Source organism: Aquarana catesbeiana, linkage group LG10, assembly GCF_042186555.1.
Source record: "Aquarana catesbeiana isolate 2022-GZ linkage group LG10, ASM4218655v1, whole genome shotgun sequence".
Lineage (NCBI taxonomy): Eukaryota > Metazoa > Chordata > Amphibia > Anura > Ranidae > Aquarana > Aquarana catesbeiana.
The window spans coordinates 20,597,716-20,669,804 of NC_133333.1; the positions used below are offsets into that span (position 1 = coordinate 20,597,716).

General features: G+C 43.9%; 1 protein-coding gene and 1 long non-coding RNA gene across 2 annotated transcripts; both read right to left on the reverse strand.

Annotated features, from left to right (window-relative positions):
* Positions 1-12,221: 12,221 nt before the first annotated feature.
* LOC141110428 (phospholipase A2 inhibitor and Ly6/PLAUR domain-containing protein-like) lies at positions 12,222-38,082 on the reverse strand. Its single transcript, XM_073601773.1, has 5 exons — positions 37,948-38,082; positions 31,842-31,958; positions 28,291-28,440; positions 18,084-18,224; positions 12,222-16,706 (listed from the first exon to the last, which is right to left on the reverse strand). Exons 1-5 carry the CDS (start codon positions 37,997-37,999, stop codon positions 16,504-16,506), a joined length of 663 nt encoding a protein of 220 aa, XP_073457874.1. The 5' UTR covers positions 38,000-38,082; the 3' UTR covers positions 12,222-16,503.
* A 546-nt stretch (positions 38,083-38,628) lies between these two features.
* LOC141109943 (uncharacterized) lies at positions 38,629-46,760 on the reverse strand. The gene is made up of 3 exons (XR_012236204.1): positions 46,608-46,760; positions 46,498-46,521; positions 38,629-41,233 (listed from the first exon to the last, which is right to left on the reverse strand). It is a non-coding gene; the product is annotated as an uncharacterized lncRNA (long non-coding RNA).
* Between the last annotated feature and the right edge of the window lie 25,329 nt (positions 46,761-72,089).

Below are 72,089 nucleotides of genomic sequence, written 5' to 3' on the forward strand. Positions count from 1 at the left end.
GGAGCAAACTTCTTTCGACGGTGCAGCAGCTGGGGCAGGGAAATTTGCCTGGTACAATCTGACGTCGGTGTACCGAAAGCAGATTGCCCACAAGTACTTGGATGTGACACACCTAATTCTACACCTTCATTCCTCTCAGTGCAGGTCTCAGAGAGGACTGAAGGTATATTGGGGTTGGAGATCTCAGCTGATGAGGAGCAAGGAGAGGTCCTCTTTGTTCTTTGGTGTGGGTCTTTTAAATACGCTTGCCAACGAACTGCATGGCAGGTCAACATATGTCTGGTCAAGCATGTGGTGCCCAAGCGGGAGATGTTTTGGCCACGCGAGATACTCTTGAGACATATGTTGCAAATAGCAGCGGTGCAATCTGATGCACTCCTCTCAAAAAAGGCCCACACCAAAGAACTTTTTGAATAACGCGCAGAGACTGCAGCGCCCTGCACATGCGGAGCTTTCAGGTGTGATGCAGTCAGTGTGCTGCCCTTAGGCTGGCCCCTGGAGGGCATCCTGCCTCATTGGTGATGTGCCGCCTCCTCCTCCTCTCTCCTATCAGGCACCCACGTTGAGTCAGTGACCTCATCATCCCCTCCCTCCTCATCACTGGAGCAAACCTAGCAGTATTTTGCAGCAGGGGGAGCATGACTGCCAGATTGCTGTCCTTCTTGGGCACCCCCTCTGTCCGTGCTCACGTTACTGCCTTCATCTAGCTCAGTATCATCATCAGAGCCTTCCAAACGCTGGGCTCCCTCCTAGAACATGTACCCAACACTGTGGTCAAACAGTTTAAGGGACTCCTCAGGAGGACATGGTGGGGCTAGGGAAGGAGTCACTGATGACATTGAGCCGAGAGAAGAGGCTGCTGCTTTGCCAGACAAAGTACCCTGAGCATGGGTGAGAGAGGATGAGGAGGATGAGGATGGCTTGGTCATCCACTCGACCAAGTCTTCCACATGTTGCGGCTCAACACGGCCAGCTGCCGAAAAAAAGGCCAAGACTGTCCCACGGCCACGTGCTGATGAGGATGCACCATCTCCACGAACACCACTCTTGCCTCTAGACACAGAGCCTGCTTGTCCTCTTTTATTGGCTTGTGACTGTCTGCCTCTCCTTGTTGGCCTTCCAGACATACTAATGGCCTGTAGCTGCACTAAGCTGGGAGATATATATATATATATGTACTGATACTGCAGCTATCAAAATCAACTGCCTGCCTGTAGTATGAGAACACCACCAACCTTCTAAACATAGCTTTAGCTGAACACTGTGCAGAGCTCGCAAAAAATGAACTTGTAGCTTATTTAGCTGCCTGCGGTAGTGATAGGATCAGGAAAACACCACCAACCTTCTACAGGTAGCTTTAGCTGAACACTGTGCAAAGCTCGCCAAAAAATAACTTGTAGCTTATTTAGCTGCCTGCGGTAGTGATAGGATCAGGAAAACACCACCAACCTTCTACAGGTAGCTTTAGCTGAACACTGTGCAGAGCTCGCACTACACTACACTAACTTGTAGCTTATTTAGCTGCCTGCGGTAGTGATAGGATCAGGAAAACACCACCAACCTTCTACAGGTAGCTTTAGCTGAACACTGTGCAGAGCTCGCAAAAACATAACTTGTAGGTTTAGCTGAACACTGCAGAGGTCTCACTACACTAACTTGTAGCTTTAGCTGAACACTGTGCAGAGGTCGCACTACACTAACTTGTAGTTTTAGCTGAACACTGTGAGCAGGACGCACTACACTAACTTGTAGTTTTAGCTGAACACTGTGCAGAGGTCGCACTACACTAACTTGTAGTTTTAGCTGAACACTGTGAGCAGGACACACTACACTAATTTGTAGCTTTAGCTGAACACTGTGCAGAGGTCTCACTACACTAACTTGTAGTTTTAGCTGAACACTGTGAGGAGGATGCACTACACTAACTTGTAGCTTTAGCTGAACACTGTGCAGAGGTCTCACTACACTAACTTGTAGTTTTAACTGAACACTGTGCAGAGGTCGCACTACACTAACTTGTAGCTTTAGCTGAACACTGTGCAGAGGTCTCACTACACTAACTTGTAGCTTTAGCTGAACACTGTGCAGAGGTCGCACTACACTAACTTGTAGTTTAAGCTGAACACTGTGAGCAGGACGCACTACACTAACTTGTAGCTTAAGCTGAACACTGTGCAGAGGTCTCACTACACTAACTTGTAGCTTTAGCTGAACACTGTGCAGAGGTCGCACTACACTAACTTGTAGTTTAAGCTGAACACTGTGAGCAGGACGCACTACACTAACTTGTAGCTTTAGCTGAACACTGTGCAGAGGTCTCACTACACTAACTTGTAGCTTTAGCTGAACACTGTGCAGAGGTCGCACTACACTAACTTGTAGTTTTAGCTGAACACTGTGAGCAGGATGCACTACACTAACTTGTAGCTTTAGCTGAACACTGTGCAGAGGTCTCACTACACTAACTTGTAGTTTTAGCTGAGCACTGTGCAGAGGTCGCACTACACTAACTTGTAGCTTTAGCTGAACACTGTGCAGAGGTCTCACTACACTAACTTGTAGCTTTAGCTGAACACTGTGCAGAGGTCGCACTACACTAACTTGTAGTTTAAGCTGAACACTGTGAGCAGGACGCACTACACTAACTTGTAGCTTTAGCTGAACACTGTGCAGAGGTCTCACTACACTAACTTGTAGCTTTAGCTGAACACTGTGCAGAGGTCGCACTACACTAACTTGTAGTTTAAGCTGAACACTGTGAGCAGGACGCACTACACTAACTTGTAGCTTTAGCTGAACACTGTGCAGAGGTCTCACTACACTAACTTGTAGCTTTAGCTGAACACTGTGCAGAGGTCGCACTACACTAACTTGTAGTTTTAGCTGAACACTGTGAGCAGGACGCACTACACTAACTTGTAGCTTTAGCTGAACACTGTGCAGAGGTCTCACTACACTAACTTGTAGTTTTAGCTGAACACTGTGCAGAGGTCTTACTACACTAACTTGTAGTTTTAGCTGAACACTGTGAGGAGGACGCACTACACTAACTTGTAGCTTTAGCTGAACACTGTGCAGAGGTCTCACTACACTAACTTGTAGCTTTAGCTGAACACTGTGCAGAGGTCGCACTACACTAACTTGTAGTTTTAGCTGAACACTGTGCAGAGGTCGCACTACACTAACTTGTAGTTTAAGCTGAACACTGTGAGCAGGACACACTACACTAACTTGTAGCTTTAACTGAACACTGTGCAGAGGTCTCACTACACTAACTTGTAGTTTTAGCTGAACACTGTGAGGAGGATGCACTACACTAACTTGTAGCTTTAGCTGAACACTGTGCAGAGGTCTCACTACACTAACTTGTAGTTTTAGCTAAACACTGTGAGCAGGACGCACTACACTAACTTGTAGCTTTAGCTGAATACTGTGCAGAGGTCTCACTACACTAACTTGTAGCTTTAGCTGAACACTGTGCAGAGGTCGCACTACACTAACTTGTAGTTTTAGCTGAACACTGTGAGCAGGACGCACTACACTAACTTGTAACTTTAGCTGAACACTGTGCAGAGGTCGCACTACACTAACTTGTAGTTTTAGCTGAACACTGTGAGGAGGACGCACTACACTAACTTGTAGCTTTAGCTGAACACTGTGCAGAGGTCGCACTAAACTAACTTGTATTTTTAGCTGAACACTGTGAGGAGGACACACTACACTAACTGTAAATAGTCTAGCTGCCTGACTGTGGTACTAATAGGATCAAAAGAACACCAGCAATTTTCTTCAGGTAGCTGTAAATACTGTAACAAGACAAGCCTGCCTGTCAGTAGGAAGATAACAGGAACGGATCTAGCTAAACTGAATACAGTGTATATATATATATATGCAACACCTGGGATGCATATATATACACACAATACACTATAGGTGCAGCTAACTCACTGACTGTCCTGCCTAATTTAGCTAACTCAAATGAAATGACACTGTCTCTCTCTCTATCTAAGCATGCCGGAACACACTACACAGGGCCGCCTTATATAGTGTGGGGCGTGTTCTAAACCCCGTGAGCCATAATTGGCCAAAGCCACCCTGGCTTTGGCCAATTACAGCTCTCTTTACCGACGGCGCTGTGATTGGCCAAGCATGCAGGTCATAGTGCATGCTTGGCCAATCATCAGCGAGCAATGCACTGCGATGCCGCAATGAATTATGGGCCGTGATGCGCCACACGAATTTGGTGCGAACGGCCCATATTGTTCGCAATTTGGCGAACGATCGAACAGCCAATGTTCGAGTTGAACATGGGTTCGATTCAAACACGAAGCTCATCCCTACTGGTAAGTCAGTTCAGATGGGGTGGCGATGTCCATCAGGATTGTGTTGTCCTGGGATGTGCTGGTGTGCAGGCTTCACTGGCGGTCCTTCACCTCAGGGGATGTTGGTTCCTGGTTGAGAGAGGCCTAACAGCAGTGTCCAGTGTGTGGAAGCTCCACGCTAACCACCCTGGAACCCGGAAGTGGAAGTGATGTCAGCGGTGCACAGGAAGTGTCCAGACACACATAGGAGATAATACAGGCTACGCGAGCTCACAGCTCCTTCTACTGGCTTGTTTGCTCTCAGGAGGAGAGCGACTTAAATGGAAGTACAGGACATCTGACTGATGGGATGTGGGCGGTATGTCCGCGGCTGTGGAACCACAACAGCCAGCGGACCCGCATTGTGAAAACAAGGATGTAAAAAATAAACAAATAAAGGTTGGTAGTGAGAAAAATATGTTCAGAGTCAATAGTTTCATGTGCAAAAGAAAACATTTTTATTTAAAAAGGATCATTGATTTAATAAGAGACTATTATATAAAAAGAAAACTTAAATAAAAGATTGGTAAAAAAAGGAAAGTGTCACAAATGGGATTAAAAAAATGCATAAGGATGCATTGTTGGTGGACAATGGAGCACATTATGGGATAAAAAAGTAGAGGGGGATGGGGAAAAGTTTTTTATCCCCAAGTTATGCCATATCCCAGGGTAACAGAAAATGAACCCAGTGGGAAATGTCTAAAAAGAGGGGACAAGGATTGATAGTCAAGGGTAAAAATATTGGTAAAAAAAAAAAAAAATATATATATATATATATATATATATATATATATATATATATATATATATATATATATATATATTAGTAAAGGATATATTGATAAAAAATATGTAAAATATATATATAGCGGGGGTCAAGCTACAATAAGGAGTGTGTCTCTATTTCGTCATTGAGTCCCCCCGGCGAAAGAGTGTTCAAGGAATATATCCAGTACGTTTCTTGCTGACATAAACATTTAAAACGTTCTGCAGTCGGAAGGTCTCTGGGAATGGCCTCTATGAGCCAGACTTGGAGGCCTTTGGTGAATTTCTGGTGTTCTTTCAGGAAATGGAGAGGGACACTACATACATACATACTACATACATTAGAGAATGTACCCATCTACTAGAAATGCTTTCCTTCTATACTTGGGAACCAACTTACCAGTGGGTGTTCCTAGATGTTGCATCCCTATATACCTCCATCCCTCACGCCATAGGCCTCAGAGCTGTGGAACATTTTCTCTCTGAGGATCCTCTCATCAACCCCAGACAGGCACAGTACATCTTGGAAGCCACCAAATTCTGTTTAGAACATAACTATTTTGAGTTTGATCATACATATTATTTACAATCCAAAGGTACCGCTATGGGTGCCAATTTCACTCCAAGTTATGCCAAGTTAAATATGGGCTATTGGGAACTACAGTATGTCCTATATAACAATCCCTTTGCTGCTCATATCATCTACTATGGTCTACGGACGTTACATCGATGATATCGTAATAATCTGGGATGGTCCAAAAGAGAGTGTGGAGCCCTTTGTTGAGCATTGCAACCACAATTCCCTAGGGCTATCTTTCACTCATGTCCAAGACTCCAACAAATTAGCGTTCCTGGACTTTTCCACAGTGAATCCCAAATACATGCCACAAACTTTGTCAAACCAACTGCTGGAAATTCATACATCCACTACCAGAGCTGTCACCACCCAAGGTGGATCCAAAATATACCTAAAAGTCATTTCCATAGAATTTGGCAAAACTGCACCGAAGACTACCATACACAAGGCATACTCTTTTCAGAAAAATTCCAGGACAAAGGGTACCCACCAAATCTAGTTAAAAAAGCCTTCAGCTAACAAGCAACAAAACTTCAACCAGAGGCAAAAACTGCAGATGATTTACAACCAACACGATTTACAACTCAGTTCCATGGCTGTCATAAAAGAATAGAGAACATCATAGCCAAACATTGGTGCATCCTGCTCAGAGACCCATTCCTGGGCCCCTCTCTCACCCAACAACCCAATACAATATCCACCAAATCTGCAAACCGCGAACAAATAAATCTAGTTGTATGTAAGATTTAATAACGAGGTGTAAAGTCAGTGTGGTTTGACAACATATACCACTCGATATCTCCGCAATCAAAGCGGCACAAATGTTTATTTTTGCGGCACAAACTAGCACAAACGTGGCACAAACGAATGGCGCGTTTGTTTTTAAAATACAGCAATATGGGGTGCGAAGTGGGCGGGGTTTCAGCAAATATAACGCACAATATCTCTGCAACCAAAGCGGCACAAACGTATATTTTTGCGGCACAAACCAGCACAAACGCGGCACAAATGAATGACGCGTTTGTTTTTAAAATTCGCCAATATGGGGTGCACAAATCAGCACAAACGAATGATATATTTTTATTCAGGTTTTACAAACATGGGGTGCCAACTTCACACAGCTCTCTCCGGCTGGAATGCTGTGTGCGAGCTGCGGAGCCATTTATATAGGCAGTGACCTTGCCCCCTTGTGACGTCACGGTCCCAGCATGCGCAGGGACTCTGGCATCATAAGGGGGCGTGACCCCAGAGTCCCTGCACATGCTGGGACCGTGACGTCACAAGGGGGCGGGGTCACCGCCTATATAAATGGCTCCGCAGCTCGCACACAGCATTCCATCCAGAGAGAGCATTGTGTCAACATCGGAAGAAGAGAAGAAGAGAATAGAAGAAGCGACGAGACAGCGGCGAGACAGCGGTGACAAGACAGCGGCAGCAGACCGGGCCCCGCGCTGGCAAAAGAGCTGGAATAAGATAGCGGAGGGGCCCAGGAGAAGAGGTGGAACACTGGGAGAAATCAGAAGAAGACCCCCCCCCCTTTCCTGGCCGGCCGGGCTGCGTGCTCGGATAAGGGTCTGGTATGGATTTTGGGGGAACCCCCACGCCGATTTTTCGGTGTAGGGGGTTCCCCTTACAATCCATACCAGACCTAAGGGCCTGGTATGCCCCTGGGGGGGAACCCACACCGTTTTTTTCATTTAAAATTTGGCGCGGCGTTCCCCCTCAGGATTCATACCAGACAGCTGTCAGCACTGCCTGTCGCTCATCGCGGAAGGAAAAAAACTTTTCCTTTCCCGATAAGTGAGCCAGCACGACATGCACAGTACCCTGTCGCCGAGAACCAGCGCGATGGGATCTTGCTGGAAACACAATCTCGCGGTCAGGTACTGTACATGGTCCACTCGATATCCCCTGAAGATGAGGGTCTGCAATTGGAACATTGGTGGCAACACAACTCATGCATGGTGTTTGTTATTATTATTCCTTGTTGGGAGGAAAAGTTGATGACATTGTGCATTTAGAGACCGGAGTGTTTTATGTATAGACCAAACTTTTAATGATTTTTGTACAAATAAACATTCCTTCTTTTAAAAAAATATTGGTTGAAAGAATATTTTTTGCCTGCAACAGAGTCCCATGGGTGATGCTTTCTTTGTAAACAATGGAACGTACCAAAGCACACATTTTTAAAGCTGAATTCCAGGAATTCAGCCACTTTGTAAAAACTGTAGGTACACTACGAGTTAAAGTGGAATTCCACCCAAAACCTAATTATCTCCAAACCTACTCCCACCCCCATTCTAAGCCTAATCTATCTAACCCTGTAAAGAAAAGATCACTGTACTGTACTTACCTATTCTGAAGCCACTCTGGTGCCACACTGAGCTGTCAGCGTCGGCTTCTGTATAGAGCAGAGGCAGCCAGAAATGGATGCCTTATAGTAAGTTTATGGGTGACATCATCTCCTGTTCATTTCCCAGCCGTTGGCAATTTTCTCTCTGCATACAGAAGCCGCCGCTGGAGACCAGACCAGAGCAGCTTCAGAATGGGTAAGCATAGCGATATTTTCTTTATAGTGTAAGATAGATAAAGCTTGTAATGGGGGGATGGAGCAGGTTAAGAGTTACAATTTGGGTGGAACTCCACTTTAAATCCAAGGAGGTGCATGACGTCTCCTGAACTCATCTCTATCATCTATATGTGACAGGTTTATGGCTCTGCCGCAGCATACACTGACACTCAAGAGAGGAGAGAGGCACACAGAGCAGTTATGTCCTCCCCTCCTCTCCGCTGCCCATTCAGAGAAGCCTTTGTATTTTGTGAATGAGGACGGGAGGGATAGGCATAGCAGGTGCATCGCCTCTAATGAGTGAGAGGCGCCTAAATGTAGACTTAAAACATGTCAAAAGCTTGAGAAAGAAGTGCGGCTGCCGTGACACACTATGTGCAAATGCTCAGGAAATGCGTCACATTAAGCCCAGTGATGTTATCACACCCTACGCCATGCTCCACACGTGCCTCAGCCCTCGTTCTGGATCCTTATCATCATACGGCCACCTTCCAGGAATCGGGACATACTGTACTACCATGGCTGCTGCCGGCATTTCTGGATGCTAGACATCACTGAAGGCTCCCCTCATGTCACTCCTCTGATATGCCTGCTTTACATCAACAAAACATGAGTTACTAATTGTCTGATGTGCTCAATAAATATATTTTAAGTCTACACTTAGAGGGGCCTCTCCATCTCTGTTCACAACTCCAGTTGGAACCTGCTTCAGGTCTGTTTCCAAGGCTGCCATTTGTGATAGACTGGCTTTCCCCCCTTTATTGCCTTTGATGGACTTTTTCCATTTGTTGCACATGAACTTTTTTTATCTGAAGTAATATACAGGGGCTGTTTGCTTACTATTTCTCTGTTCATTGCCTTGTTTATAGTTGTGAATTTTCCCCATAAGGATCACCAGATCTGCACCTTATTTCTGTTCCTCATACCGACTCTAATGTTGAAGATGCTGAGACCTGAAGATTCACCTCATGCTCCTGGGAATACAGCAACAGCCATCTTCTGGGAGTGCAATAAAACTGTCAGATGCAAACAATAGAGGTAAGTCCAGGAGATGTCAGGCACCTCCTTGGACTTAACTCATAGTGTGCCTTTACTTTTTTTTCCAAAGGAGCAGAATTTAGCTTGAATAATAAGACAGACTGCTGTGGCAAAACAGGAGCATAATAGGGAGACATTTGTGACCTTACTACAGGAATAGCTTCATATTAAAAAGTCACTCAGTGATCCTGCTGTTAAGATTTTATTTAAAAAAAGATTGAAACATTTAAAATGACATGAATGTATTAAATCGTAGGAGATGCATTTAGTGATTGATTTAGATCTACTTTTAAAGTGGTTGTAAACCCCAGTCCTGGAATACGAACAAAGCACATATACACATATATCTGCAGTGTTTACTTATCTCCTTCCAAAGCTTGAAGTGTAATTTCTCTCTGGTGCTCCGTTCCTCTGTTATCAGCATGAGTCACTTCTGAGAAGTTTTACTGACACAGGAGATACTTTTGTATCAGAAGAGGGAGAGCTCAGAATGGAGCTTGTCTTTTCAGAACACAGTTCTTCTGCTGTGTGTGTAGGGGGGGTGTCTTTCCTCCAATCAGCTCTAACACACAGTTACTGCAGTCTCTCCACCCCTTCCTCTCTGCTCTTGACAGATGAAGAAAGATTTTAAAATGTATAGTAAACTCTTTTATTAAACTTGTACCTACAGGCAAGCCTATAATAAAGCTTGACTGTAGGTACAGTGAATATCTCCTAAACTTGCACTGTTAAGGAGATATTCACACTACATGCAGTCGGTGATGTCACTGACGCATGCACTCTGAAGGGACAGCATACCCGCGCCGTCCCTTCAGAGCTACGTGCCGTGGTCCGTGACTCCCCAGCGTGCATGAGAGGGAGTGACATCATTGCGGCTCGGCCAATCAGAGGGACAGAGCACACAAACCTGGAAGGAAGACCAGGTGAAGCTGGAAGCCCTGTCAGTGGTGACAGCGCACCGCTGGAGGGCTTCGTTCTAAGGCAAGTATTTCATAATTTTGTGCTCGTATGTGATGCATACTAGAACATTATGCTGTTTCCTTGCAAGTTTTTTTTTTTTTTTAAGGTGCAGTTTACTACCCCTTTAACACTTTTCTGCCCTTTTGAAGAGGTGTATGGTAAAGAAGGCGACTGCAGATAAACAAGTAAAAACTTATGTAGGAGGATTTGCTATCTCTGTGTATCGCCTGAGGCTATTTACTTCACTGGGTGTATGTGAGGGTTTACCACCACTTTAATGGTAATGACCCCAGCCTAGACTGGTTATAAGAACACAGAAATTGTGTGTAAATTTCACGGACTGAAGAGAGGGGGAGGGGGGAAAGGGGGGGGGGGACATTGTTTAGGTTGTAGCAAATGAAGAGACAATAGGGGTGATGGACCTTGACTTGAGTTGCACAGCACAAAGGGAGAACACAAAAAATAAAGTAAACTTATGTAATATTAAAAGGAGAAGTATGGGAATGCAAAAATAGGTAGTACATGCTACCCTGATAGCTGCATTGCATTTCTTTCTTTCCCCAGTCCTTTAGTTTTTGTAGAATAGTCTTTTGAAGATCCCAGAAGCAGCCTCTAACAGTTCTTCCTCAGTTCAAAGGTTTCCAGGGGGTGAAAACATCTCCACAATCCAGCCCCTCCTTCACTCCCTCCCTCTGGAGGACACGTGGGTGTGTTTGGTGAAGAGGTGCACACCGGGGCTGCTATCTAGAACAAGCACGTTCTTCACGTGCCTCAGTTTCCATGGAAGCGTGTCCCCAGCTAAAACCCAGAAGCAGAGAGACCGTGTGATACAAGCAGTGACATCCTCACCTTTCTCTGGCTGTTATCTGCAAGCTTTCCTCTGGGAGACTCCAACACCTCTCCCCTGGGCTTTTATGTTCCTGTGTCCTCCAAATCCCCCTCCCCCCCATTTAAAGTCTATATCAGCGTCTCCTCCAGCCGATGGGGGGGGGGGTGGAGAGGCACTGAACAATTCATGTCCAGAAATGAACACTGGTAATCTCTTTACACATAGCACTGTGTTATATCAGAAGAGGAGACATGGTGAGGAGCATAGTGACCTGTGTCTGTTCTTTGAAATGTACACAGTGCTAGGTGTAGAGAGCATACCTGTGTACAGTACATAGGAGAGGAGACTGACAACAACCCCACATCTAAAGTGACTCCCGATATGTCCCCAGAGTCTCCTTTATTGTACATACAAATCATCCCTCTGTCACTGATCCCACCCCCCCTCCCCCCCACCATCCCTCTGTAACTGTACTCCTATACAGTCCCATCATCCCCGTACACGCGTGATGACTCTGTACGGCACATGATCCTGTAATACTCTATTTACAATAAAGGGAACATTATTGCTATAGGGGTACTAGGTTATACACCAATTATGGGGGAGCAAAGTTCTGTCCATGTCTGAAGAGCTCTGGGCTTCAGTATGAAAATACAAGTAGATGTGAATGGAAGGTTTCATTGTCTCATTCACGATGTTAGCTCTGATTTTATTTTACTATACCAGTAATGCCTGTGTGCTGTCACATCCATATAGTAATATGTAGAGGACATTTACATACACTATCAGTGACTTCTCCTACCTTAGTCACTGACTGAAGTGCTCTTATCTCTGCCGACTCTTCTGACCATTGAAACATGCTGCGGGGCAGAAGGGGGAAGCAGCTACACTCTAAAGTCTCGGGAGGGAGCAGAGAGAGGACATCAATCAAGCAAAATGACAGGAAAGTGGGTGGATCCAGACTCCAGAGCCAAACCATTGTCTGTATTACACTGAATAAAAGTCTGTAGACCCTCCCACAGGTATTTAGCTCGATTTTAAACATAATGGGGTCAATTCTGAGAGGGGTGGAAAGATTTTTAGATATCAGCAAAAAATAAAATAAAAAAAAAAACCCACACACAACTTTAACATTTTATTTTTTAGCCCTGAGCATTACAAATAAAAAATACATTTACAAAACCACTACACATTCCCTTTACTGATCAACACAAAACCAGTCAAAGATAATTTGAGAAAAAAAAAACATTTAAAAACCATTTCCATACCGGGCCTATTCTGGCACTTCTCTCCTACATGTAAAAATCATCATTTTTTTGCTAGAAAAAAAACTCAGAACCCCCAAATATTATATATGTTTTTTTAGCAGACACCCTAGGGAATAAAATGGCGGTTAGTGCAACTTTTTATCTTGCACAGTATTTGCGCAATAATTTTTCAAGCGCCTTTTTTTGGGAAAAAAAACTGTTTCATAAATTAAAAAATAACAAAACAGTTAGCCCAATTTTTTTGTATAATGTGAAAGATGATGTTACGCCGAGTAAATAGATACCTAACATGTCACGCTTTAAAATTGTGCACACTCATGGAATGGTGCCAAACTTCGGTATTTAAAAATCTCCATAGGCGACGCTTTGAAAATTTTTACAGGTTACCAGTTACATATGTGGACGGGACTTGCGTGTGCGTTTGCTTCTGAGCGCAAGCTACCGGGGACAGGGGCGTTTTACTTTTTTTTTTATCTTACTTAATTTTTTTATTTTTACACTTTTTTTTACATTTTTATTTTTTTTTATCACTTTTATTCCTATTACAAGGAATGTAAACATCCCTTGTAATAGGAATCTATTGTGACAGGTCCTCTTTATGGAGAGATGCGGGGTCAAAAAGACCCCACATCTCTCCTCCAGGCTGGAAAGCATGAGATCGAGAAAAAAATTCACCAATCTCATGCTGACAGCCGCGATCGCAGCTTTGCTTACATCCGGGAACCCGGGCGTGACGTCACAACGTCGTGCCCGGGCCTCCGATGGTCATAGAGATGACTGGTGACCATCTGGTCACCGGAAATCTCTATCGTTGTCATCCGGCGCTGGCCGATTCTTTCTCCGGGCCCCCAATGGCACGGGAGAGCCCTGAGAAGCACCAGATGGCGGCAGGAGGGGGGGGGACGTCCCTCCCGTCGCCTATAAGAATGATAAATACTGCCTAAATTTTCTTATCTTTTTCAAACCCTACCCATTCATATACCCTCAGAATTTTTTAAACAGATTAAAGCATTAATAACTGACTTTATCTGGGCCCATAAAAGGCCTAGATTACAACGTCGCTTAATGACCATGTCTAAACAGTATGGGGGGGGTAGCAGTACCAGATATGCAGAAATATTACCAGGTGGCTCATTTGGCAAGACTAATAAATTGGTGTAGACACGCAAGTTTTAAAATATGGCCAAAGATTGAGCAATCACAGTGCGAGATCCCACTGCATCGGGCGGTTTGGTGCTTTGGAGACCTGAGTCCCGTTCTTAAAAAGCACCCAACTTTGGGCCCTACTCTGCGCATCTGCTCTCGGATATGCTTCACTACTCAATTATTATCCGTTAACTCACCTCTGTATCCTATTGTAGGGAATCCACGTTTCCCCCCAGGGCTACAGGAGGGACCTTTTAGAAAACTCTTAGATTGGCAATGCTATCAGGCCTCGCATTTTATACAAACAATTAACGGGACATGGCCCTCACTGCCAGTGCTGACCTCATCTAATGACCGTTTTTGCCTTGACTTTTGTAGTGGAGCTCAGCTGAGACACTTTAACACTCTACCATCTCCGGACAGTTTTCAAAGACCACTGACTCCCTTAGAACAATTATGCGAGGAGACGGGTCCCTGCTCTCATCTACTTTCGAAAATGTATTATGTACCTCCCTATATAAGGAAGTGGGAAAGGACATTAGACAGGACGTTTACTCAGGTACAACACAGGCAGATTATACATTTCGCATTAAAATCTTCAATATCTACTAGAGCCCAAGAAACGAATTTTAAAATTATGACAAGATGGTACCGTACACCTTCATTACTTAATTAATACTCCCCGGCAATCTCTGACCAATGTTGGAGATGTCTGGAAGAAAGAGGGACCTTACTCCATGTGTTCTGGTCTTGCCAGAAGCTAGAGTATTTTTGGAGGGAGGTACGGCGGATAGCACAAAAATGTACTGAGTATAATCTTCAGGAAGATCCAGCTTTATTTCTGTTACATGTTTCGAACATACCGGGGGAAACATATAGTAAATCAATCCTGCACCATCTCATTAACGCTGCTAGATTGTGCATTGCACGGCAGTGGAGAGACACGAGACCCCCAACAATCCTTGGATGGGTTACACCAATTGAAGAGGTTAATAAGATGGAGGATATGATATTATCGGCTCAAAACCGAAATTAGATATATTTAGAAATTTGGGCTCAATGGAATCGATTTAAACTTTTGGAGGAAGGGAGCTCCCTTTTTGAACCCTAAAGTTATCTGAAAAAGTGAGGGGAGGGGGGCCCTATGGGGACCTCCATCTTCCCTGCTGAGGGCAACATCGGTTCTGGATCGTTTGTCCACCCTTTCCTTTTTTCCTATTTCCCCTTTTTCTTTTTTTTTTTTTTGGTTTGAGGTATTCTTAAAAGAAAAAGGTTAAGAATGTTGTCTGGGCATAGAGGTTAAGTAGGACCAACGACAAGATAGAACATGGACCACTTCAACTATACTTAGGTTTTGATGAATTTAAGACAGGAGTAAGGTTGTGTATTGGATTGTGGAGGGACCCACTGGGAGTTTTTATGTTGGATGCAATGGACTAATGAACTGTTTATTTCCCTGTATGTAAGACAACTTAAATAAAAAGAGAAATTGGAAAAAAAAAGAACGATCAAGCGGCGGAACTGCTGATATAATCGTTCTTATCGTGCACAGAACCGCTAGCTGGAAAGAATGATATCTGAATGATGCCTGTAGCTACAATGATGCCTATACGGCTACAGTCAAATCAGATATCACTTCACAAAGTCAAGGACGTCATTTTACAATGGCCCGGTAGGGAAGTGGTTAAATAGCCCAAAATGCAAAGTATGGAGATTTTTGGCTACTTTTTTTATGTATATTGCTATAAATCTTAGTTGTGGTAAAATAATAAATTGAGATTTTACACTGCATTACGAAAATAGCTGAACTCCAGCCAAAACTGTTTTATTTTGGGCAGAGTTGAGAAGGGATAAAATCTTTTAAAACACTATAAGGAGCCAATAGGTTCCAACACTAGAAGATTTTAAAAGATCTGTACCAGAGGCAAAAATAACACAACTAAAACGGAGTTCCACCCAAAAATGGAACTTCCGCTTTTCGGAATCCCCCCCTCCGGTGTCACATTTGGCATCTTACAGGGGGGGAGCAGATACCTGTCTAATACAGGTATTTTGCTCCCACTTTCGGGCATACATACCCAAGCCAGCCGCGGGTATCCACGCCACTTCCGGTGCCACCTTTCCCCCCTGCTGTCTTCTGGGAGACACACAGGTCCCAGAAGACAGGAGGGACCAGTGGGATAGCGCAGCGTGAGTTGCGCATGTGCAGTAGGGAACCAGGAAGTAAAGCCACAAGGCTTCACTTCCCGATTCCCCTGCTAAAGATGGCGGCGGCAGCACCCGAGAGCCAAGAGAGAGATCGGCTTTGGGTGCCGACATCGCTGGCGCCCTGGACAGGTAAGTGTCCTTATTTTAGAAGTCAGCAGCTGCAGTATTTGTAGCTGATGACTTTTAAAAAAAATAATAAAAATTTAAAAATTGGGTGGAACTCCGCTTTAAGAAGTATGAAAAAAAATTTAAATAAAAAAAAAAGGGGGGTATTGATCACAATATATGTTAAAATAAAATCCAAATGAATTAATATTCTTCCATGATTTCACATGACATTTAAAATAGTGCGCCATGAGTGGTAAAAAGATCTAAACATAGTCGAGAGCAGTGGCGTTGGGAAGAGGGGGGGGTCTCAAAATTCCTAAATGCATTATTAGCCCTGAGCCGGGGCAACAGGAAACGATCTTCCGCCAGCGTGGCCGAATGACGTACAAAATGTCCCGCCTCCGGGACCTGACTCCTATGATGGACGTCACACTCGTCCAACTGAGCATGTGCAGAGAAGGGTGAGGTAGTATTACTGGATTTTAATCAGTAGAGGCACTTCTGTTTTACATACCTATACCTGCAAAAGGGGCAGCATGAAGTGATCTAGCGGGACTTAATTTTATAACTAAAGTTCCACTGTAATGGGAAGTGTTATACCGTATTTTAAGCAATTGGTTTTTACTGTAAACCATTTACCTTTACCATATGTAGGCGTAGACACAAGAACGTCTTTAAAATAAGAATTTAAATAGGAAGAAAGCTAGGAAGGTGAGCAGATAAAATGAGCTGTGGTGGTTGAAACCGCCATTACTGCAGTAGGCTGTCACGACTGAGTTTAGAGTAGAGCCTTCAAATGTCACCATCCTGTTTTCGCTCAAGTTACAGACACTTGGCGTAGCACAGCCACGGGTGATGGATGCTGATGTAAAAACTCCTGTGGGGTTAAAAACATAAAACAACATTTAAAAAAAAAAAAAAATGGAACGTACGACACAAAAAAACAAAAAACAAAAAAAAAGCTTGCAAGGCAATAACACTAAAACAAAGATGCCACTTATATAAAATTACTCACATGTATAATTGGATATTTGACTTTTTCCCCCATATTGCCTGTCTATGCAGCCTGTTACCCAATTTGCTGTTGACGGTTAGACACATTAGGTGTGAAGGAACTAGAGTGGTCTGCAGAAATCCCTGACCTCAACCCTACTGAACACCTTTGAGATGAATTGGAACACTGACTGCGAGTCAGGACTGTTCATCCAACCTCAGCAGCTGACCTCACCATTGCTTTTTTGGGTGGATGAGCAAAGATTCCCAAATACAGTTTGCTAAATCCTGTGTGCCTTTCCAGATAAGAAGGGGTATGTTATACCGACAAAGGGGGCCAGCTCTATAATATTAATCATGGTTTTAGGATGGGATGTCCAACAAGCTCATATCAGTGTGATGGTCGGGTTTTTGGTGTCCCAGGTGAGAGGACATCCAGGGGAGGTCCTCACTCCACTTTCCTCTCAAGCAGCCTCCCAGACTCTAAGGACAGGGCAGTATTGGCTGAAACTTTTTTTTTTTTACTTTAACTTACTATAAGAAGCAGAAGTACCCCCTGACCCCATAAGGACAATCACATGAGGCACATGTACTAGTGTTTAACAGCCTGAGTAAAAAGAACTTTAAATGAGCCCGCTGCTCTGGCAAATCCCCTCTTCAGTCCTCTTTAGTTTCATTTTAAAGTTCAACTTTTTTATAAAATGGGGTCAAAGCAAGTTTCATGTGCCCAGAAGAAACCTCCAGGATGGCCTTCTAGGTGAACCTCCAGGATGGCCTTCTAGAATGAGTGTAATTATAGCGCTAGACCTCCTCTAACTCAAAAAAGGTTACCCTTTAAAAAGGTTTAAAACATTGCCTATGTGGATTTTTAAGTACCGTAGTTTGCCTCCATTCCACAAGCATGCACAGTTTTAAAGCATGCAATGTTAAGTATCTATTGACTCGGCGTAACAAAAAAAAAAAAAGTATATATATATTTTTTTATTTCTTTGAAGTGTATTTCCCAAAAAATTGCGTTTGAAAAAAGTCCCAACTTTCTAGATGAGCTTGCTGCTGTGTTGGCAGGCATTTGGAAAATCCCATCTTTGACCTTTTTTCTAATCTTATTTTAAAGCCCAACCTGATTTTTTTATTTTTATTTAAAGAGGGGTAAGCCCCATGTGCCCAGAAGACAGATTCCCATCAATGTCATTATACAACATCATATTATTCTCCTGGAAGCCAAGGCATGCTTCTGCACGTCACAAAACATAGAATGTACCTGTAGTAGACAAAGACAGTCGTCCACATTTGGTCTCAAGGCCGGTGCACTGCAGGGTGTTCGAGGAGCTACAATAGTCACTTGTAGCCGAGGCACAGGTGCTACAGCTCAGATTGTTTAAGGTACTGTTAGCTGCTGGCACTGCAAAAAGAAAAAAAAAAATTTGCAATGGTTACAATTTGACTTTATGGTGACGCAGAAGGCAGAATATACAATAGTTTTATTTCTGGTTTCACATTTGAAAAGTCTGATTTGGCTATAGATATTTCAAAACTACGAATCAACTAAAATAGTCTGTTACCTGAGAGATCCATGAATTAAACCTACATATGCAAACAGGGCCGGGACAAGGGGTGGGCAGAAGGGGCGGCTGCCCTGGGCCCTGTGGTATCATGTGAGGTGGGGAGTGGGGGTGCTGCCAAGAGATTTGCGTTGGGGGGGGAGTGGGGGGGGGGATTCGGGGCAGCAGGAGGTAAGAATTGTTCTAGGAGGGAAAATGTGTTGGTATGGGGAAGAGCATTTACTGTATGCTAGGAGGGTTGTACATCTAGGTGGGGGGGGGGGGGGGGGCAGTTTGTTATGTTTGCCCTGGGCTGTAGATGACATTGTCCTGCCACTGTATGATAATGTTATATATTGCAGCTTACTGGTCCTTAGATGTGGCTTCATTAATATTCTTTTCTTTTTCATGCTAACAGCATTTTCCGTAAATACTGAAAAATCCTGTGGATCCTACAAGGGGTTGGTTTACTAAAAGGCCAATAGGCTGTTCACTTTGCATGGGAAATTGCACTTTGCAAGGGAATTGTCCCCAGAGCTTAGTGACTGGGTAATCTTTACAAAGTGAGATTTCACCACATGCAAAACCTGCAGGGTGGGTATTATTCAGCAGCACTTCGTGAAAACGTTCATATGTCTTTTTGAAATGTTTGTTGGTTAAGATCAAATACAGCCACTGCTTTTTGTGGGCAAAGCCTTTCTCAGGGCTAATGTGCAAAAGAATAAAAAGTGAAACTTTCCATAAATATCTCATAAGTTATATATGTTTGAGATATTTATGGTATGTTGCACTTTGCCATTTTGCTTTGTCTTTTAATATTACTTTGCGGTAAAGCATAAAAGCCTGTGCAGTATATTAATGTGCTAAACAAGAAAAGCGTTACAAACTACTAACAACTTCAGGAAAACAATACACAAAACATACATAGTATTAAAAAATAAGCATACAATATACGCAAGCTATCTATCCTTCCCAGCAGATGAGCATAGAAAAAAAAAAAAAAAAGTTGTCCCCAAAACATGTCTGGATAAGACAACGTTAGTGGAGTCAGCTTGCACATGCTCAATTTGGTGTGTATTGCTAAAGAGTCTCTCCCCCCCCACCTTTAGATTTACTATAATTACACTTCCATGTTCTGTGTACTGTGGGAGACCAGATATATACTGTGGGATAGGGATGAGCTTGACGTTTGACTCGAACATCGGGTGTTCGCCCAACATTATGGGGCGTTCATGGCAAATTTGAGTGCCGCGGAACGCCCCATAATGCACTGCGAGATAGCAGTGCATTGCTGTATGATAATTGGCCAAAGCATGCACCTGACCTGCATGCTTTGGCCAATTTTGGCACAGGGGACTAAGTCCATGCCCTACACTATATAAGGCTGCTTACATGGCGGCCGTGTGTAGTGTTGGTGTGGACAGAGAGATACAGGGGGTCCCCGGGTTACAAACAAGATAGGGTCTGTAGGTTTGTTCTTAAAGAGGAGGGCCAGTCAAAAAAAAAAAAAAATTAAAAGTCAGCAGCTACAAATACTGCAGCTGCTGACTTTTAATTGGACACTTACCTGTCCCAGGGTCCAGAGATGCGGGGGATCGAAGCCCCGCTCATCTCCCCCTCCGTTCAGCGGCGCCGGCATTGCAACTGTGGGTGCCGGGCTGTGGCTTCACAGCCTGGCACCCACTGCGCATGCGCGAGCGGCGCAGCGCGCCGTGATTGGCCGCTCAGTCACCTGGGACCTGTAATGGGTCCCAGATGATTGACAGGAGGGAGGGAGCAGAGCTGAGCCCTTCCTGTGCCGAGGGGGAAGTGATGTCACCAGCCCAGGCACTGGAAGAGGCAGACTACGAGGGACCCCGTAGCAAGAGGCATTTAGAGGTAAGTAAAAAAAAAAAAATATCCAATTTTTTTTGTGTTTTTTTTAAGGATTTTTCATGTAGTTTTTTTTTTTTTTTTTTGGGTGGAACCCCACTTTAAGTTGAATCTGTTTGTAAGTTGGAACAGGTACAATTTTTAAGTGTAGCTCCAGCCAAAAATAAAATTTTTAAGCTTTTTGGATAGCATAGGGAAGGGTTAACAACCCTGTAAGGTTTGTTTTGCTGTCTGTGCCCCTGTTCAGAAGATTTCACCTCACTTTGTCCCAATGACAACTGGATTTTGAAAAATTTGGGTTGTTGTGGAAACCAGCCTTGGTGATAAAGCATCAGTGTAGACACCTTTTTCCCATAATATCTCTTACAGGAGTGAATTTCCTTTCCTAGGGGTAGATTTCCTCTCACTTCCTGTTGTCTCCCTCCGTTTGTAAGTAGGAGTCATTTGTAAGTCGGATGTTTGTAAGTAGGGGACAGCCTGTAGCGTGATTCAGATTAGGCAGGTTATTCAGTTAGTGGCTATGTTTATACACACACACACACTGCATAATATATATATATATATATATATATATATAGATATTACACTCTGCATCCAGTGTAGGGTATATCTACAGTGCATTCCGTGTTGTACTGTTTCTACTACACTTCTGGTGGTGTACACAGTATCTAATACAGTGTAGTGTGGTGTTGCAAAACAAAATATACATCATGTCCGGAAGGCCACCAAGGAGAGGCAGACGCTCACAGGCCACTAAAAGAGGGCAAGCAGCCTCCGTCTACAGTCAGTGTTGGTCGTGGACATGGTGCATCCTCTGCAGGTGGCCGTGGGGCACGCTTGTCCTTTTTTTCTGCTGCTGGCCATGTTATTGAGCCAGAACATGCAGAAGAGTTGGTGGAGTGGATAACAAAGCCATCCTCATCCTCCTAATCCTCTGTCACCCAGGCTCAGAGTAGTTTGCCTTCCAAGGCAGCTGCCAAATCGGCCTATTCTACTGGCTCCTTATCCACAGTCACTCCTTCCGTAGCCCCACCATCATGCATGAAGGAGTCCCCAGAATTATTCGACCACAGTGTCAGGTACATGCTGCTAGAGGAGGAGTACTTGCAGGAGGAGGACATATGGCGACCTGCCATGCAGTCCATTGGCAACAGCACTTGAAAGACCCACATCAAAGAAAAAGGCAGACTTCTCCTTGTTCCTCATCTGGGATCTCCAACCCTACTATACCTCCAGTCCTCTCAAAAACCTGCACTGAGAGGAATGAAGGTATAGCAATAGGTGTCTCAAGTACTTGCAGCCAATCTGCTAGCAGTACACCACCATCTGATTTTTAGCAGGCAAATTTCCCTACCCCAGTTGAACCATAAAAAGAAATTTGGTCCCAGCCATCCACATGCTCAGCGTCTAAATGCTAGCTTGGCCAATTAGCTAGCACTGCAACTGCTGCCTTTTCAGCTGGTAGACTCTGCCCCTTTTGTGAATTTGTGGAATGTGCTGTACCTCAGTGGCAGGTTCCAAAACGCCATTTCTTTTCATGGAAGGCCATTCCAGCCCTCTACCAGCATGTGGAAGGCAAGGTTTTGGCCTCGTTGGACAGAGCGGTCAGCAGTAAGGTGCATATTACTGCTGACTCATGGTCCAGCAGGCATGGGCAGGGACGTTACCTTTCCTTCATGGCGCACTGGGTAACTCTGCTGGCAGCTGGGAACGATGCAGGACAGGGTTCAGTGTTGTTGGAGCTTGTTCTGCCACCACGCTTACAAAATGCTAGTGGTGATTCTGCCACAGCTCTCTCCTCCACCTCCACCCCCTCTTCCTCTGTGGCCTCTTCTGCAGATTTGTCCTCTGAACCAGCGGTGCTCTGTAAGCGCTCAAAGTTCTACGCAAGCAGTTAGGCTAAAAGATGCCATGCGGTGCTTGAGTTGGTCTGCTTAGAGGACAGGAGCCACACTGGGGCAGAGATTCTGTCAGCTCTGCAGGGGCAGGCTCAGAGGTGGTTGACGCCACGCCAGCTTCAGCCAGGAATGGTTGTATGCAACAATGGCACCAACCTTCTCTCCGCCCTCCGACAGGGACACTTGACCCATGTTCCATGTTTGGCACACGTCCTGAATTTGGTGGTGCAGCAGTTCTTGAGCAGGTACCCAGGCTTACAGGATCTCCTGAGGCAGGCCAGAAAAGTCTGATTATTTCCGCCGGTCATACAATGCCCGTCCTGCCCACCAACCGCCTCATTTGTGACATGCCCACCAGGTGGAAATTAACGCTGGCAATGCTTCAGCAGCTGCACACACACAGCAGAGGGCCATCAATGAGTACCTGTGAGAGTATGGCACCAGGACAGGGTCAGGGGAGCTTGGCTTCTTTTTGCTACGCCAGTGGTTACTCATCAAGGATGCATGCACTGCCCTGTCACCATTTGAGGAGGCCACAAGGATGCTGAGCAGCGACAATGCATGCATCAATGACACTGTCCCTCTAGTCTTTCTGTTGGAGCACACGCTTTGTGGAATCATGGACAGGGCACTTGAGGCAGAACAGCGGGAGGAAGAGGAGGACTTCCTTACCTCTCAAGGCCCCCCTTTATCCAGATAGCATTCCTGCAGGCCCACCCCAGGAAGAGGAGGAGGATTTGTCAGAAACCATGAATATGACTGAGACAGAAGTATAGTTAAATCACTTGTTTAATAATAAAAAAAAGGGTAAACAGAGTAAACGTAGTCAAAACATAAACAGAAAAGTCAGTGCTACTTGCCATACACCACATGGATAGCAGAGCTCCCAGGTGCTCGATCCACAGTCGCTGGCTGAGTAGAGTAATGTAGAAAAAATGATCTGCACTCCGGTTGTTGCTCTTAACATTTCTTCATTTTATTGAATAGCCACAGTGAACAAACGCAGATTAAGTCAGTTGACGCATTTCAGCCTATAAGGCCTTAGTCATAACCACATTACAGGCATAAAACTTTGAAATAAATAGTAGCTCTAAAGATCACAGGCTCCACCCATTGATTGTCTTAATTGACCGCAGGCAATTATCCAAAAAAGAGAATCAGCTGCAATACATGTAGGGTGATCCATGTGTATGCCACTAATTTCCACACACCTTGTAGTGACAATATGCACATGTATGTACACACACGCATGTACACACGTGCATACATTTATACACATATAGACATCTGCTTTAAGAAACACACCATAAAATTCAAAAAATAAAAAATAAAATAAAAAATTAATAATCCAGATATGTGAAAAAAAAAACCAGAAGAAAAAAAGGAAGAGAGAGAGAGATGGCTCTGGGGAGAGGCATTCTTAATGTAAGTGCAAGTCCAGATCCCACCTCAGGTTTAATCCCTGGGGCGATCTAGTTTTTCTCACCGTCCATGGCGAATCTCTACATGGGTTGGTGGGAGGAACAAATTTTGTTCTCTCCCAGCAACCTTTTTGCCAGGCAGATTGTATGGTATGGTCGCTATATCGATGACCTCGTGATGGTGTGGGATGGTGACACTATAGGATTGCATGAATTTTGGAAATGCCTTAATGACAATCAGCTAAATTTGCATTTTTCAATTGAGCATGATGCTTTCAGTATCAACTTTTTAGACATCACTCCAATGGGCGATCCAACTACAGGTGATGTTTTAACATGCACTTATAGGTAACCATGCTCTGGTAACACTTCAGTTTTTGCAGCCAGTTGTCATCCATCCCACACCATCAATGCCATCCCTTATGGGGAGTTTATTCGAGCCAAACGAAATGGTTCAACAGACTCAGCCTTTGAGCTGGAATGCAAGGTCATTCATCAGCGCTTATTGGACCAAGGTTATAATGAATCTGTTATACACCAGGGACTGGAAAGGGTTTTGATAATGTACAGAGAGGAATTACTGTCATATCAACCTAAAACCAAGAGAGAGTATAAGAATAAATCTTATAAAGCTGACTTGGAGACCTTTCCAACAGAGCATCCACTGGGTTACTGGGTCTTGAGGATGGACCACTGGCCAGAACTTGCTCAATATGCAATTGAGCTACTGGCCTGTCCTGCATCCAGCGTGCTTTCTGAACGCACATGCAGTGCTGCTGGAGGGTTTGTGATGGACCAAAGAGTGCGCCTGTCCACAGACTCCGTTGATAGGCTCTCATTCATAAAAATGAATCAGTCTTGAATCAGCAGCTATCAAGCACCTGATGCTAATGTAACTGATTGAATTTGCAATGGATGTGGTATCCCTTGAAGACTGCTTATCCTATTTCTCCTCAATCTTGATGCTAGCTTCCAACAATATTTTTGTTTTAGGGAACCACCACCCCCCAAGGCCTAATTTTTCTGCCCCTGTTTAACAGGGGCATGCAATTACAATTTTTGATATAGTATTTCACAGCAGGGCCCGTTCCAGCGCCCACCAAGATTAACTGAGGGTTTACAGTGTTCTGGTACCACCAACACCTAAAGGCCCAATTTTCTGCAGAGTATATAGGGCAGGCCATATAGTATATATACTGCTGTTCAGAGTATACTGCTTGGGGGACCACCACGCCATTTTTTTTTAAATTTGGGTGCGGGTTCCCCTTAATATCTATACCAGACCCAAAGGGCCATGTAGTTTTTTTCAATGATTTTCATCTATATTGCTGGGACCCGACAATACATTGCAGCCATGAGTAATTTTAAATGACATTTTTTCCTTTAGAAATGTAATTTTGCTGTGGTATTCTAAACACGGGAGAAATGCGCTACTCTACCGGCATACTAAGGACATCCTCCAGGCACGATAATTAAAGGAATATTTCATTTTTATTGTTTTACTTTAAGCATTATTAAAATCACTGCTCTCGAAAAAACGTCAGTTTTTAGAAATTTGCATTGATACATATCCCCTGGGGCAGGACCCAGGTCCTCCAACACTTTATGGCAATAACTTGCATATAAGCCTTTAAAATTAGTACTTTTGAATTTTCACGATCATGTCCCATAGACTTTAAACAGTGTTCTAAGAATTTTTTTGCATGTTCTGTTGCGAACCGGGGGGAGTTCATCCCTACTGTGGGAGATATGCATGTGGCAGACCAGGGGGGGGGGGTAACACCAACACCACCAAAAACCCCACATAGCCACTTGAGGAAGGTGTGGGATAGGCTTTTTATCAAACATTGCTGACATTCCTTACCAGCTTCTGTTCTATAAATTTTAGGTAAACCTATTCCCACAAACATTTGTAACCCAACTTATCATAACTTATTAGATCTGATGATGCTCTGTAACATGTCAAGATTATATTATAATAGGCTACATTTAAAGCTAAACTGCAATCAGCTAAATACACCACTGAAATACCTATATGGGGACTTATTTTATTGCTGAGGCATTTGTATTTCTGTCCAACCAGTCCTAAGATTTACACATCTCTGCCAAGCAATACACCCAGCCCAGAGACCTGACTTTTCTCTGATGGGACTTAAAGCGTTTGTTACCCCAACACTTCATATTCCTGATATGAGCCTGATGTACTTGTATTAGAAAGTATGTGACCTCTTTACTTGTATGTTTTTATTCCCCACATGAGTTTGATTATGTAAGTACTATAATTTTGGATACTTTATATCGTAGCAACAAGTGGACCAGATCTTGAGGTCCCTTTCTTTGCTATGTTATTGTTGATTACTCATATATATTCATATATTTATGTTATAGAGACAAGAAAAATTTCTACCCATCTGTGTAAAAACTCCCCTAAAGAAGGAATATATAAGTCCGATTACGGTCTTCTCCGAAACATGCTGGGATACACACTGTAGCCACCTACCCTCATTTCACCCACTTTGATTGGGCTGGCTGCTTGGGTTTGATGGCATTGGGTGATAATATTTAATTTTTGCTTTATATGTTCTATATCAACTCATTTTCAATATTCAATATTTAATCTTTGCTTTATATGTTCTATATCAACTCATTTTCAATATTCAATATTTAATCTTTGCTTTATATGTTCTATATCAACTCATTTTCAATACAATTATTTTGTCTACTGTATATTCTCTTGTCTTCTAGACACCTTTTATTGTGGTAATATCAATAAAGTTGGCATATGCTTGCCTTTTATTCCGAAGCACCTTTTTTTATCATCTTTCTTCCTGCCTTTAAAGTCCAAAGGGGCGTCTCCCATATGCACTTCGTTGCATGAATTTTTCTAATATTAAATAGGATGTTGTCAGGTCTGCACACTAATATATTCTCATATAATTTAATTTTTTCATACAGCTAGGTCACCTGCCTGCTCGGATCCTGTGATTGGATCGTAAACGAGAAGCAAAAGATGGATGTAGTAATCTCTTAGCAAGTTCCTAGCACACCTGTTTCTTTTCTAGACATGTGCACTGCTGGAAAATGTTAGTTTTCGTTTTTTTTTTTTTGTAAATTCGTAAATTTGAAATCTGAAAACTCGGACATAAAAATGAAAATCTGAAACAACTAACAACTCAACATTTACTAAACTTTTATATTATAGGTATTGGAATTTCCTTTAAAATTTGGCTGTTAGTGAATGTAACGAATATGAAATTACGAGTTAACCCGAAATAATGAATGCCACATCTAAACACATTTAATTATAAAAAGTAGTTTTCGTTCCATTCGTTTAGATGCGGCATTCGTTATGTCGGATATCTCGTAACTTCATATTCGTTACATTCACTAACAGCCAAATTTTAAAGGAAATTCCAATACCTATAATTTAATAGTTTGGTAATTAAATTATTTTAGATTTTCAAATTTTCAAATTTCGAATTTCCGAATATTCGTTAAACGGGTTTTTTCGTTAATTCTAAAATTTCCGAATTAACACATTTGTAGAAATGTGTTAACGAATTTGAAGCGTATTGCACATGTTTATTGGTTTCCGATGCCACCTCTCCCTCTCCTAAACTGATTGGTGCTGTAAAGGATCATTACAAGGGGCTAATACATTAGTTTGTATTTTATATACAATTTATGTAATATTTTTTAATTTTATTGCATTAGGTGGTGTTTTTTATCACCTGCCTGGCATTCAGATTTAAGGAGAATGGCATTCAGTGAAAAAAGGATGCCTTTTTCACGGCATAATAAACCTGTATTACACACAATGAAAGTTAAAGTGGTTGTAAACCCTTAAGATTTTTCACCTAATGCATTCTAGGCATTAAGGTGAAAAACCTCCTGTGCTGCAGCTGCCCCCCCCCCCCCCCCCTTTTACTTACCTGAACCCGATCTGTCCAGCGACGGGGAAGAGCACAGCAGCTTCAGCTGCTGTCTCAGGTCCTCATTGGATAGATTAATAGCAGCAGGAGCCATTGGCTCCCACCGCTGTCAATCAAATCCAGTGACACAGGAGCCGGGGGCCAACTCCTGCTGTCTGAGTCAATGGACGCAGCAGCAGGACTCGGAAGCACGCCCGCACGAGTGCCCCCAGGGAAAACGGCTTTCGGAAGGGGCACTCGAAGAGGAGGATCGGGGCCACTCTGTGCAAAACCCTTGCACAAAGCAGGTGAGTATAACTTAAAAGAACAAAAAAAAAAAAAAGAACCCCACACACACACACTTAATTTAACCACTTCAATACAGAGCACTTTTACTTCCTTCCTGCCCAGGCCGATTTTCTCTCTCTTTGAATGACAATTGCGCGGTCATGCTACAGTGCACCCAAATGAAATTTAGAATGTTTTTCCCACAAATAGAGCTTTATTCTGGAGGTATTTGATCACCACTGGGGGTTTTTATTTTATTTTTATTTTTTTTGTGTATGTATGACATTTTTAAAATTTATACTTTTTTTTTTTTTTTTTGTAGCGCAAAAAAGTATACATCTTAAAAATGTCATACATACAAAAAAAAATTGTAAAAATATATTACACACACGATGCTGGAAAAAAAATGTTTGCTGTACACTGGCATTTCATGGGGCGTAGATAGACTGGTTAGACTGGTGGCGCCTTTGTTCAACCTTACCAGCTATGCAACTATGACATCTATGGTAGAGAAAGAAAATTTAGGAATGTACTTACAAGTCGGTATGGCGGTCATACAGTTGTCGGTGTTACAGCACAAGGCTGAGACTGAGACCCTGCCGTCTGCAAAGGTTAGACTTCCAGCGACGTTGCATTTGTAGTTGGGGGCGCATCCTCGTGTGAGAAATGAAGACGCGCTGCCTGAACCTGAATATAAATAGCTTGTGAATATTATTCTGTCAGCAATGCATCCATGATAGAAAAAAAAATGCACATAAGTTATATATTGACTTTAGAGACCCTGTCACTGACTATAAAAAATGCCAATAACAGCACAGAAAAATCAAGTATTTTTTTTTTTACTTACAGTACAATGTGCCTTTGAACTTGCTTGCGAACTTTAGAAGATTATATTCCCTAGCACCCCCCTCTTCCTCTTTGAATGTCATTGTCCTCTCCCCACAAGGGAGTGTCTAATTCAATTCAGTGCTGGCCCAGCTCCTCTGCCCCTCCCCTTAGCCCTCTCCATGAACTGTTAGGCATGTAATATATTACCCTTCTCTACATCCACCTACCTAAAATGCTGCCAAATCAGCTGCTGGCAATCACACTGGAAGAAATACCATTAACCCTTTTACTGCCTCCTCCGTACATTGTATGGCCGTTGGTGGTTTTACACACTCTGCAAGCTGACCATTGGCTTTCCAAAGAAATGCGATCTGGTGACTGTACATCGACCCAGTCGCTTTCTGTGACCCCTGCATTTGTTCACACAAAGAGAGCTTTCTTTTGGTGGCATTTAATCACCACTGGGGTTTTTATTTTCTGCTATATAAACAAAAAAAAAACAAAAAACACACACATAAAATATTCATAAATTTAGCCAAACATATATTCTGCTACATGTCTTTGGTGAAAATAACCCAAATCAGTGTATATAATTTAGTCTGTAGGAAAGTTATAGAGTCCAAAAAACTATGGGATATATCTGAAGATTGATTAATCCTGATGTACTAATGGCCTCTCTCATCTCTTAAAGGGGTTGTAAAGGATCGCGTTTTTTCACCTTAATGCATCCTATGCATTAAGGTGAAATAACATCCTACAATACCGCCCCCCCCCCCAGCCCCCCCGTTTTACTTACCTGAGCCCCTAAACTTGCTGCGCTCGCCCCCGATGTCCTCTTCGTCGCTCAGCCTGGCCGTTTATTGGCTAGAGTGGATGGATTGAAAGCAGCGCAGCCATTGGCTCGCGCTGCTGTCAATTACATCCAATGACGCGGTGCGCCGGGGGGTGGGGCCAAGTGATACAGTGAGCGGCTATGGCCGCCGACTGTATCACGGGAGCGCGTCCGCAAGCACTCAACACCATGCGAGGAAGCTCACGTGAAGGTGGATAGTTCTTGCGGGGAGGAGCTGACACAGCAAACAAGGGACCCCAGAAGACCAGGTTCGGGGCCACTCTGTGCAAAACGAGCTGCACAGTGGAGGTAAGTATGATATGTTTGTTATTATTAAAAAAAAACAAAAAAAAAAAAAACCTTTACAACCCCTTTAAGCCCCACAAATGCCAGGACAGTACAGATACCCCCCAAATCACCCCCTTTTTTGAAAGTAGACAGTCCAAGGTATTTAGTAAGAGGCACGGCTGGTTTTTTGAAGTTGTAATTTTTTGCCATGTTATTTGCCATGTTATTTTCAAAATTAAGACATTTTTAACGTACGTTCACCAGTGCAGTACAGCGTCATCATATAACTGGTGTGGCGGTGATCAGGGACATTTCTTTAGGATTAACCAGAGCAATATCATTTTTACCACAGTAACATTGTACTACTCTAGGGAAGTGATCAGAATATATATTTTTTTTCTTTTTAACCACTTGCCTTGACTTGGCTCTATTGCGCGAAACGACATCATTTTGTGCAAAAGCCAGCGGAGGCAGGCACGCTGATTGGCCAGAGGGGGAGCCAACCCCCGCTCCCCAGAGAGACAGAACGGTGATCTGCCACTGTAAACAGTGCATATTTTTTAGCTCTGATCACTGTAATAATGTCACTGGTTCCCAAAAAAGTGTTAGGTGTACGATCTGTCCACCGCAATCCCACAAAAAAAAAAAAAAAAAAGGATTGCCGCCATTACTAGTAAAAAATAAAAATGCAATAAAATAATCCCTTATTGGTATTTTTTTACCAAAAGCATGTAGCAGAATACATATTGACCTAAATTTATTTTACATTTTTTATTGGATATGTTTTATAGCAGAAAGTAACAAATATTGTACACCACCAAAAGAAAGCTCTATTTGTGGGGGAAAAAAATAATAATTTTATTTTGGTACAGCGTCCCACGACGGCGCAACGGTCAGTTAAAGTAACGCGGTGCCATATCGCAAAAAAATGGCCCGGTCACGCAGGGGGTAAATCCTTCTGGTTTTTAAGTGGTTAACACATTATGTAATTTACTGCTATAAGCAAACATTACTTTAAGCAAGCACTTTTTGTGATTAGCAGTGATTGGTCTAATCACATGGTACAGGTGGGCTGTGATTGGCCCTGTCTGTACCATGTGATCAAACTGACTAATCACAGCTAGCAACACAATTGCATAGCTCCCAACTGTCCCTGATTTCGAGGGACTGTCCCTGATTTGGAGCAATGTCCCTCTGTCCCTCTTTCCTCCTCATTTGTCCCTCATTTTGGTCTGATCTATATAGTTGTATATAAAATGCACTTTTTATCTTTCAAAAAGTGTTTCCCAGTGCTAAACCTTTCATCCAATTTCTAAATTGCTGCATTTGTAAATTTTAAAAGCCAATTAAAAAGAATAATAGTGATAAAAAAAAGCCCGTGTGGATTTAATTAACCTTATTTTGTGGTTAATTCTCCTTTAAGCGGGGTGTGGCAGGGGGCGTGTCCTATGACTACATACATTTGCTAGTAGGTGTCCCTCATTCCCATCTCAAAATGTTGGGAGGTGTGCAATTGTACATAATGGATGACATAAAAGGAATTCATCCATTGTGTACAAAGGTCATGTGACCTGCTGCGAGTCGTAACGGCGGTCATATGGCAAGCCGATACACTGATCAGGCACCAGCTGTGAACACAACCGGTGAGAGAGCACGGTGCGGCCCCCGTAATCGGCACTTCCTGACAGGACATCCACCCTGTATAGGAAAGCACCCCCCCCCCCCGCTGTCATTCGTGGTTAGAAAATTTGGACCATCTCCATTTTATTCTCCAGGGTGTCTGCTTTCAGAAATAAAATAGGGTTTTTAACTAATCTTCAGTCCCAAATTTACGTTTTAGCCTTGTGAGGGGAAAAAAAAAAAAAAAAAAACAGATCTGGCAGTGAAAGGGTGAAAGGGCCAGTTCACTTCCAGTCCATTCACATTGTTTTCAATCAAGCCTTGATAGAGAGGTTGTTTTTGGACCCCTGAAATGATTTGGATACTCTTTGGGTTGCCCCCCCCCCCCCGACTTAGCTGTGCTGTGGCTGTCTTATGTTGAAGTGAATGATGGAATGACAGGAGACACACACAGGAAAAAAAAAAAAAAATTAAAGCATGATTATACTATTAAAAAAGATAATAAATTGAGTTCACATACTTAATGTTGTCACAGATAATGAGGTAATGCAACTGTATCCCGGCTGGCAGGTCTCTGAGCTTCCTGTGCAGATGTCGCTACTGCCAGTAAAACATTTAGTGCAGGAGAGTGAAAACCCTGAAAAAAAAAAAAAAAAATAAGAATAATTTTTTTAGCTCAAAAGTATTTTTTAAACCAGTACATCTAACTGTCTTATTGCCATAAAAATGCACATTTAAAATGACTGCTAGAAAACACCCAATGAAAATCTTGGTGACTCTGAAAACTTCTGGGAGTGCTGAATTCCTGTGCTGAGTGGGTGGAGCCCCAATGTCTCCGCCTCCTGTAGTTGGGGCCAGCCGGAAAAGCACAGGATTTCCTTTAACCACTTCAGCTGCAAAACGTTTTACTGCCTTCATTAACCAGGCCATTCTTTTTGCTACTGTGTGGTCATGCAAACAAAATATTTATCATTCTCTTCACACAAATAGAACTCTTTTGGTGGTATTTGATCACAGCAATTCTTTTTTTTTTGTGGTATAAATGAAAATCATTTTTTTCTTTTTTCTTCATTTATATCACAAAAAAAAAAAAAAAAAAAAATTGTGATCCAATACCACCAAAAGAGAGCTCTATTTGTGTGAAGAAAATTATAAATATTTTGTAAAATAGTGAGCCCTTGCACACTGGGGCGGGGGGGCGGCGTCGGCGGTAAAACGCCGCTATTATTAGCGGCGTTTTACCGTCGGTATGCGGCCGCTAGCGGGGCGGTTTTACCCCCCGCTAGCGGCCGAGAAAGGGTTAAATACCACCGCAAAGCGCCTCTGCAGAGGCGCATTGCTGGCGGTATAGCCGCGCCGTCCCATTGATTTCAATGGGCACGAGCGGTAAAGGAGCGGTATACACACCGCTCCTTCACCGCTCCGAAGATGCTGCTGGCAGGACTTTTTTTACCGTCCTGCCAGCGCATCGCTCCAGTGTGCAAGCCCTCGGGGCTTGCACACTGGGATGACAGCAGCGGCACTTTCGGGGCGGTTTGCAGGCGCTATTATTAGCGCAATAGCGCCTGCAAACCGCCCCAGTGTGCAAGGGCTCTAAAAAATGGCATAAAAAAACCTAAAAATAATATATATATATATATACACACACAGAGCACAACCCTCCCCCGTCCTCTGAACTAATGGCAGAAGGGATCTGCTCTGCCTATTCCTTGTGCCCGCCCACACTGGATGCAGCCTGTGTGCTGTGAAGGGGATGTGCGGGCGGGAAACTTTAAAGTCAGCAGTGACAAATCACAATGTCACCTCATGAAGACGCTGACTGAGCCAGTGAACCTCCTACTGGGACTGTGTAAGTGAGTGAGCGGTGACCAGACTCTCCCCTCCCCCCTCTCTTCCTTTCTACTCTGTCTCTCCCAAATTCCTCTCCCTCATCCTTATCATTTAACCCCTTGCCTGACAGGCACTTTCACCCCCTTCCTGCCCAGGATCATTTTCAGCTTTCAGCGCTCTCACACTTTGCCCTGGTTCACATTGGAGCGGTTTGGCATGCGATCTGACAAATTGCATGCCAAATCGGAAGCAACGGCACCGTCCGAATTGGTGTGACGCCACATTTGCTGCACCGTTTCCCAAAAGTAGTTTCTGTACTACTTTTGGCGACTTGGGGGTGCGATTTCCATGCAGGAACCCACACAGATGTCCCTGAAATCGCCCCCAAAGTCAGACTGACATGCGGGAATAAAAAGTGTGAGTTCAGCTAAACTCACACATTTTCATTCCCGCTGTTAATGACAATTACGTGGTCATGCATCACTGTACCCATATTACATTTTTGTCCTTTTTTTCACACAAATGGAGTTTTCCTTTTGGTGGTATTTAATAACCACTGGGTTTTTATTTTTTGCTAAAAAAAATAAAAAAAAGACCGAACATTTTGAAAAAAAAAAAGTTTAATTAGTAAATAAGACCCCTTTCACACTGTGCCGCCACCGGCGTCAGCGGTAAAGCGGCACTGTTTTTAGCGCCGCTTTACCGTTGTTTTATCGGCGCTATTCGGCCGCTAGCGGGGCAGTTTTAACCCCTCACTAGCAGCCAAAAAGGCGTTAAATCCGCCCGCAAAACGCCGCCAGAGCGGCGTTTTGCCGGCGGTATTGCAGCTCTGCCCCATTGATTTCAATGTGGAGGGAGCGGTGAGTTCACAGATCCAAAGAAGCTGCTGGCAGGATTTTTTGTGGCGCCCTGCCAGGGCACCGATCGAGTGTGAAACCCCTCGGGCTTTCACACTGGAGTGAATGGAGCTGCTTTTTTCAGGCGATATGCAGGAATTATTATTAGCACTGTAGCGCCTGAAAAACGCCCACAGTGTGAAAGGGGTCTAAGTAATTTTTCTCCTTTACTGAAGGGCACTGATGAGGAGGCACTGATAGGCAGCACTAATGGGCACCAATAGGCAGCATTAATAGGTCGCACTGATGAGCACTGATAGGCGGCACTTATGGGTGGCACTGATAGGTGACACTGATAGGTGGCATTGATGGACAGCACTGATTGGCACTAATAGGTGGCACTGATGGGCGGCACTGATAGGGGGTGCCACTGATGGGTGGCTCTGATGGGTGGTACTTTTGGGCACTTATGAGCATTGATGGGTAGCACTGATGAGCATTGAAAGGCAGAACTGATTGGTGTCACTGATGGGCACCGATGGGTGTCACTGATGGGCACTGCTAGGGCTGCACTGTATTTAGTGCCCTAATTATCTGTCTCCCCTGCGTTGAGATGCCGCTGATTGGCTCACCTCTCCTCACACGCTGTCATTTACATGTGATTGGCTGTTATTGGACACAGCTGATGACATGGTTAAAGAGCCGCTTCATCCGCTCTTTACCAAGATCGGGGCCATGCTGTGTCATATTTGTCTTGCTTCATAACATCAATAGCCATTATAAAACCAGGTGGCCATGGATGGTGAGCTGATTCGGTGGTACAATGGGCCACTCGGCTAAACTTGCCCCCCAGGCTTAAGGCTGCCAGCCCTCCCCTGGTGAGGCTTATTGGATACATTTTCTTAATACTATTATTCCAAAAGGTTTAAATACAGATCTGGATCTTTATCTAGTTTTAAGATTTATAATATATCATCTACAAAAGGTATTTCACAATATCCTTTTGTATATATATATATATATATATATATATATATATATATATATATATATATATATGCATATGCAGGGCTTTTTTTCACAAACAATAGGTGCTGGAACTTAACCACGGCCCCACAAAACCCGTCCCCCTACACACACCCTCCAAATCACATCAGATAGTGGGTGTGTTCAGTCAAGTTTCACGAAAACAGTAGGAGGGTCTTAAAGGGGCATTAAATACCAGGATTGCATTACATACAGAGTGCAGAGCTGTCACTTGTAAACAGAGAAACCAGACTTCTGTATTTACAAGTGATTGTGGTGAGCAGGCACCAAAGGGTCTGAGCCAGAGGTGGTGGAACTCAGTTCCACCAAGTTCCCCCTGAAAAAAAGCCCTGTATATATATATATATATATATATATTTTTTTTTTTTTTACAGAACAATGTGATGGTTCCTGAATGAATAATGAGATGAGTTTCTTCATGGTTAACCATTTGTGTATCAGTGATGTGAAATGATTAATGAACGAAGGAATACAATTGTACTAATGTAAAATTCGAGTTGTTACTGTATTAATAACTATATTTCAATAATTCATATTGATGAGAAAAGTTCCAAGAAAAATCCGTTAAGTTCTCCTGTAAAAACTCCAAAATTGATTTAATGATCAATGAGAGCCCATTCACACAGGGGCAACTTTGGATCCGACTTCAAGTCGCCTCAAGTCGCGTTACATGAAAAAATCAATGTAAGTGAATGGATCTGTCTTAATGCACACTACTGCAGTCGCTCCGACTTCAGAAAAGGTTCCTGTACTACTTCAATCTGACTAGAAGGCGACTTGTACCCATTGATTTCAATGGAAGTTGCCTCCAAGTCTGATCACTGTTCATACTGAGGCAACTTTACAGGAAGCAGAAAGGAAACAGAAAGTAATTTCCTCCACTAAACAGCCAGCCCCTCCTTCTCACACACAGCTGATAAGCTCTGATTGGCCACTTGTAAAGTTCCCTGTCCTGGAGGCGACTTCAAGTTGTGTTGTAAGTTGCTCCAAGTCGTGCTGTGATTCATACTCAAGTCGTGTCCAAGTTGCCTCCGAAAGTCGCGCTGGAAGTCGTGTTGCCCCTGTGTGAATGGGCTCTTAGCAAAATGTTACAAAAACAATGTCAAAATGTAGAATACAAAAATAGATTATTCTTAAAATGAAGTTTAAATCAGATATGTCTGTGTGTATGTCTTGAGATGTGTGTCTGTGTGTCATTGAGCAGAGCTGAAGTGTATGAGTCCCTTTCCCCACAGCCTGTCTCCAATTAACCCCCGCCATTTTCCATAGAGCCTGGCCCAAATTAAAGCTTCAAAGACCAGGAAATTCAGTCCCTCCAACATTCCTAAGGGTGGGGCTATGAACTATGCGAAAACAGCTAAAATAAGAATCACTTAACTTACAATATATACATGTTTATACTTTAGACATATAAAATCCTACATATCAGTATACATATATTTAAAATGCAGTGTTCTTAATATTATCCTAATCAAGAAATATAGTAATGTAAAGAAACAGCTCATATTCTTAACATACTGAAACTTTGTGTCTTTGGAAAACATTGTAACTTTATCTTTTACGATGGGGGAGGCGAATGATCGACTTACTCTATATTATATCCATATGTGAGATGAAGTTCTCCCAAGAAATGCATACAAAGCCTATATCACCATAAACTTTTATGAGTATAAAAACCCTATATAACTTCGCCTTTTCCGTAAATAGAAGATTTATATATATATATATATATATATATATATATATATTTTTTTTTTTTTTATATATATAATTCAATTATCATAAGAACTCAACCATTCATAAATTCTGATATTCTAACAACTAATGAGCAATTAACCATAGATTGATTCCATATGTGACTTTTTTTGGAAGAACGTCAAATTGCAATGTCTGTGATCACAATGTTAGATGTGTTCTGATCTGAGGAAGGGAGTAAGCATGCAAGCCCGAAACGGAAATCTTTTTTGAACACTTCCTGAGATGTACCTTTACAAATTTTTGAACCAATAAACAAAGTTTTTAAGTGCAGCAATCCCTTGGACTCTTTGCTTATATGTGTGGTCAGTGGGAAGACCAGATTGCTTTGCACTAACGGCAGACCGGGTGCAGCTTTCCTCAATGTGTGTGTGTGTGTGTGTGTGTGTGTGTGTGTGTGTGTGTGTGTGTGTATGTGTATGTGTGTATATATATATATATACATACATACATATATACACACACACACACATACACACAGAAACATAGTATCTCAGTTATGTTAGTGATGGATCTTGACGCCTCCCCCCACCCCACCCTCGGTGTAATATATAAGAAGAGGTTTTGTAAACTGGCCTACAACATATATATATATATGTATATATATATATATACACACATACATACATATATATATATATATATATATATATATATATATATATATATATATATATATATATATATATATATATATATATATAAAATATTTTAATTTTTCTTTTTTTAAAAAGAAAGAAATTGATTTTTTTTTGTGTTTAGAAATGTAAATACATAAATGGTCATAGAAAAATAAATACTACACAATGAACATATTTTCACAGCATGCTTATGATTTTGAAAAATATACCAATTATCGGATGGTTTGTGTCACAAATTGCTACCAACAGGAAGTTAGATTGTTGAATATATGTACATTGGACAAAAAGTTAATAACTGATGGCTTATTAAATAAAATCAATTCAAACAAAAGGCAAATATGCAGAGAACATAGTTCTTCGGCATGTATATAGAGCATTTGAAAAATGTAGGACATATGTGACGGTTTATACCACAAATCACTATACAAAAGAATCAAATCGATTTAAAACATGAATGCATTGGAAAAAATGAATACACGTTTGCTGATTGAAAGTTCAAAATGATTGGAATCCTTACCTGAAGGTACGAGAACAAAGAGAACCAGCAGACCTACTAAAGCCATTGTCATGATGGAAGGATTTTGGATTTCATCCAGTGCAGGACAGTTTACAAAACCTCTTCTTATATACTACACCGAGGGTGGGGTGGGGGGAGGTGTCAAGATCCATCACTAACATAGCTGAGATACTTTCTTTCTGTGTACTTTGCAGAGTCATTTTTCTATTCCGTTACAAACATGTCATGATCGTGTGTCTGCATTTTACCGAATATTTCTTATGTAGAGACAAACCCATGTTCCAGTTTTGCTTTTTTAAACAAAAAACGCCTTAAGAGTTGCTGTGGCGTAGATACTATTTTCTTTTTTCAAGATCTGTGGTCCTCAAGACCCCTGAGCATAAGCAACAGTATAAAAAAAAAAAAAATACAAATACAAACACTGATAGTTTAGTAATGTATATCAAACAAAGAAAAAAACAAAAAAACAAAAGCCAAACAAAGAAAAAAAAAAACAAAACAAGAGGGACTATTTAGGTGCACATATACAACAGACAATTGAACATTTGTATAAAACTTAAATTTTATTTTACCAAACGTTTTCAATTTGTGTTAAAAATATCCCTAACGTGAAACTAAACTGTATCTGAGCACCACAAACTGAAAGTGCTATTTGAGTTATTTTTAACCACTTCAGCTCCAGAACATTTACCCCCCCCCCCTCACGACCAGGCCATCTTTTGCGATACGGCACTACGTTACTTTAAATTACTATTGCGCGGTCGTGCGACGCTGTACCCAAATAAAATGTACGTCCTTTTTATCCCACAAATAGAGCTTTCGTTTGGTGGTATTTGATCACCTCTGCATTTTTTTTTTATTTTTTTGCACTATAAACAATGTAAGGGTTAAGGGTCAGGTGCGCCCCTCCTTCGCTCGAGCTGGACTATGTTGGACACCAGGAGATTTCCTTGATCGATCGGGTAATCAAGAAACCATACACAAGGATGGATTAATCAAGAATACGCTGTATTACAGGAAGTTCACATGTTATATTGGGTAACAATATTATACATCAGTAGGGGCAGACTAAGGGGCAGTCCCCTAGTCTAACCAATCACAAGAGTACAATTATCACAGGTTACATGTTATATGACATATATATATTTGCATAGTATTCTGCCCAGAGATATACTAAAAAGTCCCTTATCTAAATATCTAATATCTAAAGCCCCTTATCTAAATATGAAAGGCCTAGTGGTCAACTGGTCAAGTGCGCCCCCAAACCTTTTCCTTGCTCGAGCTGAACTCAGACACCAAGAAGGTCAGTCAATCGATTGGATAATCACGACACCACACAGCACGTTGGATATCGAGAATATATTTGTATTTTTCCTTTCACATGTTATATAGGGCAACAATTCATTATACATCATTAGGGGCAAACCAAGGGGCGGTCCTTTAGTTTATCCAATCACAAGAGTACAAGTATCACAGATTACATGTTATATGACCTATGCATTATATTTCTGCTAAATGACGTGCTTAAAAAAATACCTAACAAAAGTACCCAAAATCTCCTTTATCAAAATATATTTTCTTAGCTTAAATTCTGAGAAAATGAGTAATATAGAAATAACCTTTTAAGATACTTTCGATAAGGTGCCTTTTGGCTTTAGGCCCTGGTTTGCGGTGGGATGTTCTAACTTATTCCCGTACATATTCAAAAGAATTGTCACCGCAAGTATCTGTTTTTGCAGATAGCTTAGCTAAAAAATTTCCACTTAACATTTCAAAGCCTTGCATAAGCATTTCATCTATCTTGTATATATAAAAAATAATTCAGGCCTCTTATCTAAAGTATTATACTGAACCAAAGTGCAGCCATTTCCTTACAAAATATACCCTCTTAACTTTAACTAAACTTATTGGAATATAAGGCCGAGGTGTGAGGTACGCGATGTCTCTTGACAATGTTCCAAGATAAGTCTCTCATTTATGACCACAAGCGGCTTCCTGCTAGCTCTTGCACGCAAATAGTACGTTTTCTGCAAAAAGCCTTGCAAGTGCATTTCAAACTTTTCAAACTACAGCATAAGGAGAGTTTCAACTTAAGGCATCACTCTAACATTTATATAAGCATGAGGGAAACCATTTTCCTTACAATCCCTCCTTTGATCATGGGGAACGCAGTTCCCCCCTGATCACTCATGCTCAGAGTACCATCTTTGTTCTGAGTAGAACATAGCCATGGAGGTTTTAGGTTCGGGCTGGGGTTTTAAATTATCCACCAGATCAGGCACTCTGCCAGTCAGATAAAAGACAAATTTGACAGTAGCATAGGCAGCTATTCCCAGTAGCACAATCATTATCATGTATCAGTATCATGCCCGCCTTCTTAAAGAAATTCATTATACTTTCCCAGAAGGATCCAAACCAACCTCCTACGCCTGCAAAAGGATTCCAGGAATCCCCTAACCTCCTCATCTTGCTTTCTTCCATCCAGGAACTGTTCATGTGTGTGTTGGTTAGCCATTCCCTGGATTCACTATTGTTGCCCTGTACACAATTTGCAATGTTGTAAGTGGACATGTTACCTACTCTTTCATTGGGGTCAGAGATATTGTATGTTACCAAGCCTCTGATTTCTAAAGAGCCATTGAGAGCATATGGGAGATCTACCAGGGTAAAGTTTACTATAGAGTCTCTGCAGAATCTACCATTGTACATGTCTCTCCCTGCTCCGTTTAGGAAACAAAATTGTGGTGTTCTTGTGTAACCGTTTCTGGATGTGTGTATTCTTGTTACCTGTGTGGTTCCCTTCGGTGGTTTGGAATCCACAATTTGAAGCCATCCAACAGCCAAATACAGTTAACAGTAATACCATGCATATTATAAGGAAAGAAAAGGCGGCAATAAGTTGGGAGTTACACTTCCAATTACGGGGTTCCTTGGAAGGGAACAAGGGTGGGGCTGGGATTAGTTGAATGTCATTAGGTCTGAGTCTTTGGACCCCTTGGATACCTTCGGGGGGGGATATAGGGGGTATAGGGGGGTTGGACTGTTCTTGGCAGTCTGGGGGGCTTGGGGAGTGGTTTGTTTCTTCTGAGGGGCTTGAGCTCACTCCTTTCTGGGTGCTTCTTGATCCTGGAGGCATGTATCCATTGTGGACCTTGGTCTGTAAGAACAGCAGTTCTGGCAGCTTTCAATACTTCAAACGGACCTTGGTAGATGGGAACTGGCTGTTTCCTTGCAGCGAGTTGCTTTATCAGCACCTTGTCACCCTGGATGAAGGGATGTGTTGGTTCTGTGGAAAGAGGAGGAAAAGTGACAGCAACCTTGTCATAGGTTTCAGTTAAGCTACTTACCAGATGTTTCACGTGCTCTTCCTGTTAGGAATACAAGTTAATTTCCTCTCCTTCCTGTGGCTTTTTCTGGGCTGGTTTTCCCATAAGTATTTCATAAGTATTTGACCCAGTCCGTGTAAATACGACAGAATCTGTGGGGCTACACTCTCAGGTATTCCTATGATCCCCTCCTTGTTTGACCAGAGACCTGTAGGGTCTCTGGTCAAACCTGCTTGCACCCAGTAATCCAGGTCTGTGGCAGCCGCCTTAACCTGCAACTGGGATGCTACTCCTGGGGATACCATCCTGGTCCCGCCTGAGATAATACATCCTAGGTATTCCACCCGCTCTTGACACCATTGGATCTTTTTGCGAGATGCCAAATGGCCCTTGAGTACTAGGTGGCTCATCAGGCTTTCAGAGTCTACCGCACACTGCGCACCGTCGACGCTACACAACAGCAGATCGTCGACATACTGCAATAGGACTGAACCCTCGGGAGGGACCCAATCGTCTAAGGTGGCCTTTAACACCATAGAGAATGCTTCCGGACTGTCTACATATCCCATTGGGAGATGCGCCCAGGTTAACTGACCAGTTGGACTCTTTTTCCAGGAGAATGCAAAGATATGTTGAAAATCCTCATGCACATCTATGCTAAAGAAAGCGTTAGACAGGTCTAGTACCGTGTAAATAGTGGATTCTGCAGGAATATTTACAAATATGCCAGTGATATCTGAAACTAAGGGAGGCAGCGGCTGAATACACTTGTTAACAGCTCCAAGATCTTGCACCATCCGCCATTCCCCATTAGCCTTCTTTACTGGATTTACCGGTGTGTTCCAGGGACTGATAAGAGGTTTGAGTATGCCTTTCCTAAGGTAGTCCTGAATCTGTGGTTCTACGCACTGGATTTTCTCAGCTGGCAATGGATATTGTTTTTGGTATGTAGGAGAAGCATCTGGTTTAAATGTTGGAACCTAAGGTGTGCAGAGAACATGACCTACATCAGTTTTGGCCGTAGCCCGAATGGCATGTCCCTCCAAATGTCCCGGGAAGCTCATGAAGTAAAAAATTAAGTCCTGTCTTTTTGGCATAGTCAGGTCACAATGAGATGATTTGGCGGTCATTCCCCCTTCGCTGTCAAATTTGATATTCAAACCAAGCTTGGACATCAGATCCCTGCCCATAAGACATAGGGGGCAAGCTTCAAGAATGGCAAATTGTGATTTAGTCAGTAGTTGGCCCTCAAAGTCACTAACAGACAATTTGGGTGTTATTTTGTGTATGACATCTGTCCCATTAATTTCCATAGAGCAGCCCTCAGTGCAGTCCTCAGTTACAAAACGGGGGTCATTTCATCTAACAGTGCTTCTATCTTCTTTTTGGATGATCTCGTGATCATCTGTCCGTGTGTCGACAGATCTCTGCTTGCCTTTTGCATTTCCTGACTTAGTTCCTTAAAGCGGTAGTAAACTAGCTGTCTTTTTTTTTTTTTCCTACACCTGCAAGGGGAAAGGCATAATGAGCTAGTATGCACCACATACTAGCTCATTATGAGATATTTACCTTAGAACGAGGCGCCGGCATCTCACCCGGTCAACGCAGAGCGAGCTGACATTTCCCCTCGGCATGTCTTCCGGGTATTGCGGCTCCGGCGCTGTGAGTGGCCGGAGCCGCGATGTCGTCACTCCCGCGCATGCGTGCGGGAGACTTCTGTCCGGCAAGCTCCGGAGTTTGCCGGGCTGTCTGCCGAGAATCCCCTGTGCGCAGGCGCCGCTGCAGTCAGCGGCTCATTGCGAGGGGAATATCTCTTAAACCGTACAGGTTTAGGAGATATTTTTTTAACCTACAGGTAAGCCTTATTATAGGCTCACATGTAGGTAAAAGTTAAAAAAAAAAGGTATACAACCGCTTTAATACGCCTTTCCCTATTTACTTTCGGTTTTATGCTCATAGTTCGTTTCCTTTCAACTATTAGATGATCTTTTAATTCTTTACTTAACTCTTCCACTATAGTATTTATTTTGTTGACTGCCTCTCTGACCATTTGTTGTTCTTCCATCCTCCCCTTTCTCTTCTGCTATAGCCATTAAGGCTCCCATTGTTAATTCATGTGAGGGGTATAATTTCTTTTTATATTTTGTGTTACTGTCTTTATGTTCTTCCTTGTCTTTAATTTCTACCTTTGCCATGACATTAGGTGGTGGGGCTGGATATGGGACCAAGGGGGGTGGCAGATCAAAGAGATCTGTGGATGGGGGCACTTGTGGTATTGGTGCAGTGGGTGGTGATCTACTGCAGGGATTTTTATATATCGTTTGTGGGAATTTCTTTTTATACTCCTTCAAAGCTTTGGACCACACTTTATACCAATCAATCATGTATTCTTTATTATAGGGTAATGGTGGATAATTGTACTGTTTGTGTTGCCCACATAATTTGGTCACCTCTTCCCAATCCTCTTGACTACAGGGACCGTGAACGGTCAATCCTGATATTTGTAATACGTGTGCTCTGGACAAAATATTTGACCAGAAAGGGTCAGTACAATTTTTTCCATAATTTCCCGACACAAAATCAATTGGTGTAGGTTGATCTGCCTTACCACCACTTTAACCAATTGTTAACTGCCGACAGTACTTTTATTGCAGGCGGGCAGCATAGGCAAAAAGAAATCCCTGATCAACCTCTCATAGTAGTACAGTGTTACTGTGGTGAACTACTTTGATGAAAGTATGTAAAAAGATAATATAAATGGAAAAAATATATAAAAAAAAACGAAATGCTGAATTTTATAAATGTTGTTTTTTTATTTGAGGGCATCTAAATGACATTCTCACTGCCCATATAACTCAAATAAATCAAGGATTGTTTAGAGCAGTGGTTCTCAACCTGAGGGTCGAATGACGATTTGCCAGGGGTACCAAATCCTGGGCTGTTCCTATAGCCCGCACCACTCTGCCAGCCTTTTCGCGGCCGCCCAGCAGTTCTCTCTCTGGAGCCTGTGGCCACCCCGCTGGGCTGTTCCTAGAGCCGCCCACTCAGCCTCTTCGCACCCACCCATTCAGTTCATGGCATGGGTAGGGGGGGCAGAGACTAGAGGTCAGCTGACTGGTGAGGAATGTGAAGTGGGAGGGGCTGGAGGAGACCCTATTTCCTGATTTCGGCATAGGTGTCACTGCTACAAGACACCACAGAGCTGGAGACACAGTGAAGTCAGAGACACAGTGAGTAACACTACCTGTTATTATAGTTGCCATTAAAAGTCCCCACTACAGTTCTCAGATCAGCAGATGACCTTGATCAAGAGCACATAAGCTGGCTGATCAGAACTCCCCCCAGCCATGCCACTGATCCCACCCCCACACCAGAACTGCCACTCATCCCATCTTTCTGCCAGCAATGCCACTCATCCCATTCCCCCCACCAAGGAATAAACATAGAGAATACATGAAAGTGAGAGAAAAAGAGGGGGAGGAACAAAGAAAAAGGGAGACAAAGAATAAGAGAACAAGAAAGAGGGATGGGGGGAAAAAAACAAGAAATTAGGATAGAGAGATAAAAGGGAAAGAAAAATGTACCATAAGAGGTTTTAATACTATACACGTGGAAGGGACTCGGGGAGCACTAAATGTCTGTGGGTTAGGGGCGCAAATTACTTGTCTTGCCTTGGGTGCTGGCAACCCACGCTACGAAAATAATTTTACTGTTCGGGGTCCCCACAACTTGGGAAATTTTATCAAGGGGTCACGGCATTAGAAAAGTTGAGGACCACCGGTTTAGAGTCTAGCCAACTTTTCCAAGTCCTACAACATTTCAATCCCAAATCATTTTGTAAACATATTAATTCTTCCATTAGTCTAATTCTATCTACAACCCTGAGCCAATCCTCTATTGTCGGTATTTTCTTTGATTTCCATTGCTCCGGGATTAATGCTTCTGCTGCGTTTAACAAGAATGGGGTAATTGCTGCTCTATAATTTCTTTGTTTTTGTTTTTAACATACTGTCACCAGTCAGTGTTCCTGATCACCGCCACACCAGGCATATGATGACGCTGCACTGCACTGGTGTAAATAAAAAAAAAAAGTAAATAAAAATGTAAAAAAAAATAAAAATATTCAATTTCTTTATTTAAAAAAAAAAATGTGACAAAAAAAATTTCAACTTCAAAAAACTCACCATGTCTCTTACTAAATACTTCAAAAGGTCTACTTTCCTAAAAAGGGATCGTTTGAGGGATATCTGTGCTGTCCTGGCATTTTTAGAGCCTCAAGAAATGAGATCGGCAGTCAGTACATCAGGATTGATCAATTTTCAAATATACATACAGTATCTCACAAAAGTGAGTACACCCCTCACATTTGTGTAAATATTTTATTCTATCTTTTCATGTGACAACACTGAAGAAATGACACTTTGCTACAATGTAAAGTAGTGAGTGTACAGCTTGTATAACAGTGTAAATTTGCTGTCCCCTCAAAATAACTCAACACACAGCCATTAATGTCTAAACCGCTGGCAACAAAAGTGAGTACACCCCTAAGAGAAAATGTCCAAATTGGGCCCAATTAGTTAAAATCTAATATATATATATATATATATATATATATATGTACATATATATCTATCTATCTATATATATATCTATATATCTATCTATATATCTATCTATATATATATCTATATATATGTGTATATATATAGATATATATATAGATAGATATATATATATGATTGTAAGCTCTTCTGAGCAGTGCCCTCTTAATCCTCCTTAATCTTAATCCTTAATTATATTTATATTCTAAATCCTGTATAATATTAATAATATATATATATATATATATATATATATATATATATATATATATATATATATATATATATATATATATATATATATATATATATATATATTATTAGTATTATTATTATTATTATTATACAGGATTTATAATATAAATATAATTAAGGATTAAGATTAAGGAGGATTAAGAGGTATTATTATTTAAGGTACTTATATAGCGCCGTCAATTTACGCAGCGCTTTACATATACATTGTACATATATATATATATATATATATATATATATATATATAATTAATATTATACATAATATATAATTATATAATTTTTTTTTTTTTTTTTACTATTTTAGGCCAGGTTTCCTTTGACAATAAAAAAAAATAAAAAAATCAGGAGATTTGTATTATCACTTACCATCAAATGAAAGCCCAATTTGTCCTAAAAAACAAAAAAAAAAACAAGGTATAATCCACCTGGAGACACAAAGTAGTTGTGAATGTGATGATATGTACAGTTTTACTAACAGGTCAAAGTTGAAAAATTGTGTTCTGGCAGCTTTCAATACTTCAAACAGTCCTTGGTAGATGGGACCTGGCTGTTTCCTTGCAGCGAGTTCCTTTATCAGCACCTTGTCACCCGGGATGAAGGGATGTGTTGGTTCTGTGGAAAGAGGAGGAAAAGTGCAGGCTTCTTGAACCCATTGGGAAAGAGAGCCCTGACTGTTGGGGGCATAACCAGGGCGGAGATGGTGACTAGGGGTCACGGTGGATTGGTGGGGGGACGGAGTGGGGTTGGGCCTGAGCTCACTTAGGTGGTTGCCCCAGGGGATTCTGGGCCTTTTTGGTGAAGAAGATCGGTAAGAGCTGACCCCACCCTGTCCCTCCAACCATGGATACTGAGCTCCTTCTGGCCAGGGTCCGGGAGATGGCTCTTCAGGGTCAGGCAGGGTGGCTTTTCTCCCTCCTGACTCCTGGGGATTCCTCTCCTATTCCTACACCTGATCCCCCTCAGGATCCCCCCCCCCAGGGTTAGGAGGCGAACTCGTCCGCCTTCCCGCCTCAGCCCCAGCCCCTCTAGGGCCTCCTACTGCTCTCCTCCACATCCTTCCTCTCCCTCCCCCCCCCCTCCTGCACCTGTCTCCCCCCTGCCTGCCCCGACGGGGAAGGGCCCTTCCTCTGTCACCCCCCGTAGCTTGCCGGCGCGTCGGAGGTCCCCTGCGCGGGCTAAGGCCTCTACTAGGGCCTCCTCGCGCTGTCCCCGCTCACGCAGCCCCCGTGCCAGTATTCGCCCCCCCCTCGACCCTGTTAATATGGAAGACGGCCGGGCTGGAGCCGCAGCGCTCTCCGGCCCCCCCCTTCTTCCCCAGTGTCTTCATGATGTACCCTCGTTCGTGGATGGCGGGGGGGTACTGAGCGGCCGCTCCGTTTTCTCCTCCGCTGGGCAACCCTCTAGAATGAAAGGGAGGGGGAGGCGGATTAGTCGGCCGGCCGCTGCTGCGTCCTCTGCAGCTGTCCTCGGCGCTTGTGATGTTCGCTCCGCCGGAGACTTGGAGCGGGAACGGCGCCATCTGGTGGACACAACGCTCCCTGCGCCTGACAGGGCGGGAGATTTGAATCTCCACACATCACAGCTGGATACTAGGTACGTTGGGCAGCACAGCAATGTGGTGTGTGGAGATGGACATGATTGGCCTCAGCACGGTCCCCCTGCGCCCGCCTGGGCGGGCATGGGATCACTGGTGCAGGATCTATCCTGCGGATTTCCTTCTGTGCCCGGCAGGGCAGGGGACAGGTTTCTTCCCTCCACGTCCCAGGCTCCGGGGATTGGCGCACGCCACATTTCCCCTGCGCCCGACAGGGCGGGCATAGTGCAGTTAACCCCTCCCCCGCTGATACCCCGTGCACACCGGCAGCCTCCCGCGCCCCGCAGGGCGGAGGCTAGCCGGGTGCGTTTGACCTCCACCCCGGGGGGGGGGCAACCGCTTCCCTACGCGCCCATCCGGGCGGGCGGTCCTGATGGGATGCCTGCATCGGTTGCCCAACCTCATCCCCCTGCGCCCGCCAGGGCGGGGGACCTCAACTCCAGACCCGGGCTGGCGGCGGCATCCGCCCCGGGTCAAGCAAGAGGAGCAAACAGGTGTACCTGCCGTTGCTCAGCCTCTGTCCATAATCAGTCGGATTCGACCGGGTCCGTGGTTGGACCCCCGCCCTTGGACCTTTCCCTGAGTCGGGACAGCTCAGCAGATTACGCGGCCCGCCTACGCTTACAGTCCTCTGGGATCGCCTTGGAGCCGGATTCGCTGCCGGGCCCGGTGGCCGATCGTCCATCACCCGCAATGCCTCCTCGTCCAAGTGAGTATGACTGTGAGTTAATTTGGGGTAGAGATGCTGATGCTTCCGTATCGGGCCCGGAGGACCGCATAGCGTCGGTTGTGAAATCGGTTCTCACTAGTATGGGTGTCTCGGGATCTCCCAACCCCACATCCGCTTATGGAGGTGCGTTATGGGCAGTGTCGCCGACGGGTACCCACTTGGCGGACGAGACGAAAGAAAAGATATGGCGTCGCGAATTCGTCGACTTTCTTACCCTCGTTCCGCCGGATAGGGAGACGATCGACAAATCTCGACGGGTTGATGTATCGGCGCAGGGTGACAAACCCAAACAGCTTCCTAGGACGTTCGGGAACTGGCTGCAGGGGTTTTGTGCCTATGCGGGAGTGCTCAGTGAGCGGTTCCCGGAGTTGGCCACTTCGTTATTTTGCTATTTGGACCTTATTTGGGGTGCATACAAGGTCTATGGGGGTCAGTGCTGGTTTCATTATGACACACAATTTCGGCAGAAAATGGCGGCACGTCGGGAATTTCGTTTTGATTGTCAGGACGGTAGCCTGTGGTTGCTGCTTATGTGCCCTCACAGGCCTTCATCCTTTCAGTCCGCGGTCGGCGCCCCTCAGTCCGGAGCGTCGGCCGCTCCAAAGAAGGGTATCTGCTGGCTTTTCAACGAAAGCCATTGCAAGTGGTACTCCGCCTGTCGTTTCAGGCATGAGTGCTCCAGTTGTGGAGGGGCTCACCCCGCCAGTAAGTGTTTTCGAAAGGGAAAACAGTCGTTTTCCAGACCCGGAACCAAGACTGACCTTCTTAAGCCGGAGGACGCCGGTGAACGTCATAAGGATGCTTCCCTGGCTAGACCGGTACCCCCTTCATAGAGAGGCCCTGATTCTGCGGGACGGTTTGGACCGCGGTTTCTGGATTCCCTTTACCCCGTCGGACGCCCCGACCATGTCTCATAATTTAAAATCAGCGGAAGAATTTGAATCCATCGTGGCCGAGAAGCTCTGGAGGGAATTGGAAATGGGAAGAATGGCAGGCCCCTTTGATCTCCCTCCTTTCCACAACCTGAGGGTATCTCCTCTCGGGGTGGTCCCAAAAAAGGCGGAGGGTAAATTTCGCCTCATTCATCACCTTTCCTACCCTTCTGGCTCCTCGGTGAACGATGGCATTGACCGGGAGGAATCCAGAGTGCACTATGCGTCCTTTGACAGAGCGCTTCAGCTGGTCAGGGCAGCGGGGCAGTCAGCCCTATTGGCAAAAGCGGACATTGAGTCCGCGTTTCGCCTCCTCCCAGTCCATCCGGACTGTTTCCACCTCCTGGGTTGCTACTTTCAGGGTAACTATTTTTTCGACATGTGCCTCCCTATGGGTTGTGCCATATCGTGTTATTTTTTCGAGCTATTTAGTAGCTTCCTTGACTGGGTGGTCACTCAGGAGGCGGGTATTCAGTCCATTCTGCATTATCTTGATGACTTTCTTTTTGTGGGTCCAGCGGGCAGTGGGCAGTGTCTGCGGCTGCTCACCGTTTTTCAGGATACATGCCGGCTTTTCGCCGTCCCACTGTCCGCTGACAAGACTGAGGGTCCCAGCACTGTCCTGTCATTTTTAGGTATTGAGATAGACACAGTGGCAATGGTTTTTAGGTTGCCTAGTGACAAGTTGTCCAGGCTCCTCTCGTTGGTCCGTTTGGCGAAAGGGGCGAAGAAATTACAGCTGAAACAGCTACAGTCGTTGCTGGGTCATCTGGTTTTCGCCTGTAGGGTCATCCGGATGGGTAGGGCCTTCTGTAGGCGACTGTCATGGGCCACGAAGGGCATAACTGCCCCTCACCACTATGTCCGGATCACCAAGCCTATGAGGGATGACTTGGGGATTTGGCTTTCATTCTTGCAGACTTACAATGGACAGTCATGCTGGTTGCGGGAGGAAGTACCGAACTCACAGCTGGAGCTGTATACCGATGCTGCAGGCTCCTGTGGGTTCGGCGCTTTCTTTCAAGGGGAATGGGCTGCTGAACGCTGGCCGGCCTCATGGGCCCGCATGGATTTGTTGCGCAACCTCACCCTGCTGGAGCTGTTTCCAATTATTGTTGCTGTTGAGCTCTGGGGTGAAAGGTTGCGCAATCACCAGGTGGTCTTCTGGTCGGATAACATGAGTGTGGTGCAGGTAGTGAATAAACAGTCAGCCAGTTCTCCTCCGGTCGTTTCGTTGCTACGGTTTTTAGTTTTAAAATGTTTACATTTCAACATCTGCGTTAGGGCTAGGCATGTGCCGGGTACCTCTAATGATATTGCCGATGCTCTTTCTCGTCAACAGTTTTGCCGTTTTCGAACACTGGCTCCGATGGCTTCTTTGGAGGGCCTCCCCTGTCCGGCCCACTTATGGAACCTCGTTTTCGGCGTTTGACTGAGCTCCTCCGGTCGTCACTTTCTCCGCGGACGTGGGCGGCGTACTGCCGGGTTTGGCATGAGTGGGTCCAGGCGTCGGGCGGTGAGTTTAACATTTATTCTCCGGATGACCGTCGTTTAATCTTATTTGCCTATTTATTATTTCTATCAGAAAAAGGCGTTTCTGGGTCTACGGTTTCATCCGCGTTGTCGGCCCTGTCATTTTGGTTCCAGCTCTTAGGATGGGAGGATGTAACAAAAGCTTTTCCTGTCCGACGGGTTATCCGGGGTTGGAAGCGGGTTACGCACCTCCCGGATACCAGACGCCCTATATCTATTCAGATTCTTTCGGGCATCTTGTCTCTTCTTCCGAATGTATGTTCATCGGAATATGAGACTCTCCTTTTCAGGGTAGCCTTTTCTTGGGCTTTCTTTGGTGCCTTTCGAATTGGCGAATTGGTGTCAAAGTCAAAACTGATCTCGGGGGGCATCCTATGGGAGGATGTGGCGTTGTCGCACCGCAGTGTCACGATTTTCTTGCGTTCATCTAAGACTGATTGTTTTGGCAAGGGCCGCCGGGTAGTCTTGCATTATTGCGGCGGCCCCTTTTGTCCGGTGTCTCTGGCCCTCTCTTTCGTGCCTTCGCGCCCCCCGTCCCCTACATTTTTTGTCCATGCTGATGCAACTTCTCTCAGCCGTTTTCAATTTTTGCGCTTTTTTCGTCGTTGTCTGGAGATTTTGGGTTTTCCTGCGAAGGAATTCTCCACCCACTCTTTTCGCATTGGCGCAGCGACCGCCGCGTCGGGTTTGGGTTTCTCTGATACGGAACTTCAGCGTTTGGGTAGATGGGAGTCTTCTCGTTTTTCTCTTTATGTCCGACCACATCTGTTGTGTTGATTTACAGGTTCTTTTCCGGCGCAGATTTGGATCCTCGGGGATTCTTTCGTATACTGGGCCGCTCGCCGGGCAGAGATCAGAACTTACGGCAGGAACTTGGGATTTTCATACGATGTGGCAAGGATACGATGGATCGGGTTGCGTGGGTTACGTTGGACGCAGGTTCTTCAGGAATGTCAGCAACTTCGTGCCCACGTTTCTGGTCCCATCATCCTGGTCATACATGCGGGAGGGAATGACGTTGGATATATGCGATCCGTGGACATCATATCTGCGGTAAAAAGTGACATTGCCCAATGTTGTTCTTTCTTTACTAACCTGACCGTTGTTTGGTCAGAAATCGTGCCCCGTTCGGTATGGGCGCGTGATGTACCTGGCCCACTCCTAGAACGTTTTCGTAGGAAGGTCAATGCCCAAGTGGCTAAGTTTGTGCGCCAGATAGGGGGTTTAGTGGTACGCCACAGGGACCTGGAGGGCGATAATCGCGATTTGTTGCGGAGGGATGGAGTTCATCTGAATGACATCGGGCTGGATATTTTTAACCTGGGTCTCCAGAGGGGCGTGGAACAGGCGCTGGCTGCGGTGGGGCGCCAGTCAGTAGCTTACTGACAGGCTGGTGGCGGTTTTTGGTGACCTTGCCAGCAAAACACGGCGGTAAGAGGTACGCCCTTCAAGCTAATTGGGAGATAGACGGCAGTCCGGCACTTATGGTAAGGACAGGCCCCTCAGTTATCTCCCTTTCCACCAGTCGGAACTGAGTGCTCACAGTGCTACTGTGACTGGCACTGTGGAATGTTAAATGTATGTTTAAGTTGTTAAGAGTTGAATTTAATAAAAGCTGTGGCCTTGCCCTTTCCAACATGAATGGTGGTAAGTGGTCTTTATTGATGGGAAGAAGGGGTAGGGTCTAAGTTGGATGGATCATGGTATGGACCTGGGTTTATTGCACCTCAACAGTCATGCAGGCTTCTTGAACCCATTGGGAAAGAGAGCCCTGACTGTTGGGGGCATAACCAGGGCGGAGATGGTGACTAGGGGTCACGGTGGATTGGTGGGGGGACGGAGTGGGGTTGGGCCTGAGCTCACTTAGGTGGTTGCCCCAGGGGATTCTGGGCCTTTTTGGTGAAGAAGATCGGTAAGAGCTGCCCACCCTCCCGCCCTTTATATGGTTGGTACGTCACAGCTTGCTGCGGTTTTTGGTGACCTTGCCAGCAAAACACGGCGGTAAGAGGTACGCCCTTCAAGCTAATTGGGAGATAGACGGCAGTCCGGCACTTATGGTAAGGACAGGCCCCTCAGTTATCTCCCTTTCCACCAGTCGGAACTGAGTGCTCACAGTGCTACTGTGACTGGCACTGTGGAATGTTAAATGTATGTTTAAGTTGTTAAGAGTTGAATTTAATAAAAGCTGTGGCCTTGCCCTTTCCAACATGAATGGTGGTAAGTGGTCTTTATTGATGGGAAGAAGGGGTAGGGTCTAAGTTGGATGGATCATGGTATGGACCTGGGTTTATTGCACCTCAACAGTCATGACAGCAACCTTGTCATAGGTTTCAGTTAAGCTACTTACCAGATGTTTCACATGCTCTTCCTGTAAGGAATACAAGTTAATTTCCTCTCCTTCCTGTGGCTTTTTCTGGGCTGGTTTTCCCATAAGTATTTCATAAGTATTTGACCCAGTCCGTGTAAATACGACAGAATCTGTGGGGCTACACTCTCAGGTATTCCTATGATCCCCTCCTTGTTTGACCAGAGACCTGTAGGGTCTCTGGTCAAACCTGCTTGCACCCAGTAATCTACAGGGACCGTGAACGGTCAATCCTGATATTTGTAATGCGTGTGCTCTGGACAAAATATTTGACCAGAAAGGGTCAGTGCAATTTTTTCCATATTTTCCCGACACAAAATCAATTGGTGTAGGTTGATCTGACTTACCACCAGACCCCATTTTGTCCACTTGATTTCCCATATTTATTTATACACATTAAAAGGAGAACACTTTGTCAAAGAATTAGGACAGACAACAAATCTTTCACCAGTCAGAAATTCAAAGAGGTCCTCACACCTCTGACAGTAAAACCCTCTTGGAAAGGAAAGTTATTGTGGATATTGAACCTCAGAGTTTGGATACGGGGCGGGTCTTCTCTAAAAAGAGGTCCCTTTCCAATTCTGTGCCAATATCCCCCTGGTACAGTTGCAACAAGAAAAGTACAAGAATATTTATATACAAACAATAGACCTGTTTTACACTCTGAGCAGAGTCCTGCTCTCAAATATTTAGAACGCCCTGGGCTGTTAAAAACTGAAATCTCCTGACTGTCCGGTCCAATATTCATAATTGGAAGTATTATCCAATTATCAAGTCCTGGCCAACCTAGCGGGGACTGTATCTCTTTATCCCATTCAGCGAGCTACCTGACCACTTTCTTTATAATTCTGAGTCCGTATCAAGGTAAGGGATCACAAAAGTGAAATAGTACCCTTACCTTGACAGGAAACCTCAGAATCCCACACACTCCTGGTACCACTCTGTAAAGGTTAAGGGTCAGGTGCGCCCCTCCTTCGTCTGAGCTGGACTATGTTGGACACCAGGAGATTTCCTTGATCGATCGGGTAATCAAGAAACCATACACAAGGATGGATTAATCAAGAATACGCTGTATTACAGGAAGTTCACATGTTATATTGGGTAACAACATTATACATCAGTAGGGCCAGACTAAGGGGCAGTCTCCTAGTCTAACCAATTACAAGAGTACAATTATCACAGGTTACATGTTATATGACATATATATATATATTTGCATAGTATTCTGGCCAGAGATATACTAAAAAGTCCCTTATCTAAATATCTAATATCTAAAGTCCCTTATCTAAATATACCCTCTTAACTTTAACTAAACTTATTGGAATATAAGGCCGAGGTGTGAGGTACGCGATGTCCCTTGACAATGTTCCAAGATAAGTCTCTCACTTATGACCACAAGCGGCTTCCTGCTAGCTCTTGCACGCAAATAGCATAGCCTTGCAAGTACATTTCAAACTTTTCAAACTACAGCATAAGGAAAGTTTCAACTTAACCACTTAAGGACCGCCTCACGCCGATGTACGTCGGCAAGGCGGCACGGGCAGGCAGAATCACGTACATGTACGTGATCTGCCTCCCGCGGGCGAAGGGTCCGATCGGACTCCCCCCGGTGCCCGAGGCGGTCCGCTTTTGTCCAGCGGCAATCGGAGGTGAGGGGGAGACCATCCATTCGTGGCCCCCCACTCTCGATCGCCACCGGCCAATCAGATCATTCCTCTGCTGCTGTATGCTAAACAGCAGCAAAGGAAATGATGTAATCTCTCCTCGGCTCTGTATTTTCCGTTCCGGCGCCGAGGAGAGAAGACTGCACTGTGAGTGAAAACACACACACTCAGTAGAACATTCCAGGCACACAAAACACCCCCCTTTACCCCCCCGATCCCCCCTATCACCCCCTAATCACCCCTACCCCCCCCCCTGTCACACTGACACCAAGCAGTTTTTTTTTTTTTCTGATTACAGCATGGTGTCAGTTTGTGACAGTTACTGTGTTAGGGCAGTGAGGGTTAGCCCCCTTTAGGTCTAGGGTACCCCCCTAACCCCCCCAATAAAGTTTTAACCCCTTGATCACCCCCCGTCGCCAGTGTCGCTAAGCGATCATTTTTCTGATCGCTGTATTAGTGTCACTGGTGACGCTAGTTAGGGAGGTAAATATTTAGGTTCACCGTCAGCATTTTATAGCGTCAGAGACCCCCTTATACTACCTAATAAATGTTTTAAACCCTTGATTGCCCCCTAGTTAACCCTTTCACCACTGATCACTGTATAACCGTTACGGGTGACGCTGGTTAGTTTGTTTATTTTTTATAGTGTCAGGGCACCCGCCGTTTATTACCGAATAAAGGTTTAGCCCCCTGATCGCCCGGCGGTGATATGCGTTGCCCCAGGCAGCGTCAGATTAGCACCAGTACCGCTAACACCCACGCACGCAGCATATGCCTCCCTTAGTGGTATAGTATCTGAAAGGATCAATATCTGATCCGATCAGATCTATACTAGCGTCCCCAGCAGTTTAGGGTTCCCAAGCGGGATCAGCCCAGATACCTGCTAGCACCTGCGTTTTGCCCCTCCGCCCGGCCCAGCCCAGCCCACCCAAGTGCAGTATCGATCGATCACTGTCACTTACAAAACACTAAACGCATAACTGCAGCGTTCGCAGAGTCAGGCCTGATCCCTGCGATCGCTAACAGTTTTTTTGGTAGCGTTTTGGTGAACTGGCAAGCACCAGCGGCCTAGTACACCCCGGTCGTAGTCAAACCAGCACTGCAGTAACACTTGGTGACGTGGCGAGTCCCATAAGTGCAGTTCAAGCTGGTGAGGTGGCAAGCACAAGTAGTGTCCCGCTGCCACCAAGAAGAAGACAAACAGGCCTGTCGTGCCCATAATGCCCTTCCTGCTGCATTCGCCAATCCTAATTGGGAACCCACCGCTTCTGCAGCACCCGTACTTCCCCCATTCACATCCCCAACCAAATGCAGTCGGCTGCATGAGAGGCATTTTCTTTATGTCCTCCCGAGTACCCCTACCCAACGAACCCCCCCAAAAAAGATGTTGTGTCTGCAGCAAGCGCGGATATAGGCGTGACAGCCGCTATTATTGTCCCTCCTGTCCTGACAATCCTGGTCTTTGCATTGGTGAATGTTTTGAACGCTACCATTCACTAGTTGAGTATTAGCGTAGGGTACAGCATTGCACAGACTAGGCACACTTTCACAGGGTCTCCCTAGATGCCATCGCATTTTGAGAGACCCGAACCTGGAACCGGTTACAGTTATAAAAGTTACAGTTACAAAAAAAAGTGTAAAAAAAAAAAAATAAAAAAAAATATATAAAATAAAAAAAAATAGTTGTCGTTTTATTGTTCTCTCTCTCTCTATTGTTCTGCTCTTTTTTACTGTATTCTATTCTGCAATGTTTTATTGTTATTATGTTTTATCATGTTTGCTTTTCAGGTGTGCAATTTTTTATACTTTACCGTTTACTGTGTTTTATTGTTAACCATTTTTTTGTCTTCAGGTACGCCATTCACGACTTTAAGTGGTTATACCAGAATGATGCCTGCAGGTTTAGGTATCATCTTGGTATCATTCTTTTCAGCCAGCGGTCGGCTTTCATGTAAAAGCAATCCTAGCGACTAATTAGCCTCTAGACTGCTTTTACAAGCAGTGGGAGGGAATGCCCCCCCCCCCACCGTCTTCCGTGTTTTTCTCTGGCTCTCCTGTCCCAACAGGGAACCTGAGAATGCAGCCGGTGATTCAGCCAGCTGACCATAGAGCTGATCAGAGACCAGAGTGGCTCCAAACATCTCTATGACCTAAGAAACCGGAAGCTACGAGCATTTCATGACTTAGATTTCGCCGGATGTAAACAGCGCCATTGGGAAATTGGGAAAGCATTTTATCACACCAATCTTGGTGTTTTCAGATGCTTTGAGGGCAGAGGAGAAATCTAGGGTCTAATAGACCCCATTTTTTTCAAAAAAGAGTACCTGTCACTACCTATTGCTATCATAGGGGATATTTACATTCCCTGAGATAACAATAAAAATGATTTAAAAAAAAAAATGAAAGTAACAGTTTAAAAATAAGATTAAAAAGCAAAAAAATAATAAAGAAAAAAAAAAAAAAAAAGCACCCCTGTCCCCCCCTGCCCTCGCACAAAGGCTAACGCAAGCGTCGGTCTGGCGTCAAATGTAAACAGCAATTGCACCATGCATGTGAGGTGTCACCGCGAACGTTAGATCGAGGGCAGTAATTTTAGCAGTAGACCTCCTCTGTAAATCTAAAGTGGTAACCTGTAAAGGCTTTTAAAGGCTTTTAAAAATGTATTTAGTTTGTCGCCACTGCACGTTTGTGAGCAATTTTAAAGCATGTCATGTTTGGTATCCATGTACTCGGCCTAAGATCATCTTTTTTATTTCATCAAACATTTGGGCAAAATAGTGTGTTATAGTGCATTAAAATTTTAAAAAGTGTGTTTTTCCCCAAAAAATGCGTTTGAAAAATCGCTGCGCAAATACTGTGTGAAAAAAAAAATGAAACACCCACCATTTTAATCTGTAGGGCATTTGCTTTAAAAAAAGATATAATGTTTGGGGGTTCAAAGTAATTTTCTTGCAAAAAAAATAATTTTTTCCTGTAAACAAAAAGTGTCAGAAAGGGCTTTGTCATCAAGTGATTAGAAGAGTGGGTGATGTGTGACATAAGCTTCTAAATGTTGTGCCTAAAATGCCAGGACAGTTCAAAACCCCCCCAAATGACCCCATTTTGGAAAGTAGACACCCCAAGCTATTTGCTGAGAGTCATGTCGAGCTAATGGAATATTTTATATTGTGACACAAGTTGCGGGAAAGAGACAGTTTTTTTTTTTTTTTTGCACAAAGTTGTCACTAAATGATATATTGCTCAAACATGCCATGGGAATATGTGAAATTACACCCCAAACTACATTCTGCTGCTACTCCTGAATACGGGGATACCACATGTGTGAGACTTTTTGGGAGCCTAGCCACGTACGGGACCCCGAAAACCAAGCACTGCCTTCAAGCTTTCTAAGGGCGTAAATTTTTGATTTCACTCTTTACTGCCTATCACAGTTTCGGAGGCCATGGAATGCCCAGGTGGCACAAAACCCCCCCAAATGACCCCATTTTGGAAAGTAGACACCCCAAGCTATTTGCTGAGAGGTATAGTGAGTATTTTGCAGACCTCACTTTTTGTCACAAAGTTTTGAAAATTGAAAAAAGAAAAAAAAATGTTTTTTCTTGTCTTTCTTCATTTTCAAAAACAAATGAGAGCTGCAAAATACTCACCATGCCTTTTAGCAAATAGCTTGGGGTGTCTACTTTCCAAAATGGGGTCATTTGGGGGGGTTTGTGCCACCTGAGCATTCCATGGACTCCGAAACTGTGATAGGCAGTGAAGAGTGAAATAAAAAATTTACACCCTTAGAAATCCTGAAGGCGGTGATTGGTTTTCGGGGCCCCGTACGCGGCTAGGCTCCTAAAAAGTCCCACACATGTGGTATCCCCATACTCAGGAGAAGCAGCTAAATGTATTTTGGCGTGCAATTCCACATATGCCCATGGCCTGTGTGAGCAATATAGCATTTAGTGACAACTTTGTGCAAAAAAAAAAAAAAAAAATTGTCACTTTCCCGCAACTTGTGTCAAAATATAAACTATTCCATGGACTCAACATGCCTCTCAGCAAATAGCTTGGGGTGTCTACTTTCCAAAATGGGGTCATTTGGGGGGGGTTTGTGCTATCTGGGCATTTTATGGCCTTCAAAACTGTGATAGGCAGTGAAGAGTGAAATCAAAAATTTACACCCTTAGAAATCCTGAAGGCGGTGATTGGTTTTCGGGGCCCCGTACGCGGCTAGGCTCCCAAAAAGTCCAACACATGTGATATCCCCATACTCAGGAGAAGCAGCTGAATGCATTTTGGGGTGCAATTCCACATAGGCCCATGGCCTGTGTGAGCAATATATCATTTAGTGACAACTTTTTGTAAATATTTTTTTTTTTTTTGTCATTATTCAATCACTTGGGACAAAAAAAAATAAATATTCAATGGGTTCAACATGCCTCTCAGCAATTTCCTTGGGGTGTCTACTTTCCAAAATGGGGTCATTTGGGGGGGGGGTTTGTACTGCCCTGCCATTTTAGCACCTCGAGAAATGACATAGGCAATCATAAACTAAAAGCTGTGTAAATTCCAAAAAATGTACCCTAGTTTGTAGACACTATAACTTTTGCGCAAACCAATAAATATACGCTTATTGACATTTTTTTTACCAAAGACATGTGGCCGAATACATTTTGGCCTAAATGTATGACTAAAATTGAGTTTTTTGGATTTTTTTTATAACAAGCAGTAGAAAATATAATTTTTTTTCAAAATTTTCGGTCTTTTTCCATTTATAGCGCAAAAAATAAAAACGGCAGAGGTGATCAAATACCATCAAAAGAAAGCTCTATTTGTGGGAAGAAAAGGACGCAAATTTCGTTTGGGTACAGCATTGCATGACCGCGCAATTAGCAGTTAAAATGACGCAGTGCCGAATTGTAAAAAGTCCTCTGGTCCTTAGGCAGCCAAATGGTCCGGGGCTAAAGTGGTTAAGGCATCACTCTAACATTTATATAAGCATGAGGGAAACCATTTTCCTTACAAACAAAAAAAAAAAAAAAAAAGGCAGACAATTTAAAATATATATATATATTTTTTTACTTTCTGCTATAAAACACATCCAATAAAACTAATTTAAAAAATCAAATTTCTTCATCAGTTTAGGCCAATATGTATTGTGCTACATATTTTTGGTTAAAAAAAAAAAAAAATCCCAGTAAGAGTATATTGGGTTGCGCAAAAGTTATAGCGTTTACAAACTATGGGATATTTTTATTTTATTTATTTTTTTTTTATTTTTTACTAGTAATGGTGGTGATCAGTGACTTATAGCAGGACTGCGGTATTGCGGCGGACATATCGGACACCTAACTGACAGTTTTGACACTTTTTGGGGACCAGTGACACTAATAACAATGATCAGTGCTAAAAAAAAATATGCACTGTCACTGTACTTATGGCACTGGTAGGAAAGGGGTTAACATCATTAGCGATCAAAGGGTTAAATGGGTTCCTTGGGTGTGCTCACTAATTGTGTGGGAGATGCTTTGACTGGGGGGGAGGTAAAGATCTGTGTTCCTGCTGAGCAGAAACACAGGATCAGTACATTCCCCTCTCACAGACCGCCGTTCTGCCTGTCTCGCAAATGATCGTTCCCCTGGTTTGAACCGTGTTCAAACCACACATGTGAGATATTTCTAGAGTTAGAGTGAGAGCAATAATTCTAGCACAAGACCTCCTCTGTAACGCTAAACTGGTAAGCTGTAAAAAAAAAAATTAAAGCGTCACCTATGGATATTTTTAATTATATAGTTTGTCGCCATTCCACGAGCATGCACAATTTTAAAGTGTGACATGTTAAGTATCTATTTACTCGACGTAACATCATCATGCACATTATATTAAAAAAATTGGGCTAACTTTACTGTTATGTGTTTTTTTTTAATTCATAAGTGTATTTTTTTCCGGGGAAAAAAATGGCATTTGGAAGACCACTGCGCAAATATCGTTTGACATAAAATATTGCAATAACCGCCATTTTATTCTCTAGATCAGGGGTGTCAAAATCAATTTGATCATGGGCTGCATCAGCATTATGATTGTCCTCAAAAGGGCCGGTTGTATCTGTAAGATTGGATGTCCAGCGCATCCCCTCCCCTTACATTAGATGTCAAGAGGCACCCCACCATCAGAAGTTGAGTCCCCTACTCTCCCTAACATTACAGTGCATCCCCTTTCCTTATGCTGCTGCTGGGAAGAGGCTGGATGCATTGCTTGAAAGCAGAAAGTAGGGGTCTGGAGGAGGAACAGAGAGCTCTCCTGCGGCTGCAGGAGAGGTGTGAGGGCCACATGAAATGGCCTGGAGGGCCGGATTCGGCCTGCGGGCTTTGTGTTTGACACCCGTGCTCTAGGGTCTCTGCTAAAAATATATATATATATAATGTTTGGCGGTTCTGAGTCATTTTCTAGCAAAAAATACTGATTTTAACTTGTAAGCAACAAATGTCAGAAAAAGGCCTGGTCTTCAAGCGGTTAAATTCAAGTAACAGGAATGTACATGTTTAATAAATAGAGGAAGGTACAAAAGTGCCTTATTAGTGGGACAAATGTGGAGGAATGTCTCTTAGATTCCTCACCAAGTTAGACTTGATGGGATAGGTCTTTTGTGGTTGAAACAGATAAGAAACATCAGGGTGCAATCTGAGTTTACATAGTAAGGGCTTCCGGTGAACAGTCTCACAACAACAGGGAACCTCCGATCAGGATAGAAATACTGGGTGGATGGATACACCCACAGGACCAAGAGAACACACCAGGGGGCACCAAACTAAGTGCTGCATTAATTGTACTGAGAAATAATAGTAAATAAGTAACTCACATGGGAAGAAGAAATGGCATTTTTTGTATGTAGTTCGTGAGTGGTCAGCTCATGCGTCTGGCATGGGGAACCTCTTCCTATAATTTTCTGGAAAGTCAGGCTGGATGACAGCTTAAATGAGGAAGTGGAAACCGACAAGGTGGCGGAGGGCCAGCTACCCCCAGCATTTTGGATAGGTACAAATCTGGAAACACCATGGTTGAGGGTGGAGGGTAGTGGTCTGTGGCAGAGAGATTGGCGAGAGAAGGTGTCAAGGAGATGACTGGAGATGGGCAAGGGTGATGGAGGGTGGCAGGGAGGTGAGCCTGGGTAGTGGAAGGTGACAGTGAGAAAATATAAATGAAAAAATATTACTGCGCTAACTCAAAGAAAAAGTGAAAGTCTGCTACATAAAACAATGTGACGACTTGCAGCGCGACTGCCTTAGGCGACCTGCACGCGACAGCAGCAGCGACTTGCAAAACGACTTCTATATAGAAGTCAATGCAAGTCGCCTCAAGTCGCCCCCAAAATAGTACAGGAACCTTTTTCTAAGTCGGAGCGACTTGGGTCGCTCCTATTAGAACGGTTCCATTGTACAGAACGGAACGCGACTTGTCAGGCGTCAAGTCGTCCCAGTGTGAACCGGCTCTGAATGGTAAATAATGTAGCACTAAGGAATAAACATATATCAATATGTGAGTGAGTAATCCAAAAATTAATCATTCAGGAATAATGGAAATGTGAAAAAGTCCAATAAATGTGAAGGTCCTGAAAAGGACCAGTGTGAGTCCAACCACCAAATGGTGACTGATCAAGAATGAAATACACTGGCACTGTCCGGCATGGGGGGGGGGGGGTGTCAAGGATGGTAAATCTTCAACCAAAAAAGGGGAAGTATATCTACTCCTACCGGAACAGGTCATAAAGGCAAGGATGCTGGGATCGGCAGATCAACGAAACTCCAAGGAACCCAGGGCCTCCAAACACGACTCCAAAGGATGTTGTAGACAACCACCAAACCGGCCCGCAGATGTTGAGAACACCAGGGCTGGAACTTAGGCGTGGAAGACCAAACTGGACCACAAAGGAACTCTCCTCTGCTGCCACTTCCAGCGATGTCTCCTCTCTACTTCCTCCCAGGGACTAGGGGTATAAGAGGGTACCCTGTTTCCCTGAAAATAAGACCTAACGTGATTGTCAGTGATGGCTGCAATATAAGCCCTACCCCCCAAATAAGCCCTACGCTGTTTCCCCGAAAATAAGCCCTACCCTGAAAATAAGACCTACAAGGACTTTAACTAGGGCTTATTTGGGGGGTAGGGCTTATATTGCAGCCATCACCGACAATCACGCTAGGTCTTATTTTCGGGGAAACGGGGTAGCTTGGAGATGGATGCCATTGGTGGAGGGTGGTAGAGAGATGGCTGGAGATGATTAGGGGTGATAGGTTATATGAGAATGTTTATACAAATTATTTCCAAAAACCCTTTTAAGAAAAAAAAAATATTTCATACATACTGTATAATAAATACTTTATTTTATTAATAAAAGTTTGTATACACCTGTGTGTTTTTCATTTTTCTTATTTCTAAGTTTCTTTTTTTTGCGGACCATTGGTTTTCTAAGAAAGGATATCATGTGCACACTCGTTTAAGTTGACCATACAATAGTAGAATTTTGTTTAAAAAATTTTTTTTTTTCAATTTTCAGATCACTACTGGGGTCAAACGGACATTCAGTGTTCTGCCTAGCAAGGAATAAAAGGGTTAACTCAGTCAAGTAATCTGCAGGCAGTATACGTGGAAACAATTAAGAATGGTAGACTGCAGCAATATATGGGCTATAGCACCCGTGCCGCTTGCAAAGGCCTGTACTGGAGAATGTCCAGCTGGGGAACGTCCTTATTATTTCAAGATGTGGCTACGATGATGTCCCAATCCTGCAGTGAACAGGTCTCCACCATTCTACTTATTTCAGGAATGCCCAGCTTTACAGTGGCAATTTCAGCTTTCCGGCTTAACCCGGTCCAATCCAGGCCCACACAGTTCTCGCACACACACTTCTATTTGGGAGCATATGCTTTATCTGTGACTTTACACTAAATTACATAAAAACTTTTTTTTTTTTTTTTGTTTTAATGGCATTTCTTTGAGTCTGCTTTTGGAATACTTTTGTGACACCTTTAACCACTTAAGGACCGGAAGCATTTGCCCCCTTAACCACTTCAGCCCCCCCCGGGAAGATTTTACCCTCTCCCTGACCAGAGCACTTTTAGCGATTCGGCACTGCGCGGTCGTGCGACGTTGCACCCAAACAAAATTGACGTCCTTTTTTTCCCCACAAGTAGAGCTTTCTTTTGGTATTTGATCACCTCTGCAGTTTTTATTTTTTGCGCTATAAACAAAAAAAAAGCGACAATTTTTTAAAAAACGCATTATTTTTTAACTTTTTGCTATAATAAATAGCCCCCAAAAATATATGATAGAACTATTTTTTTCTTAAGTTTAGGCCGATATGTATTCTTCTACATATTTATTTAAAGAGGGGTTCCACCCAGGGGGCCGTCAAAAAAAAAAAAAATTAAAAGTCAGCAGCTACAAATACTGCAGCTGCTGACTTTTAATTGGACACTTACCTGTCCCTGGGTCCAGCGATGCGGGGGATCGAGGCCCCGCTCGTCCCCCTCCTCCGCTCGTCGGCGCCGGCATTTCAACTGTGGGTGCCGGGCTGTGGCTTCACAGCCTGGCACCCACTGCGCATGCGCGAGTGGCGCCGCGCGCCGTGATTGGCCGCTCAATCACCTGGGACCTGTAATGGGTCCCAGATGATTGACAGGAGGGAGGGGGCAGAGCGGAGCCCTTCCTGTGCCTGGGGGGAAGTGATGTCACAAGCCCAGGCAAAGGAACAGGCAGACTACGAGGGACCACCTAGCAACAGAGATTTAGAGGTAAGTGAAAAAAAAAAAAATATCCAAATGTTTTTTTGTTTTTTTTTTAGATTTTTTCCAGGTATTTTTGTTTTTTGGGTGGAACCCCACTTTAATAAGTGTATTGATTGGTTTGCGCAAAAGTTATAGCGTCTACAAAATAGGGGATAGTTTTATGGCATTTTTATTATCATATTTTTTTTTACTAGTAATGGCGGCGATCTGCGATTTTTATCAGGACTGTGACATTATGGTGGACACAGAGGACATTTTTGACACATTTTTGGGACATTTGCATTTATACAGCGATCAGTGCTAAAAAATTCACTGATTCACTGATTACTGTAAAAATGTCACTGGCAGGGAAGGGGTTAACCACTAGAGGGCGATCAAGGGGTTAATTGTGTTCTCTCTTTGTGTTATAGCTGAAGGGGGGAGGGGACTGTGTAGGGGAGATGACAGATCGCTGTTCATACTTTGTATGGACAGACGATCTGTCTCTTCTCCTCTCAGAGAACCTGAAAATGTGCGTTTACACACACATCTCCCGGTTCTCGGTGTGTCACCAGCAATCGCGGGACCCCGACGGTGATCGCGACCGCCGGGCACTCACATCTGCTCCAGGGGCGAGCAGCGCGTGTGCCCCCTAGTGGCCACAGGGCGAAGCGATGTAACATAATGTCGTTTTGCCAAGCCGTGCCATTCTGCCGCAGTACAACTGCGGCGGCTGGTCGACAAGTGGTTAATTACCAGGCCATTTTTTGCGATACGGCACTGCGTCGCTTTAATCGACAATTGCGCGGCCGTGTGACGTTGTTCCCAAACAAAATGTATGTCCTTTTTTTCCCACAAACTTTCTTTTGGTGGTATTCGATTACCTCTGCGGTATTTATTTTTTGCGCTGTAAACAAAAAAAAGAGGGACAATTTTGAAAAAAAAAACAATATTTTTTACTTTTTGCTATAATAAATATCTCCAAAAAAAAAAAAAAAAAAAAAACAAATTTCTTCATCAGTTTAGGCCAAGATGTATTCTTCTACATATTTTTGGTAAAAAAAAAGTTGCAATAGGCATATATTGATTGTTTTGCGCAAAAGTTATAGCGTCTACAAAATAGGGGATAGATTTATGACATTTTAATTTAAAAATTTTTTTTTTTTTTTTACTAGTAATGGCAGCGATCAGCAATTTTAGCGGGACTGCGACATTGCGACAGACAGACACTTTTGACACTTTTTTGGGACCAGTGACATTTATACAGCGATAAATATATATTTATACAGAGGTAAAAATAGCCACTCATTACTAGGGAGGTGTTTCTAATGCCGCGTACACACGAGCGGACTTTTCGGCAGACTTTGCCCGGGGGACGGGATTTCGTCGGACAATTCGATGTGTGTGGGCTCCAGCGGACTTTGTTTTCTCAAAAGTTGGATGGACTTAGATTTGAAACACGTTTTAAATCTATCCGTCGAACTCGAGTCCGGTCGAAAAGTCAGCTCGTCTGTATGCTAGTTCGACGGACATAAAGCCACGCTAGGGCAGCTATTGGCTACTGGCTATGAACTTCCTTGTTTTAGTCCGGTCGTACGTCATCACGTACGAATTCGACGGACTTTGGTGGATTGTGTGTAGGCAAGTCCGTTCATTCGGAAAGTCCGTCATAAAGTCCGTCGAAAAGTCCGCCGGGCAAAGTCTGCCGTAAAGTCCGCTCGTGTGTACGCGGCATAACTGTGGGGGAGGGGACTGACTGGAGGATGAGAGAGATCGCTGTTCCTGATCACTATAAACAACAGATCTCTTTCTCTCTACTTCCCCTATCAGAACGGGGATCTGTGTGTTTAAACACACAGATCCTTGTTCTGGGTCTCTGTGGAGCGATCGCGGGTGGCCAGCGGACATCGCAGCCTCCGGCCACGCGCTTCGGCTCCAGCGTTGCGCCGCGGGCACGCCCCCTTTCGCTCTTAAAGCGGCTGCTGTACACCTACGGCGATTTGCCCAGGAGAGTCAACTTGCCGCAGTATAATGATGGCGGCTGGTCGGCAAGCGGTTAAAGTCCCCAGTGTTTAGTGTTGGTTGTGCTTAATAATATGTAGAATATATATATGGAATGTGGTGTCCTGATTAAGCTAAGGGACTGCTGTTAGGCCCCTTTCACACTGGGGCGGTGGGTGCGTCGGCGGTACAACATCGCTATTTTTAGCGCTGCTGTACCGTCGTTCTTGTAGCTGTATTCGGCCGCTAGCGGTGCGGTTTTAACCCCCGCTGGCGGCCGAAAAAGGGTTAAAATCACTCGTACAGCGCGGCTATAGCTGCGGTATTGCCGCGGTATAGCCGCGCTGTCCCATTGATTTCAATGGGCAGGAGCGGTGAAGGAGCGGTGAATACACCGCTCCTTCACCGCTCCAAAGAAGCGGTTTGCAGGACTTTTTTCACCATCCTGCCAGCGCACCACTTCAGTGTGAAAGCCCTCGGGCTTTCACACTGAACAAACAGCGGAGGCTGTTTAGGGGCGGTTTGCAGGCGGTATTTTTAGCGCAATAACGCCTGCAAACCGCCTCAGTGTGAAAGGGGCCTTAGTGTTGCCCTTTTTAATGCCATAAAAATCTATCAGCTAATGCAGTGCTTCTCCACTAGGGTACCGTCGTACCCTGGGGTGCCATTTGGGTTCCCCAGGGGTGCTGCGAGCATGAGACCTAGTTTGCCCCAGATCAGAGATGCATGAGAGGATTCTGTGGTGATGGGGGTATTATGATGTGATGGGGGCTCTCATGTATAGGGGGTGTGGAGGAAAGTGCAACAGCTATTTTATTTATCAAACATTTAGTTTTGATTAACCCCTTCAGCCCCCAGAAGAATTTACCCCCTTCCTGACCAGGCCATTTTTTGCGGTATGACACTGCATCGCTTAAACTGACAATTGCGCGGTCGTGTGACGATGTACCCAAACAAAATTTATGTCCTTTTATCCCCACAAATAGAGCTTTCTTTTGGTGGTATTTGATCACCTCTGCAGTTTTTAAACAAAAAAAAGACTGACAATTAAAAAAAAAAAAAAAACACAATATTGTTTACTTTTTGCTCTAATAAATATCCCAATTTTAAAAAACAAAAAACAAATGTTTTCCTCAGTTTAGGCCGATATGTATTCTTCTACATATTTTTATTAAAAAAAAATCGCAATAAGCGTATATGGATTGGTTTGCGCAAAAGTTATAGCACCTGTAAAATAGGGGATAGATTTATGGAATTACATTTTTTTTGTTTTGACTAGTAATGGCGGCGAGCTGCGATTTTATTGGGACTGTGACATTGCGACGGACAGATCAGACACTTTTGACACTTGGGACCATTGTCATTTATACAGCAATTAGTGCTATAAATAGCCACTGATTACTGTATAAATGTCACTGGCAGGGAAGGGGTTAACACTAGGGGGCGATTAAGCGGTTAAATGTGTTCCCTCAGTGTGTTCTAACTGTAGGGGGGAAGGGACTGCCTGGGGGAGGAGACCGATCGTTGTTCTTATATAATAGGAACACACAATCTGTCTCCTCTCCCCTGCCAGAACGGGGAACGTTCTGGCTCTGACAGGAGCGATCGCAGGCGCCCAGCAGAAATCGCGGCCGCCAGGCACACGTATCGGCTCCTCAGTGACGCTGCAGATATATACCGCCCCCTATACCCCTTACAGCTGCGGCGATTCGCGCAGGGGAGCCATTCTGCCGCCGTCAAACGATGTCAGGTGGTCGGCAAGAGGTTAAGCAGAAATATTGGATGTATATTTTTTAATTAGAAGTTTTATTGACTGTATTAATCTGTATTGCTTGTGTTATATTGCTATTTTCACCTCCAACTGGGAAGATTTCTCTCTGCCTTTGAAGAATTGCGTACTTGAAGAACTGTTGGAAGTAACATTGCTACGTTAATGTTCATTACCATCTCAATATATTCCACAAGAGACGTAGATGGAACTTCAAAGAAAGTTAGATAGGTTCTCACCCATATAAATATATAATTATATAAATGATAATAGATTCCCCAGCCAGTTAAAGCAACACTTCACCAATACTTCATCCAACACTATGTATTGTTCTGCTTCTGCTCTCCCTGCATGTATATCTAACTACATGCTTGTATAATAAATACATTCACTATTAATCTGGCTCCAGCAGTCAAAATGGTACTGAAACCCATGAGTTTTGGGGGTTCCCATCAGGGGGGACTTTGTGGTGATGGAAGGCCCCTGATGTATAGGGAGGACTGATGTGATGGGGGACTCTGACATGAAGGGGGACCTCTAACAGGATGGGGGCTTCTGACCTGAAAAGTGGACCTCTAACAGGATGGGGGGGGGGGGGGGGGCGACATGAAGGGGGACCTCTCATGTGAAGGGAGGACTTATGATGTGAAAGGGGGCTCTGATGTGAGTGGGGCTCTTATGTGATGGGGAGGCTCTTGATTTGACAGGGGACCTCTAATGTGAAGGGGCTCTGATATGATGTGGAGACCTCATGTGATGGGGGACCTCTGATGTAAAAGGGGTCTTTGATGTAATGGGGGACCTTTGATGTGATGTGGAGACCTCTGATGTGAAGAGAGGACTTCTGATGAGATGGGGGAATCTGATATGAAGGGGGAGCTCTAACAGGATGGGGTGCTCTGACATAAAGAGGGGGGCTCTGATGTGAAGGAGGGGACATCTGATGTGATGGGAGGGCTCTGATGTGATGGGGAAGCTCTGACATTATGGGGGGACCCTTGATGTGAAGAGGGGCTCTTATGTCATTTGGGAACCTCTGATGTGATGTGGAGACCTCTGATGTGATGTGGAGACCTCTGATGTGAAGGGGAGCTCTGATGTGGTGGGGAGGCTCTGACATTTTCGGGGGACCTCTGATGTGAAGAGGGGCTCTGATGTCATCTGGGGACTTCTGATGTGATGTGGAGACCTCTGATGTGATGGGGGGAGCTCTGATGTGATGGGGGGACCTCTGATGTGAAGGGGAGCTCTGATGTGATGGGGGACCTCTGATGTGAAGGAGAGTTCTGATGTGATGGGGGGACCTCTGATGTGATGGGGGGACCTCTGATGTGAAGGGGAGCTCTGATGTGATGGGGGACCTCTGATGTGAAGGAGAGTTCTGATGTGATGGGGGGACCTCTGATATGATGGGGGGACCTCTGATGTGAAGGGGAGCTCTGATGAGATGGGGGGAGCTCTGATGTGATGGGGGGACCTCTGATGTGAAGGGGAGCTCTGATGTGATGGGAGGACCTCTGATGTGAAGGGGAGCTCTGATGTGATGGGAGGACCTCTGATGTGAAAGGAGGCTTTTGAAATTAAGTTTATTTCATTAAGGTGGTTGTGTACATCATTACAGGCTAAGGTTTCCCACTGATTAACAGTTATGTGTTTTTTTATTTTGTATTGGGGTGCCTCGAAATTTTGCATACTTTTATTGGGTGCCACAACTGAAAAAAGTTGAGAAACACTGATCTAATGTAAATATAAAATTAGCTTTAAAAAAGTAGTCCAAGTACTGATGCTCAATACGTTCAGAGCCCGAGTCTTGTTACTAGTTCATCAATTCACAATATGGGCACCTGCGCATAGTATTCAGTGGCAATTTCTATGGTAAACCAATCCACATTTATTGTCTCTGTGACCAAGCACAACATAAATATCCACAAAACTAACTGCGTAAGAGGTCAATTGTCCATGTCTTAGACAAGCTGAAATCTCACATTGATTGAACACATAATCCAGCAGACATCAGAAGGTTACACCCCGAGCTGTGACTAAGAATCAGCTTCTTATATATCTCATATCTTCAGTATACATTACTTCATACTATATTTCAGACATAGGCTTGCAATCAGCAGCAAGATAAATTCAGCATTTCAAATAATAATCTGTGAAAGCTTTTAGTCAAAGTTGCACCTAGCATTATCAGAATTGATATCCATTGTTTTATTTCACAGGTCGGTAAAAGTCACACCAAAAACAAACAGCCCACTGATACATCATGAGAGCCCGACTCTCACCAACACAAGGAATCTTGGGACTCAATGTACAGCCTGTAACTTTGCACCGTAGAAGGGGGTGTAGGCTCCAGGTGTAGCATGCTATTGTAGGGTACACACACCTGCGTGCGCAGTGACAGACTAAGACCACTGACCAGAAATCCCATTCTTTAAACCTTCCTCCATACTATGTCAATCCAAAAATCTTTTTTTCTTATAGTTTTATAGTGAGGAAGTATGAGAACTCCTGTTCTGGTTTCTACTGCTATCTGTGTTCCTCTTTACCAAACAGGTAGTAAGAGAAAATATGCAACAAGAATACAAACAGACATAACATTTTTTTTTTAAAGTAGGGATGAGCACAGGTTTGATACTAACTTTGTGTCACAGTCAGGGTTCAAGCACATGAAGGGTTCAAGTACATGAGCAGGTCACCCTGGTGGATGACGCAGGCTGACCCTAGGCACAGGACCTAAGCACTAACTGGTCTTCACTAGAGATTCTGATGCTGGAGATGGGTTTCACTGTGTGTAAGTGCCAGGTCGCTGTCCTCAGGATTGGCCCACCAGGAGGTGAGAAAGCTGGAGTCCAGTGCCCAATGTAGCAGGTATGGATCAAGCAGAAGCATAGTCATTAAACAAGCCAAAGGTCAGTAATGAGTGGCTGCAAGTTGGGATCACGCGAAAGCATAGTTAGGGAACAAGCCAAAGGTTGGTAACATATTGGAATCAAGCAGAAGCCTAGACAAGCTTGTCACCCTGGCAGATGACGCAGGCTTGCCTGAGGCACAGGACCTAAGCACTAACCAGTATTCCAAAGCTCCTAGAGATGAGTTTCACTGTGTGCTAGTGCCAGGTTATGGTCCTTAAGCTTCGGCCCACCAGGAAGTAAACAATCTATGAACTGGTGGCAGATGTAGCAGGTAGGGCTCAAGCAGGAGCATAGTCAGTAATCAAACCAAAGGTCAGTAATGAGTGGTTGTAAGATGGGAAGAAGCGGAAGTGTAGTTAAGAAGCAAGCCAAAGGTTGGTAACAAATGGTTACAGGTTTGAATGAAACAGAAGCCTAGTCGATGAACAAGCCAGAGGTTGGTAATGAGCAGTAGTGAAGATATGGGTGGCAGCAGGAATGAAAGGAGCAAGATATTGGCTGGAATTTCGTGGGAGGAGCTAAGGTTTCAAGGTTCACCAGAAACAAGACACAGGGCAAGGTTGTCCAAGGAAGGGAGCTATCCAGACTCTCAGGTTGCACAGTGAGAAGAAACACGGCCAGACACTGCAAAGGTTCCAAGTTCAGATCCAGATCCTGAACCAGCAGCAAGCTGTCTTTCCCACCAAGACAGTGCCCAACCAGCCATGGTC

Excerpts from the sequence above, each read along its gene's own strand:
- LOC141110428 (XM_073601773.1), bottom strand. The coding sequence starts at position 37,999 with ATGACAATGGCTTTAGTAGGTCTGCTGGTTCTCTTTGTTCTCGTACCT. Across the intron at positions 31,959-37,947 it reads CTTTGTTCTCGTACCTTCAG|GGTTTTCACTCTCCTGCACT; the intron begins GTAAGGATTCCA and ends TTTTTTTTTCAG. Across the intron at positions 16,707-18,083 it reads ACTGTCTTTGTCTACTACAG|GAGTTTTTACATCAGCATCC; the intron begins GTACATTCTATG and ends TTAACCCCACAG.